Source organism: Lissotriton vulgaris, chromosome 3_1 (assembly GCF_964263255.1).
Source record: "Lissotriton vulgaris chromosome 3_1, aLisVul1.2, whole genome shotgun sequence".
Classification (NCBI taxonomy): Eukaryota; Metazoa; Chordata; class Amphibia; order Caudata; family Salamandridae; genus Lissotriton; species Lissotriton vulgaris.
Window position 1 is genome coordinate 837,197,976 of NC_141689.1, and position 72,089 is coordinate 837,270,064.

Sequence of the window (72,089 nt, forward strand, 5' to 3'; positions counted from 1 at the left end):
GTAATTTTGTGATAGATCATTTTGATGTCTCCACAATACATTTCGGGCACTTTCCTGTCACATGTTTGGGGCAATCCAGAGTCCAGAGCTTCCAATGGGAAGCCTTTCAGCCCCAGACTGCAAGCCAGATGCCTCTTGCTGCACTATTGGTACATCTGTGTCCTTTTCTAAAACCAGCACTCACTTTTCAGAGACAGCTAGACTCACCAGCGCCTACTCTGCACAATCACAGCTAGCACCAACTATATCCCACTAGAAAGGAAAAAACAAAAGAAAATTACACACAAGACAACACATTACACGTCATACACAAATACAAGGATAGTTTCACACACAATAAAACAGAAGATAAATATGCTGCTATTACACATTTACAAAACACTAAATCATACAGGGCAATAATACTAATTTGGAGTAAAAAGTACAAAAACTTGCTCTTTCCAAACAGATGCACTAGACAAACGGCAGATCAACCAGTGACGAAACCGCAAGCAAAAGACTGAATTGTAAAGAAAACCTTTGCACTAGAATAAAAAGGAGAAATGGATCACAAATAGAAATGATGATAACAATTAAAACAGTTATCATTATGAAACACTATAAAGTGTCAACAAGAATCAACATTCAAATGCCAGCCTCACATACCGCCAGCTAAGTGTCAGTCCACACACAGCAAGCCAAATGCCAGAACACGCAGACCAGGAACTTACCCTGGTGTTGAGTGTCTCCTGCCCCCCTTGGAGGCAGATGGGACTAAAAATATATGGCCCATCTGCCCCCAGGCTGGGCAGAAACTGCCAAAATATTCACCCCCAAAAGGGGAGCGAACCTTGCCCACATGTTGCGCCATATACAATAAAATCCCTGGTGGGCTAGTGTAACCCTGGGCAAAGCACTACGCTACGCTCACGTAGTTTGCAAAGATTGCGCTACTTCGCACTACACAAATTGCACGTAGCACAGTGCAAACACGAGTAGCATAGCGTAGTGCAGTGGTCATTTTTTGCTTGCTCGTGGTTCTCAACGTCAAGTTGGCGACCGCAAGCAAGCAAAATGACATCCTTGCAAGACTTTTTACTCGTTCCTGAGCGTGGAAAATAAACCTCCCGGTGAGATTGTCAATGCGGGGAGGTCAGGTTTCTCATTGCGAGTGGTAGCGTATGCTCACAACCGCTCGCAATGAGAAACTACCAGTCCGTGTTGAGAAAGCTGCCGCTCAAGTAAAAATCTACTCGAGTGGCAGAAAACTACAGCTCACAATGTCCAAGATGCCGTTTTCAATGATTGCACAGTGCCGGATGCTTATCCGCTCTGTACAATCATTGAAAACGGCATCTTGCACAGTGCGAACAGGCTACTAAGCAGTTCATGTAGTGATACGCATAGCTCGCGAAGTGCGAAGTGCACTTCGCGTAGCTACACGTAGCGCTACTTCGCAAACTATGCCCTGGGGTAGTCTAGTGGCTTCTGCCCCCCTTGGGGGCAGATGGGCCTAAAGTTTAAAGGTAATCTGCCCCCAAGGGGGGGACAGAAACAGCTAAAATATTAATCCCCAAATGTGGAGCAACCCTTGCCCAAAGGTTTGCTCCCCAAAACATTATGTGCCACATACAAATAATCCCTGGTGGTCTAGAGACTTCTGCCCACCTTCAGGGCAGAAGGGCCTAAACTATAAGGCCGATTTACCCCCAAGGGGGCAGAAACTTCCAAAATATTAATCCACAAAAGGTGAGCAACCCTTGCCAAAGGGGTTGCTCCCCATCATATAATGAAATCCCTGGTTTCTCGTGGCTTTCTGCACCCCGTGGCGGCAGATGGACCTAACAATACGGCTGACCTGCCCACTGGGGGGAGAATTAAAAGAAAATAGCCCCCATGGGGAGCAACTCTTTCCCAAGGGGACACTCCCCATTATTATACACATTAAAAAAATCCCTGGTTTCTGGAGCATTTCGGACCCCTGAGGGGCTGATTGGCCTAACAAACTTCCACATCAGCCCCCGGGGGGTGGCAAAAGATGGACAAACGTGCCGCAGCTGAGTGACCCTTTCCTAAGAGGTCACTCTCCCAACAATAAAGAATAAAATCCCTGGCGGTCCAGTGGAAGGAGTTCTGCTCTACGACTGCGGGCCTCACCTGCGATTGTCGAGCAAGAATCCATTCAAAACAGCAACAGGGGAAAGGAAAACTCTTTCCTTTCCCTGTGTTTCTGTTTTTCCTCTCACCAACTCCTCAGGAGAAGGATGTACCTAAATTGCATCATCTCTCTGGATGGACTGGAAGCAGATGGCTTTTAGTGCCCCCCCTGAATCATATGATGATGGCACATTGTAAGTGTGCCAACTTCATCAGATTGCCTGGGGGGTTGGGGAGGCAGCATAAGCACTTCCGCTGCTACCTCCAGTAGGGGCTTCTAGATGAGGGGCCCACGGGGGAGCACCATGGCTTCCCCATGGGTGGGTGCCAGGACGTAATGGTTATGTCTTTAGCAAACAAGCACCGTGGCTGAGGACATAACTGTTATGCCTCTGGCACCCAAGGGGTTCAGCTTTCTAACCTGGCACTATTTTGACCCACCCTACGAGTGAGATGTTCATGACTGGGTTGAAGAGTGACTCTACAGAACACACATTTATCATATAAGGGACAGATTCATGAAGGTACTAATGTGTAGTAAAGTTATGAGTGCGGAGTCTCCGTACTCATGGCGGAATCTCTGCACTCGGGGTGAGACTCCCGCACTTGTAACTTTACAACACGTAAGTACCTACATGAATTTGGCCCATGCTGTCTAACAAGGGGTGGGGCCACAGTGTCTAACAGGGGTTAAATTTAAGATTAGACACATTACACTTCAAAAAGAGATACTGAGTGTTAGGAATTATCCTACACTCCAAAAACACTATTGAAATAAGTTACCCCAAGAACACTGTGATGTAAATAATTTGCAGGAATAGTAAAACATCATTGCTTTTATGACAAACTATGAACCATCCCTTCTATGGGCAAATTATGCACAAGATACGAATGATCCGACATGTGAAAAATTCATCATTACACAAAAAGCACAGCAGATAATGATTCATCTGATTCCTGAGGCCATGAAAATAACTATGTTTTGCTGAATAAATAAAGCCAAATTACACCTCCCATATTCCTTTATGTAATGACATCCAGTGTTTTTTGACATTTCTGTCTTCCTATTATAACCTCATAAAGTTCTAAATAGAGACCTCAAATTATGCCTTTGCCTAGCACCTCATGCGTTCTAAATATGGCTCTGAATGTATCTGTGGAACTATTTTTGCTGTGCTTGGGCTTTGGTGGTCATACTTGTTACACTATAGAATCGCATTTTCACAACAAGCAAAGCTTCAGATATTTCACGTGCACCTGTTCTTATGAGGTTGTACCTGGAATGAGAGTACAAGACCAGTGTACAAGGTGTTTTCATAGGAATCTAAGATTGTGTCTGGGTATATAAATCTGTTCCAAGGCTGTAAATGGGTGTGCGAGGCTATACATTTTCTTACAGTGCTTGCAGTTGGCATCTGCAGTACATGGGGATATGATATCAATACATGGGAAAATAAAGCCCAATCAGACCTACGATGGCAGAACATCATAATGTACTGACATTACCTTGGCATGTAAGTCTGCAATTGGCCATGTGGGGACGTACCATTGCATTGAAGACTGTATGTATCTTGGCATACCTAGGGATGTGCTAAGGGGTATGGCACATGGCATAATTTAAAGTCAGCCTTTGAGAAATTCTATCTGCTCAAGGACTATAAACTGGTTGCTTTTTGTACACTCAGGGTTTTGATCACATCTGTGGTTGAGTTTTGTATTCTAGTTGTGAATCAATATTTACTCTGATAAAATGAAGTTTGTCTTTCTCAAACGTCAGCCCATTTTAACACTTGAGTAACTTGATATTGTGTCATACTATCAGGATGACAATGGAATTCATGAAATACTAATAATCAATACATTTTAAGTTGGTTGAAATGCCCTGCATCTGCATTTCTGTGCAGTAGGAAAGTGTTTCCCCACAGTTACGCATGTTTAATGTGACTTCTGAATGCCATATCGGCATCTGACAATCCAATCTGAATCGACACGACTCCTGAATTTGTCCTGTATGGAATGGATTATCACGCCCAAACAAATAATACTTGCAACAGTGCAAGTACTTCGAAGAGCATGAGCTGATTATATTCCATATATAGTTCATCACTCCATGGTTGATTAGATGCTTCTCACTCCTTTGGACAGAGTGGAATATCAAATAAAATGTTGTGAAGCCAGAGACACTATGGCTGCCCCTGGTTCGATGGACTACTGCAGCGGCTCTTAACCCTTTGACTGCTGTGGACCCCCGCTGAATCGTTATTGGAATCCATGGACTCATTTTTGGAAGAAATGGGCCCCTAGCATAAACTATTTCTATAATTTGAACCTCAAGACAATACATAAAAATATAAAAACATGTATACCTAAAAAATGCCAAAACATTGGGATATTTAGTTTAATTCACAATCATATTTGGAAAAGTTTTCAAAATTTTAATTTTGCTTCTTTATTTATATATACTTTTATTCATTTTAATGTATTAATTACTTTTTTTTTAAAAAGCATTGTGGACCCCTGAAGAGGCCTCACGGACCCTCATGGGTTCCTGGACAACAGGTTAAAAACCACTGGTCTACTGCTCAAAAGATGGAGGTAATTGACGAAGAATGTGAGTTTCATTTGACAATTTAGCTTTGCCCACAGCAAATTCTCCTGTCTCCATTCTTCGGGGGCATCCTATCTCTAGCTGCAATCATGAGCGTTTGATCAAACAGATACCAGGATCCCAAGAAAAAGAACTGGACCTGAGCTGAGAAGGTGAAACGTAAGTGCATACACAGAGGCACCTTGGCAGAATAAATAAAGCAACAGAGAAGAGACAAAATAGGAAAGCCTTAACCATGAGGGATCCAAAATGAGTCAGAAAACGTGGTAGAATGCATGAATCTGGTGGGAACTAAATGGAGCTGAGCGACTACTAAAAGAAACAGTGCCAGGCTTCTGCTCCACAACACCTGGAAGTGCACCTATAACTAGGATGTAAGACTGGGAAGGCAAAACTCTAATGTGTAGTCTAGCATTTACAAGGGTTTGTGAACTTTCAGTTTCTATAGATCTATTCTCAAGAGTTTCCAAGTTCTTCCAGCCCTGTGCGAGTTCCTATGCCTAGGCTATTTGTCAATTCTGACACATTGACGTACTGTGTCCAGTCTACTGGTTTGACACTTGACTCATTTTTCAACTTCTAAAATCATGACTTGGACTTACTTAGTCCCTAGGCCCTGATAAGACTCCAATAGGGAGACATTATCATTTCATGTTGCTATATGTCATTGTCTTTCACTGATTTGCTTATTTCTAGGTGTCCTTGTGGGGTTATTTTTAAAGTGTTTTGAATTCCATATGCACACAATGTTAAGCTCCTCTTTTATTTACATTTACTTTATTTTTGCTTGTTTGCTTGTTATGTATGTTTTTAACACTTTTCACTAGCATGTCCCTTGCTACTAAGGCCACAATAACAGAGATTGGATACGGTGTTCAGACAGCATGTGGCCTCTCTTCACAATAACATGGCAGCTGTATTCCTTGTAGTGTCAAGAATGTGTGCACTAGAACCCTTTCGGCTCTGGGCAAACGCAGCATAGGAATTACGTAACTTGCTGGGAGGTATTGAGATGTGGTTCTTAATGGTTATGATGTAATGTGTGGGCAATGTGTGATCATATGCTGAGGAATAAAGATGTTTGTTACCGAGCTGCGTGTGTGGCATAGTCATTTGCATGTTCCTGGGCTGGGGAATATGCTACATCTGGTGACAAGTAGGAGATACGTGCACCGAAGAAACAAAAATGCGCTCTCTGAGAGTTTGCAATGGTACAGCAAACTGCTCATGCATGCCATGTGCACCCCAAGTAGATACACAGCAGTCTGAAGTTGGTGCATGTGGAGTTGATGCTCAGACACAGCCATTGAAGAAGTTGAAGGCCCTACAGTAGAACACATTTAAAAAGCCAACCATAATCTGGCAGTGAGACCAAAAGAAGTTCTATTGCGCTGAACTATAATAAAGAGCCATCATCGTTACAAAGTGAAACACTAAAGGCAACCACAACCAGGCAAGATGTAAAAAGCTAAAGGCAGTGACAACCAAGTATGAGAAACCTAACTTTGCTCACAGTCAAGAAAGAAGATTGCACGTTATGGTCTCCAATTTTGGCATGACAACCCAATTGCATGCACATGGACAGTGCTTGCAGAAGAGACAGGTAGTTATCCAAGCTGCATATGCTCTTGACAGCAGTAGAAAGATAGCAAAGTATGGTGCAGCTGTGTTTCTGAAACCGCCATTCAACACTGCCAAGAAGCAGAATATTAGCGCCAGGTGGACTGCATAGATTGAGACATTCGATTATTTCATCGACGCATTGTAAGAAGCAGACAATAAGAAAATCATTAAGTATGTAAAGAACCTTGCTGTGATGCAGTAAAAGAAATGCTAAAGAAAATCTCACAGACTGATGCAATATTGTACCATCAGATCAAAGAAGCATTGGGAACCAAGTTCAATCTGATGCTGAATGTCAACCATGAAATGTGCATTTTCAATCAAGCAAGACAGCAAGCTGGTGAAACAGTGGATACGTTTATTGAGAGACGATGTGCTTATCAAACACTGCAAGTTTAGTGAATTTAATGATGAAGAAGCCATATAACTCAGAGTCATCAATGGCTGTCTTTCAGACTTTTTTGGAAGACGCATGTTGAGAGACACTCAGTTTAGAGAAAGTACTATTGGCTGAAAGGGCAGATGAAAGAGCAAATCATCAAGCTGCTGATATGTAAACTTGAATAGCACAAGGTGAATCGGTATTGACATGAAAAGCAGGCACAAGCGCAAGGAAGATGCACACAATTCGAAGTCTACAGGGAAGAAAAGGTGTTTCCGATGTGTGATGGGTTTTCTTTTCCCAATGAGGGTAAATGTTCATCAGTGGGAAACACTTGCAAAATCTGCAGGAAAGAAAACCTCTTTGTAACAGTCTGCAAAGTGAAAAAGAAACCAAATGCATCACAGAATGAAGAGAAAATGGCCACCAGAAGGTTCTAGAAGCTTTCTTACCATGCTCATAAGGCAAAAAAGCAACATCAGTTATGAGAAGTGGGGGGCATATTACCAAGCAATAGCGATAATTATCGCTATTGCTTGGTTAGCGTGAAAAAATGAACGCTGAGCTGCGGCAATTTTTATCGCAGATAAACCTTGGTATTACCAAGGTTTATCGCAAATGCGATAAAAATCGGCCGCAATGCATGAATATCGCTGAAAAGTCAGCGATATTCATGCATTAGCGAGCTAATGCTCTTACTATTATTATTATTAAATCGGTTTTGCACAGCGCACGGTTACCCTAGAGCATCCCAGCGCTTTGCCAACAGAGAATATCAGAAATAGCGAAGACAAGAAAGGTTAGCAGAAGAGGAAAGTTTTAAGTTGTTTTCGAAAGCACAGAAGACAAGGTTCCGCGCGTAGACATAGAGGGAGGGCATTCCAGAGGGTGGCAACGTTAACGGAGAATCTCCTTCCTCCTGATCGGGCCTTTTTTACCCTAGGGACAACAGTCAGGTGTTGCTGGTCTCAGCGTAAAGTTCTGCTGGCTTTATATGGGATCACCATCTTTTGGAGGACGGGGGGGGCCTTTGCCTTGCAAGATTTTGTGTGCAAGGCAAAGGGATTTAAATTTCACCCTTTCCCGTATTGGCAGCCAGTGTAACACCCTCAGTGCTGGTTTAGCTGAACGAGACATGGGGATGTTGTAAAGCATTCGTGCTGCCGCATTCTGAACTTGTTGGAGTCTGTTCAGAGTGCTCTCAGGGGCACCGAGGTAGATCGCATTGCTGAAGTCTAACCTAGACATAATCAGACCCTGGATTAGGAGCTTCCTAGATAGAAAAGGGATGAGTGGTAGTACCTTACGTACCGATCGGAGGAGACCAAAACAGACACCTGCTAGTTTGGAGGCCTGGGTTCTGAGGGAGAGATCTCGTTCCAACCAAATGCCCAGGCTCTTGATCTCAGCCTTTGGTTCAGGAAGAGGTCCTAGGCAACTGGGCCAGGCCAAGCAGGGGAGAGAGTGATTTTTTGGTCCCATCAACATAATCTCCGTTTTGGACCCATTCAGTTTAAGTGCTGAGTCCCCCATCCAGGAATGGACCTATGAGAGGCAGGCGTGAAGTATCTGGGAGTTTTCCATGGAATGGGAGAGGGCGAACACCAGTTGGGTGTCGTCGGCATAGCTCACAATCTTGATGTTGAATGGAGCCACCACTTCCTCCAAGGGAGCCATATACACGTTAAATAGTGTGGGACTCAGGGAGGAACCCTGAGACACGCCACAATGGAGGTGAGTGGATGCCGATCGTGCGCCCCCTTCCCAAACCTGGAAAGATCTTTCGCTGAGGAATGACCTAAGCCAATTCAGTGCTGTCCCCCTCACTCCGGTGTCCGACAGTCGCTGGAGTAACACTCGGTGGTTCACAGTGTCGAACGCTGCACTAAGGTCCAGGAGGATCACTGCCACTGATCCCCCCGTATCCAAAATGCAGCGTGCCTCCTCCATGACTGCCAGCAAGGCAGTGTCAGTGCCTTGGCCCGGGCGAAAACCTGTTTGAGAGCTTCTTAACACACCATTGGACTCAACAAAATTAGATAACTGAGAGTTAACCAATTTTTCCGCGATTTTACTCAGTCCTGGGAGGAGCGAGATAGGCCTGTAATTGGCCATATCTAGGGGGTCTAGAGAGGGTTTTTTTAGGAGGGCTTTCACTATTGCGCTCTTCCAATTAGGTGGAACAATACCCATGCCTAATGAGGCGTTGATGACTTCGGTGATGGGCTCCACAATGGAAGGGGCAACCTGTTTAAGGATCCTCATGGGGGCAACATCCCGGGGGAGCCACTCTTAATTGAGCATAGGACTTTAAGGACTTCATCCTTAATGACTGGCCCAAAGGATTCCAAGGTTATCTGAGGACGACCCTCCTCCTCCAATAGCTCAGGTCCTATCTTGGGCTGGGGTAGAGAAATGAGAATTTTTTCAATTTTTGTGTGGAAGTACTCTGCCAGATTATTGCATTTAACTTCCAAATTCTCCGTGGGGGCAGAGAACATGGCTAAGAACTGCTCAGGGCAGGTGTTAGCTTTTGGAGATATTCGCGCTTAGCGCGAATATCTCCAAAAGTTGGTAATAGGAGATAGCGATGTTAGCGACTGTTTTCAGTCGCTAACATCTTGGCACGCCCACTTTGCATGTCATTAGTGATAAATATCACTGACATGCAAAGTGGGGCCCAAGATGGTCGCTATCCCCTACTAGCTGTCGCTAACTGGTGTTAGCGACAGCTAGGTAATAGGGAGATAATTTTATCTCCGCTTTCTTGGCTTTCAAAGCAAAAAAGTGGAGATAAACCCCCTTGATAATATGCCCCTAGATACCTACAAAGGCTCTTCAAAGTCATTATCAAGTGCTATTGAAGAGCATGAATGAGCATGACGATATAGACTAAGGAACGACAGGCACATGTATGTTTGGCTACTTGCAAGGAAGAACAAAAGACAAAGGCAAACAAAGCAACTGAATTAATTTGGACACTGCACCAAGATTACAATAAAGGTCAATAGTTGTCCCATACCTTTATCATAGACAGTTGTGTGTTGAATAACATCATGCCATTCCATTAGAAAAGTTCAATAACCTGTCTCGAGTGCCATGCTGCAACCCGCCAAACATGAAGGTACACACGTGGACTGCTTCTAAACTGTTACAAAATCAATGATCATTCACATCTGTATGGGAACAGATAAAAAACTGTATGGAGCGGGAGAAAAGGAGAGGATGCTGCTACCGCTAAGGCTAATTCTGGACAACCTGCACAGAGTTCTAGCAGAGTGGATGAACAGCTGCCTGACAGAGGATACAATAACTGCTGGGCAAAGAGAATTGTCCGCACTTTAGGAAACTGTGTCCACCCTGACGACCATTCCCCGTGCATCATGAAGTCGAAGCCTGCTCAGTCTAGAGCACCGGGAAGGGGATTGACGATCATGGCTGACGGAGGCCCAGGGATAGAGGGCACCGGAGCTGCAGCGACGGGCATTGACGTGGAGCAGGAGGCAGCAACGGCGTGTTGTTTGGTACAGCGAGCCCCGGGTGTGATCCAGAATGGGTTCACCTCGGAGGGGAAGGGGAAAGGCGGAGCCACGCACCAGCAAAGTCTGACCAGCCACACAGTTGCGGACCTGCTGAGGGGATCCTGAAGAAGAAAAAGTGCAGTACTCAGTGAGCAAGATGGAGTCCTCGAAGCAAGCATGCTGGTGGGGAACATGGAAATCACTGAGGGAGCTGGGGGAGCAGCGGAGAGAGAAACAAATAAATGGACACTGGGATCACGGAGATCATGACTGCAGGTACCAGGCAGCAGCAGAAGCAGTCATGCAGTGGGAGCGGAGGGTAAAGTATGGAAGGGTCAAAAAGGGCAAAAGAAGCAGAGGGGGCGCAGTCAGCTTTAAGAATTATCAATGACCCCCCACAACTCCAAGCACAAGCAACAGCAATAGCCAGCAACCTACGACAAATGGAGGGCAAGCGGGGAGAACTAGCTCCAGAAGAGAACCGCCTAAATAAAAAAAATGACTCAGGAGGATGTACTATCCTTACAATACCCTGCTATCCCCTTTGATGGGTTAGGACTCAGCATAACACAAGGCATTAAGGAGAGCTGGGCAGGGAAAAAAGAAAATGATTCAGAAGCAACAGATTGTTTCTATTCCATGTCGGACGGCCCTGGCTCAGAGGATGAGTCTATATAATTGACAGGCTCTAGAGAGAGCTATACTAGCGAGATAGACTCTGGAGCAACTTTACACATGCACGGAGAAGGTCTAGCCAGTTTGGGAAATATACAGTTATGAAAAAAGAGGGCAAGAAGATCTTAACTGGGACTATTCTCCGACCTCACAACTAAGTGGGGTGCTGCAGGGAATTTTGATGCTGATCCTCAAGATAGCTCTGTCTCAACACTGGATGTTATAATACAAGCAATTATGTTTCATCTGTAAGAGACAAGACAAGACAACAAACAGTCACAGTCGGCTCTCCGAAAAATGCAAGGTACTGTTCGGAAAGTGGCGAAAGTTTGTAATAATATCAGTGAGCCGCTAACCAAGCTCGAGACACAAGCCAGAGCTCTAGAGGATGACATTTCAGATGTTCAGACACAATCAGTGGCGCAAGAGGCTAGACCGACAGACATTCAACGGAAGCTGGAGGAACAATAAAACCGCCAACGGCACAACAATTTGCGCTTTTTAGGCATTCTGGAGGGTCGAGAAGGCATGTGCGGCTATATGTGACCAAGCTGCTAGACAAGGCATTTCCTGACCTGGAAGGGTGGAATTGGCAACAAGAAGTCCAACTTGCTCACCGAATCCCCTTAAACATGAAAAACCCAGCTGGGCCAGATACGAAACCTAGAGCCATTTTGGTTTATTTTGGGAACTATCTACTACGCCAAAATATCTGGGAGAAAGCCAAACCAGAAACCAAGCGGAAAGTTGATGATGTAGCCTTCTTTGCGAAACCAGATTTTTGCCACTTAACAGTTAAAAGGCGATGGGGGCTGCAAGAGATGATTGCCCCTTTTTAAGCGAAGGGTGCCCAGGCATATCTGATGAACCCTGCTAAGTTCAAGATAGTAGGAGGAGGACACACCCACTACTATAACTTAGAGATTAAAGCACAGGCAGCTCTGGCAAACTAAGGGGAAATGGGAGCAAGGTTTTCTTTTTGATGTCTGACTAGAGACAGTACTATAGGAATAAATACTGTATATATGGTAAATGTGCTAGAAATATCTTAATAGAAGGTGGTAAACAGGGGCTGATTGGGTGCTTGATGATAAATAATAGTGAAAGTTAACAAACTACTGAGCTATTATAGGCTCAACATGCTTTGGGGTGAAAGTTAAGGTGATCTCTGTATCCTTTTTCTTCGCTCTTCGCTCTGCATAAATTCCATGTTATGATATTTTCACTCTATGTATTTTCTCAAAAGTCTTTTCTCTCTTATATTTTCTTTTCAGGATTGCAAATAAGGGGTGTCACTGATCATGGTGCTGCACTGCATCATCACACACAAGGACCTTTGTTCTGGAAGCTTCCACTGAGAAGGGTGAGCAAGGGGGCTGGGGGTACATCGGGAGGGGTGGAGGAAGGAGGGAAGGTAGTGTCAGAGGGATAGAGGGGTTGAGGAGGGGGACTGGGGTGAAAAAAGAAAAGGAAGGTAAGAACAGGGCTGAGAAATGTGATAAGCAAAGGCTAATAATGAAGAAAACTGCATGACAATATGGATAGACTCAAGTTAAGCACAGCTAACGTGGGTGGCCTAAATGATGAGAATAGGAGAGTAAGTGATAGAGCGCACAGGAATCTACTAGCTCAATTTCACCATACTCACCTGGGCCCATATAACATTCACACTTTGTACTAGCAGTCCTGCCTAACTAATTATTAATGAATCACCTATCAGTACTTTGAGTCCTTTCAGGACTTATACCTGTAAACCATGACTTACCAATCCTTGTCACCTTTGCTATAAGTCAAGGGAAGAGGGAGTTAGCATAAACAGGCAATATTTAAACACATCTATGTTTCCTGTAATAACCACAGACTCGTGGAAAGTTTTAAAACCTTTATCTATGAAAGATTTTCTGAGGCAAAATGAAAAGGCCACAATCTCGTGACCATAAATTTTACAAGCAAGAATATAACCAGTAGGACATAAAGTCTGTAAAAAATCAACACCTTTAATATAGGTACCTGGGAAGGGTGAAAAAGTGAAATAGCACAAGGACATACCACATGGCTTATATTTACCTAGAATGATGCAATGCCCAATCCTGGCCACGGGCTAGGGCAAAATATGGACCAGGCTCTCGACTAATCAGGTGTCCACAGGACAAGACAGGTGCAGATCAGGACAAGTGACCCCCTGTAAGTGCAACACCAGCGTCACACCCCTTTCTCTCTGGAAAGCTAATTAGTACCCCAACTGGGTAATCAATAATTTCCACCAACACCTTGATTCTTCTGACAGAGTGCTCCGCCAGCACCTCTGCTCTTGACCTCCTATAGCAGTCGTTGGGTCAGTGACAGGTCAGCTACTTGGACAAGTCGGACAATTTCTCTATCTAAACCTACTTTAGTTATACCATTTCGAGGGTAATGTACCACCCCTAAATGTTCCAAATCTATGTGTTCCCCTTCAGTGATTGGTCAGAAAGATGAGGAGAGGTCATCACACCATACTAAGATGAGGTAATTTCAATATTGCTTTCAGTTGATTCCGGTTACCGCCCATAATTTATTCCACCCAGCAATACTGTACAGCAAATTGGTACATTTTATATAGCTTCAGTTCCTACCGAGGTCAGAAGGGCATTTTCTCATAGAGTGTGCACGCACAGCTTTGTCCAAGATGAAGAATGTGCTAGTATTCAGGCTCAAGTACGAGCTAACAGCAAAGTCAAAAAGAAACATATTAGAATACAAAATTAAATGAATCAACTGTATACCACTCATCTCTACTCTAACTCCATTACTTTATTTTAACTTTTGCATTAATAGTTAAGCAGAATGAACAAGCTTAGTACAAGCAGCAGCATAAGTGTTAGCATGTGAGATTTAAAGCGCCCATTTCTGGCACTAATGCACAGATGCGAGAAATTCCCTCCAAAGCAGAAAGACGTCACACCATGTAGATGTGGCGGACGCATGCGCAGTAAAGTTCCCGTGTTTTCGGCTACCATTTTAAGACACTTGGGTTGATAATAGTAAAAGCACATTGTCAAGCTACCACTAGATACTAGAAATGTTGTGAAAATGCTAATTTTAGTAAACAAAACATGTTGGTTAATTGATTATATGCTATTTTGAGAGGGTTGAATACAAGCAAGCTTCTGCATATGTGAAACTTCCTTGCTCCATCATTAGGGTTTATGAAATACTTAAAACTATTAATGCAAATATAACCTGCTTGCAGGAAACACATATACCTTGGAGCAATAAAAGTACTCTTGAGGTCAGGAGGTACAACATGACTACATGCTCTACCCAGACCTCTATGATTAAAGGAGTTGCTACATATAATAAACAACGATTGGAATGGCTAAGCGAACAGCATCGGATAAATGGGGGCTATGGACAATCGTAAGGCTATCCATGGGGGTGACAGTGGTAACTATATATGAGTCTAATCAAGACTAACCTAATGTCTGGGAAAAACTTGAAGTAGAGCTTGACTCTTGGCCAGAGCCAGTGTGTGGTGATCTGAACATATATTTGGAGGTGACAAAAACCCAGACCCTGAAGTAAGGTGGGAAGAAACCCGCAGTATTTAGGGCTTTGAATGCCTAAAACGAGTCACGGATTGGTCGATGTATGGGCAGAAAAAGCCTTGAATGACCCCGGATATACATACTACTCTCACCCCCATGAGAAGTTTGTGTGTTTGGACTACTTTTTAGCCTCATGTTAAATGATGGAACAGGTGGAAATTAACAAATTACCACAGCTTTTTTTGGATCACAACTCTTTGTTGTTAGAGATAACCGGATTGGTAGGTGCTTATAAAGAGAAAACTTTGTCATTTGACAAAAAGTTAATCGCGGATGAAATGTTCTGTGCCCATATTAAACAATGGACTATGGAATTCTTTGATAATAATAGGTATAGCGCTACGCATAGGATAGTATGAGACACTTGTAAAGCTGCCCTGAGGGATGAAGTTATTAGTTTTGTGGGGTGATATCGGAAACAACAAAAGGCAGAGGTAGACCGATTATTAGGGAAGTTGGGAAAACTGGAGGCAGAGCATGTCAAATCGATTAGCAAGGGAGAGCAGGAAGTCTTAGTCAGGGAGCATATGACAAAACTAGCTCTAGTAACGGCGTACATTATTAGCTTTTTCCAGGAAAGAGTGGATTACAGGTAGCAAGCCTATCGGGGGTGGATATATGAATAAGGTAAGACAGCATGGAGGCTGTTAGCATTAAGAATGAGGCAGAAAAGCACCAGGAATAACCGTTTAATAATTGAGAACAGTAGTGACCAATTAGTGACTGGTCAAGATAATATTATGGAGGTGTTCGAGGAGTTCTACAAAAGGATTGGCAAGAGTAGACAAAGCTACAGTCCAGGAGCTGGACAGAGAAATTAGACAGAGAAATTAATTTGGAAGAGGTCTAGGAGGTGTTGGGGTCTCTCTCTGCTGGGAAAGCATCAAAATACCAGCAGAAGTGTATAAAATACTCTCACACGAGGTTGTCCTAAATATGCACAACCTGTTTCTGGGTGTACAGCTTAGTGGGATCCCGCCCTCATCATGGCAGGGAACGGACGTGGTGGTATTACCCAAAAAGGGTAAACCAGCAGAACTGCCAACCTCATATTGCCCGATTTCACCTACGAATTTGGACGATAAAGTATACTCAAAAATTATAGCCAAGTGACTACAAAAGATCATAGTGGCATTGGTATCACCTTGGCAACATGGCTTTGTCCCTGGCAGGGGGACCACGAACCACACTAGGTGGGTTATCGCATTACTCAATATAGCAGAAGAAGAATCTAGGGAGATGGCTGTGATCCTCCTGGACGTGGAGAAAGCCTTTGACCGGGTATAAAGGCAATATCTCTGGGGCACCCTGGTATAAAGAGCGTTTGGTCCACTGTTTCTGAGACCTATCCAAGCTATGTATTATAAACCTCATGCTCAGCTGCAAATAATGGGAAATACGTCAGGGAGGATTGAGATTGCTAGAGGGACGCGACAAGGATGCCCTTGTTCCCCTATCTCATTTGCCGTTTATTTGGACCCTATTATCAATCAAATTTTATACAATCAAGCAAATAAACCAGTAATTACTGAGGATATGAAACCAAGATCCTTGTGTTCGTGGAAGACATTTATTTATTTTATTCATTTTTTGGATTTTGTATAGCACCTGAATCACCCCCTGAGGGGTATCTCAGCGCTTTGGAGCTGTATAAGAAGCATCCCCAAGGACTCAATTAATTTGGAGGAAATTCCATTACTGGAAATTATAAAATGCCAGGATACTAGGATTAGGGACTATTATCGCAAACTAATTAAGACTCTCCCAGATGGGGTGTGGTTTGGCGCCCGACCTGAATGGACGTCCTCGGGTGAAGCTCCGCGGCTCGCCAGGAAGACTCGGCGCTCTGCAACAGACTTTAGATCTGATGGAGTTGTATTTGGGCACCTGAAGCTTCAAGGCACTACTGGATACCCTTGGAAATTACTTTAATGGACGTCATGTTGTTTAATTTACAGCAGTATTGAGTTTTCTCTTCATGAACCTATCAATTTTGGCGCGGTTTCTATTTCTTCGCATCTGACCTTCAGTACGTTTGCATCAAAGGGGAGTGTGCTGAATGTGATTTATGAGCAGAATAAAATCAACACATTTTCCACTGTCTAAACCTAAGAACATTTTTGCAAAGAACTCCAAGATTTTTTCTGAGTTCTCCAGATTAGAATATTCTCTGGCACCTTCTCAAAGCTTGGATCTAACAATGGAATCCTCTCCTATAATTTCAGGGAAATCCTACACTTATTCCTCTCAAGATATCTACTACACCAGTGTCAATGGAATTATTACTGGAGGAATCCAGGGCTCTTAGATCCTTCAGGGAAGAGACTAACACCAAACTGCAAGTTTTAACAGACAATTGGTCTCAACTCGAAACAAGGGTCTCATCAGTTGAACAAAATGTTTCCTAAGAGACTAAGGACGCGCTGTCTGCATTGACTTAGCAACACGTACGGTGAAACAATTGATTTGTAGATCCAGCCTTTTGCATAACTCGGAACCACGGTTGATTTCAAAAGTAATATCGAAGCCAAGCCCCGGATGAATGTTTATCACGCCGAAACCGGGCACTCAAAACTATCATTTACGATTGTGAAGACTTGTTCACTTCTGCCTTTCCAAACAAACAGGAGATTCAAGAAATCGTGTTTGGTCCTGAGGACTACCCCGCAATAAGGGGGTTCGAAACGCGTCGACCTTTATAGGTTCAGTGTCAGTTCAAAGTTCAAATTACTGAGCTAGAAATATAAAATGATTTGTTTGGGCAACAAATGCCAGCATTATTCATACCATAATTGACAAATGTATGTTGTGTTATATGATTTAATGTAATATTGACACGGACCCATACCTCAGTGGTATTCGTTGTTGTTTTTTTTTTTATGTGGATTGAGTGACAAAAGTTGTATGCGTGGAGTGTGAAAGCTTTAGTGTGAATGTATAATAAAACTGTTTCTTTATCTGTTTTGTAAATATTTGTATAGTCTGTGATTTGCTGTACATTTTGTATATACTTTTGATATGCACAAAAATCTCTGTTTGAAAAATATGAAAAACGTTTGAAAAAATTACTTGATTAAATTAGTGACAAATGACACATTAGACTGCTATGCTTTATTCATAACAGATGTTTGTTCAGGATTATATATTTACTTAGTTCAGTACTGGCACTTGTATTGTGGGTTAGTTTACATTGACTCAGCCTTGCTGATTAGGAGTCAAGACCCTGTTTTGTTCTCTGGAATGTGATTTATGAGCAAAATAAATTCAACACATTCTCCACTGTCTAAACCTAAGTACATTTTTGCAAAGAACTCCAAGATTTGTTCTGAGTTCTCCAGATTAGAATATTCTTTGGCACCTTCTCAAAGCTTGGATCTAACGATGGAATCCTCTCCTATAATTTCAGGGAAATCCTACACTTATTTGCCTCAAGAAATCTACTACACCAGTGTCAATGGAATTATTACTGGAGGAATCCAGGGCTCTTAGATCCTTCAGGGAAGAGACTAACACCAAACTGCAAGTTTTAACAGACAATTGGTCTCAACTCGAAACAAGGGTCTCATCAGTTGAACAAAATGTTTCCTCCTTAACAGAGACTTGTGCCAACGTTTCTCAACTGCACTCTCAAGTTTCTACGCTTCAGCAACAGGTTGAGGACTTGGAAAATCGAAACAGGTGAAATAAATTACGTATTTATGGTTTGGAGGAGGGCCTTAAATAGAATGACTCTCTTGCTTTTTTCAAATCTTTTCTCCCTTATTTACTTCACATGCCAGAAGGAATAATACTTAACGTTCAACGAGCGCATCAGCTAGGTCGTGCTCCATCTAGTGCTTCATCTTCGCTAAGAGCAAGAGGAGTTATTTTATATTTCCTAGAATACACAGAACTGCTGAAGGTTCTCTCAGCGGTCAGAGCTTCTCCGAGAGCCACATGGTCTGGTTCATCTCTGTTCTTCGCGCAAGACTATGCAAAAGCGACTGCTAATGGACGCAAGGCTTTTCTAAATATGCGAGCTGATCTTCACTCAATTGGGGCCAGATACGGCCTTTTTTTACCCTTGCCTCTTTAAAGACACCTACAATAACAGAACGACCATGTATGTTGATGCTCTGCATTTTAAAAGCTTAATAAATTCCTGCAAACCGTCTACTGTGGATTTATCTCGTCCTTCTGCTTCTTCCAATGCTTAACATTGTTGATTACACTGTTCGGATTTCACTCTCCTCATTATAACATTTAATATTTTATGGGCTGTATTTCGTCGTCCTTGTTCCATTTACTGTTACTCACTTTTCGCAGTTTGTTTAATGTTATTCTTAGTGATTAATGTCCATGTCCATTTTATAATATGAACTTGACATCTGTTATGTTTCGTCTCCACAGATCCGCTACCCTAATCTCATGATGTCTTCCTGGTTTTCCGTTTAAGCTGACCCTGGATGTATCATCCATTTCTATGGTTCCAACCCTGCGTCTTCCAGGTCTCTCCTCATGTAGGTATGTTGTCTTCCTACATCTCTGTCCTAATTTTATTCCTTATCCTCTACCTTGTTTCCTTTCTTTATACTTTCCTTACTCCTTTTCTGAGTGTTGTTAATTTTCTCACTCTTAGTGTACTTTACTCTGTTTCCTTTATTGCTTCATTACATTATTTTCCTCATGCTTCTCCCTACGGTCTGACTTTTCTGGTTTTATTAATGTTTGATTTTGTAATTTCTTGCTCCTCCTGGCTCAATATGCCGTTAAAGTTAATTTCATGGAGTGTTAGAGGGTTCAATTCTCCTATTAAACGACAAAGAGTATTATCTCATCTGGCTAAGTTAGATGCAGATATAGTTTTCCTTCAAGAGACTCATCTTACAGAAGAGGAGTCACTGAAGGTAAAAAAAGGTTGGGTGGGAGAATTATTTTATTCCAGTGGTGATGGTAAGCGTAATGGAGTTATGATGTTGTGTCGCAAATCCCTTCATATAAAATTCATCTCACAGTAATCTGACATAGAAGGCCGTTGGCTTAATGTTAAACTGTTGCTGAAGGATGTTCCAATCTCTTTTTTCATTGTCTATACCCCTACCGGCGGTGGCACCTCCTTTTGGCTCTCAGTAGCCAAACAAATTACTTTTCACATGGAGGACATCTTTATTTTGGCAGGTGAATGTAATCTGATTTTTGATCCATTCATAGATCGGAACTCTAAAGTGTTGTTCATTCCTAACAAAAAAGATAAATGATTTACTCACACGATAGTACAACACAAACTTTTGGATGCATGGAGATTATGTAATCAACTACGAGGGAATATACTTTTTATTCCCTGGTGCATCACTCCCAGTCACGGCTTGATACATTTTTTTATGTCACATAACCTTTCGTAAACACTTACAGGTGGGTAAATTGGCCCTATATTACTCTCAGATCACGCTCTTATTTAAATTGATTTGGACATTTTACCCAAAACCACTGCCCCCAGAAGATGGCGGTTTAACAACTCCCCCCTTCTAGATCCAGAATTTTCTTCCTCATTTAAAACCTTTTTCAACTAATATTTTGTCCTGAATCTGAATGATTCCTAACCTCCTTCTGTTATTTGGGATGCCTTTAAACATCTGCAAGGGACGTTATTATAACTTATGTAACAAAGAAACGTAATATTGCACGCAATCATACACGTTCATTGTTTCAAGACATTAAGAGACTGGAGCATTCTTTTTACACATCCAATTCCAAAGATGTTCTTAATGCCCTTATAAAAGCTAAGTTGCAGTTTAATAAGGAATCAACAGATAATGCCTCGCTATACTTATTGAAATCTAATGCAAAGTTCTATGGTGGTAGAAACGGGGCAGGAAAGCTTTTGGCTAATTATTTAAAAACCAAACAGTACAAAGTGAATATTGAATCTATTTTTGATGATAACTCTATTTTAAAGTTTAAAGATATGGAGATCTTAAATGAGTTTGCTTTATTCTACAAAAATTTGTACTCTTCTGAAACAGAACCCACAGATCATACGCTCTCACATTTCTTTTCATCCATACATAAACCCCAACAGTTTCTTGATGATTTGTCTCTATTGGAAACTAAGATAACGCAACAAGAGCTCTTGGATGCACATAACCACTTGAAAAAAGACAAGGCTACGGGGCCTGATGGTTTCACTGTTGAGTTCTTTCTCCATTTCTCCAGTTTATTATTGCCTAAGTTACATCTTTTAATCGAGTCTTTTCAGTCGTTGCCTAAGTCGGTGTCAAGACCCGCTCACCTACAAATCCAGAGTACTTCTGCTTGGAAGCTGATGACAGTTTGAACCCACCCCTGAACCCCTCGCTCCTACTACACTGGATATGAACAGTGTGCAGAAACAAGAAATGCAAGGGAAGAGGGAAGTGGAGAAAATAATAAAAGAGAGAAGCAAACACAGCTCCTCTTGTAGTGGATTTCAGAGATAGCTGCAGATGAACTGTAATAAGACTGCACACTGTCTGTGAACTCTATAAGACATGAATAAACAAAAGCCAACAATGAAACCCCTTTCTTATTATGTCTTCTCTAATTACACACTGGTTATTTGCATATGCATATCTAAATACCTTTCCACTCTGGTTCTTTAGCTCATCCAGAGTTATGGGTTGTATCAGGAAATAGACTTTGTCCTTTTAAGAAAAACAAAAGAATGATAACATCTTAATAACATACAGATTGTGCTCCTTACCTTTGCTAGTTGTTTGTTGAACGAATTATCTATTAAAGACCCCCTAAACAAAGTACTCACTGAGTAATCACCCAATACAAGTGTCCTTATTAATCCTGCTCGCAGATTATTTAAACATTGTTCATATCAAATTGTGAAGCAGATCATACTTGCTTGCCAAATATAGATAGGAAATAACAAATGAAACGGCGTCTCTTTAGCAACTCTTGTGACTCTTGTTCAATTGAATGCCTTCTGCAAAGAATTCCGCTTTCATCCGGGGTTTTAAATGTCTATTTGCCCATGGCGCCGTTTATCGGATTCCAATTATAGCGTTTGATAGTGTCCTTCATGTACATGAATAGTGCACTTACTTGTATTTCCTTAAAGACCTTTGTGCGATAATCTTACTGCCTTTCTTTTCTTTGTTGCAGGAGGGCCGATTCTTGAAGGGGACCGGAAGACTGGAAGCACCAGAGAAGGGAAGCGCCGAGGAAGAGATGCGGGTGTGGACCAAGGTGTCGAAGCAGGAAGATCCGGATGGAGCGCCAAGATGAAGGGAGGGGAAACACGAAGCTGGACAATGCGGGATCCACAGGTAAGCCGGGAGATTTCCGATGAGCGCAAGCAGGTAGCGCTGTTCCGAAGAGCCTTTTATAGGCGAGAGCGGGCGGGGCTCACATGCGCTGCACGTTGGAGCAAAGACAGTTTACGAACGTGCAGCGCTAATTTGAATATAACTCTAGGATGGGCGTTCTGTACCTGCAAATGAAACCTAAAAGCAGAATAAACAAGCCTTGACAAAACCAACGCTAACCTGCATGGAAAGAATAGAATTTAGAGTTCTTTCAGCCACAGTAACTTTTAATAACGTTACAACTTTAAATGACATTATGCTGATGCCTATATTACAAAGAATAATGGGCTGACATTTTGCAATGAAACCAACTCTATTCAAATATCATATCAGATCCAAAAATAAAGACTAAAACATGGGACAGGCTCTTTGCATGGAGCAAACCCTAACAGTCGCCCCCCTCAAAGGTCCCTTTATCGGACAAGGTTTACCAGGATGTTTTAAATAAAATGTTCTGAGTAAACGTGGGGCATGCACAAAGGAAGCAGGTTCCCATGAGTTTTCAGCGTTATAATAGCCTATCAAGGCAATCAAATAAAACAGACGTTTCTGAATTCTCTTAGCATTCAGAACTTTTCGTACCTCATATTCAAGATGACCTGCTATAGAAATAGGTGGAGGTGGAGCTTCTGATCGGGTATTAGGATTGTATGGTTTGAGCAAAGACACATGGAAAGTAGGATGTACTGGATAATCATCAGGAAGATGCAATTGTACAGTTACTGGATTCAAAATGCTATTAGACTAAAGGGCCCAATATATCAAGACTGTAACTTACGAGATCCCTCTATATTTAGATTTCTTGTGGAAAGCCAAACCTTATCTCTGACGTTATAAGTTGGAGCCTAAGTTCTATGTTTATCTGCTTGTTTTTTCATCTGATCCTTATAAGTATTCATATGTTTTTTGGCCTTTTCTTGTATATCCAACAAATTTGTTAACCGTTCAGTTACTGTCAGAAGAAGGGAATCATTGACAACAATAGGCAAGGCCCTAGGATGATAACCCTGCATGAAATAAAAGGGAGTACAGTGGGTTGCTGAATGTACAGTATTATTATACACAAACTCTGCGAGTGGTAAAGCCTAAACCCATTCACTGGTGTATTCTGTCAATAAGCAATGTAAGGTTTGTAGTAATGTTTGATTCATATGTTCAGTTTGTCCATCTGTCTCTGGATGGAATGCAGTGGACAAAGCTACCTCTATTTTTAATTTGTCACAGAGTGTTTTCCAAAATTTTGAATTAAACGGACTCCCCCTGTCAGAAATTATTTTGCTTGGCAATCCATGAAGACGCACAACTTCTTTTAAGAAAACATCTGCAAATTCTTTTGCTGTTGGTAATCTTACTAAAGGTATAAAGTGCGTCATTTTGGATAAATAGTCCACTATCACTAGTACAGTAGTGTATTTTTTGCTAGCATGTAAATGCACTATAAAGTCTACACTCAACGTGTGCCACGGTGTTTGTGGAATTGGCAATGGGATCGATAAACCAGTTGGTGCTCTATGTAATTATTTTCTGGCGTGCACATGTGGGGCAGGCATTAACATACTGTTTCACATCATGACTCATGGTAGCACACCAAAACTGTTCCCTGACATTCTCTAAAGTTTTGACCCAGCCAGGGTGTCCTGCCAAAACAGACATATGGTGCCAGGCTATGATTTGTGTTTGCAAATCGAGCGATGGTACATAAAGGAGGGAATCATAATATAACAGGCCTTGCTGAATAGTATTTAATGGATGTTTTAGCCACTCTTGCGGACTAACCTGTAAGTGTGCTTCATATAAGCTTTTCATAAAGTCCTGTTGTTGTATGGGAGCCAAAATGTCTTGTGGTGCTATGATAGGCTCCCCTTTCTTTTCCTGAGTTGGGTCCACAGGGTGGCCATATCTAGATAATACATCAGATTGAATTTGCTGTGCACCTGGTCTATAAGTGATGACAAAATCGAAGGTACTAAAGAAATTTAACCATCGCATCTGTCGCAGTGTCAATGCTTTAATGGAGCTGAAAAATTGGAGATTTTTGTGGTCACTAAAGATAGTGACAGGAAACGTTGCCCCCATTTAATGATGATGCCACTCCGAGAAGGCTGTTTTGATGGCTAATAATTCTCATTCTGCTACAGTGTAGTTCTGTTCTGCCGGTAGTAACTTCTTCGAGTAGAAGGCAATTGGATGTAGTTAACCATCCACAGGGTCTCTCTGTGAAAGGACCCCTCCTAGTGCTATCTGTGATGCATCTGCTTCTACGTAAAACGGGAGGTCTGGATCGGGATGTTTAAGGATCGGAGCTGAGGTAAACTGTTGCTTCAGGACCTGAAAGGCTTGTGAAGCCTGAACATCCCACAGAAAGCGTTGTCCTTTCTGTAACAATTTAGTGATAGGTGCCGTGATGTCTGCAAAATGAGAAATCAATCTCCTATAAAAGTTGGCAAACCCTAAAAACTTTTGCACTTCTTTGAGAGATGTTGGTTCTGGCCAATCAGTGATTGCACGTATTTTCTTTGTATCCATTATGATTCCTTGTGGTGATAAACAATACCCTAAAAAGTCTACAGTGGTTGCATTAAAAATGCATTTATCTAACTTAGCAAACAAATGATGTTCCTTCAACTTAGCTAACACTGCCCTGACATGTTGTGTATGTTCCTCTGGACTTTCAGAGTAAATGAGGATTGCGTCAATGTACACTATAACACAGATGTCCAAAAATTTGTGCAGCACCTCATTAATAAAAAAACTGAAAAGCCGCAGGGGCATTAAAGGGCATCACAGTGTACTCAAACAAGCCAAACATGGTCTTAAAAGCTGTCTTCCACTCATCTTGTTCTTTAACACGAACCAAATGATATGCTCCCCGCAGATCCAACTTAGTGTAGATAGTGGAATGCCTCAATTGATCCAGGAGAACTGGTATCAAAGGGAGTGGGTACTTGTTTTTTATGGTTGCCTTATCAAGTCCTCTATAGTCGATGCAAGCGTGCAGGGAACCATCCGGTTTTGGTATAAAAAAAAGATGGGAAAGACACAGGGGACGTGGAATGGCGAATGAAACCGGACGACAACAGGTCATCCAAGTAGGTTCTTAAGTAGTCTCTTTTTCAGTTAGAGCATATACTCGACTATTTGGCAAAGGAGCTCCAGGAATTAAATCAATTCGACAATCAAAAGACCGGTGAGGAGGGATAACACTCGCTTTTACTGGGTCAAAAACGTCTTGAAATTCTTGGTATTCAGAAGGAATATCGTTTTCCTCCAAGAGGTTGTGGTAGCACAGTGTAAAACAGAGAGATGATCATGACCTGCTTCTTTGTAACAATTAGACCTACAAAAGGATGAATCCAAAGTAACGGTTCGAGCAATCCAATCAATTTTTGGATTATGGGTAATGAGCCATGATATGCCTAAAATTAAACCAAAATTGGGAGGGTCTATTAGATCAAAACTGAGTTCTTCTGTGTGTCCATTTTGACATACCATGGTAATGGGGTAGTCTTCTTAGTGATGAGGCCAGACGTTAAATCTGACCCATCAACAGCACGAACTATATCTGTTTTTTTTTTTAAACTGTAGATAGTTCTAGTTTTGTAGCCAAGGCATTGTCTACAAAGTTTCCAGTGGCTCCTGAATCCAAGAGCACCGGGAGAGTATATCGCACTTGGGTACGTATAATCAAAATTATGTGAATCAAAAAATGTCTTGGAATCTGTGGGACAGTAAAAGCAGCAGAAAGAGAGGTCTGATTATGACTTTTTCTCGAACAAGTGACATCTACCCTTGTCGAGCATTTTCGTTTTCCGACTCCGAATCTGCTGCAGATAAGAGATTAACCCTTTTTGTGATTTTTGGTTTTACCGGACATTCTCTGGCAAAATTGCCAGACTTGCCGCAATACAGACAGAGTTGAAGTTTTCTCCTTCTTTCTTTCTCCTCAGAAGACAAAGGGCATCTGAGCGTACCAATATGCATAGGTTCAGGTTCTGGAAGTTTGTTCTCCACCTCCTTCTTCTTTTCATGCTTTATAAAAGTTAACCTATGCTTCATCTTAACCCTATCGCCTTTCCTTTCTCCTAAACGATGGTCCAATTTAACTACCAAATCCACAAAATCCGAATAATCATCCGGAAGGTCGACAATATGGGCTAAGGCATCCTTAAGATCGTCTCTCAAACCCTTATAAAAGAGAGAGACAAGTTTCTCTTCTGGCCACTGCGTCTCAGTAAGCAATTGATTGAAACTAGTCAGATAAGTCAATAGGTCCTTAGACCCCGGTTTCAAATTTAACAACTTGTTATCGCTAGCCTGAATATAGGTATATTTTGCAAATAACCTAGTCATAGTTCTCTTAAACTGATTCCAGTTATGGAGTATGGGGTTATCTCTATCTACGTAGGGAATGGACCAGTTTGCCGCTGTTCCTCCCAGGTAAGAAAAGACAAAAGCTACCTTAGTAGCATCAGAAGGAAATTGTTGAGGTTTGCAAACAAAGTGTAATTGACATTGGTTGAGGAAAACCTGAAATGTACTACTATTTCCAAGAAAACGTTCAGGAGCTGCCAAAGGTGTTACATTAGGCACATTGACTGTAACCTCCACAGGAGCAGAGGTGGAAGTTGAAATCTTAGGTCTAGTACCTGTCTGAGAAGAATCCTTAAAAGTGGAAAATAAACGAGATTACCACAGACTTTCCCTGGCTTTATATCGTACCAGTTCGTGCTTTAAGGTTGCATTTTCTACCTTTAGCCTTTCTAACTCTGTTTGCAATTGTTGTAACAAAAGTGTTACAGATTCATTGCAATTTAAATCCTCATTCAAAGCTTGTGCCATGTCAGCTGTATCTATGACATCTGAATCTTCCCCTGTATTCATCTTTTCAACAGAAGAAAGTGTGGCGGCTTGCGCTTCTGTCAAGACCCGCTTACCTGCAAATCCAGAGTACTTCTGCCGGGAAGCTGATGACAGTTCGAACCCACCCCTGCCCCCCTCGCTCCTACTACACTGAATATGAACAGTGTGCAGAAACAAGAAATGCAAGGGAAGGGGGAAGTGGAGAAAATAATAAAAGAGAGAAACAAACACAGCTCCTCTTGTAGTGGATTTCAGAGAAAGATGCAGATGAACTGTAATAGGACTGCACACTGTCTGTGAACCCTATAAGACATAAATAAACAAAAGCCAACAATTAAACCCCTTTCCTATTATGTCTTCTCTAATTACACACTGGTTTTTTGCATATGCATATCTAAATACCTCTCCACTCTGGTTCTTTAGCTCACCAGAGCTATGGGTTTAATCCGGAAATAGACTTCCGGGTACATGCATCATTGAAATGTTTAGCGATTCCTTATTAGAGATTTTTAAGGAATTGCAAAATGGAATGAATGAAAAAAATAGCGATTATCTAAGGAATCGGTAAAATTTGCAGAAAAAATTGCGATATTCCTTATTTGCGAACTCGCAAAATCGCAATTAGCGATTTCGCAAATTGCGAGGTCGCGCATTGATGCATGTTGATGACATCACAACCAGGAAATGTGCTGTCCAAGCCTCATTTTCATTGCTGAGGCTCAGGGGGAAGAGGGAGCTGGCTCTGGGAGCATAGGAGAGCGAGAGGGAGAGAGACTGTGTACACCAGGAAAGAACTGCAAAATGGAAGCTGACAAACAAGCACAGGACAGCCAAAGTTCAAGGAAGAGAAAAATTAAATTCTCAGAAAAAGAACTAGAGACTCTAATTGAGGGTGTAGTGCACAGCAATGACAAGCTGTTTGGGAAAGCCTCACTGAAGGTTCCAGAGCAGGAAAAACGTAAAATATGGATCCGGATCCAGAACCAAGTAAATGCCATTGGGGTCACTCACCGTTCAACAGAGGAACTTAAGAAGAGATGGTACGATTTATGCAGGTGTGCCAAGGCAAGCATTGCAGACCGTATGAAGGAGGCACAGAAGACAGGAGGGGGCACACCACCACACACAGGAAACACACCCATGGAGAAATTGGTGGAGTCTACCATCCAGCGTGTAGCAGTCGTTGGATTCACGCAGCTGGACACCTCCGGAGCAGCACAGACCTCTGCAGGTAAGAGAAATGCATGTCTCAATTGCCCCAAGTACATGAGTCAGGATGTCAGCGGAGCACAGCATTAGCACACACTGTAAAGCCTGTATACTATTACATTACTCAGGAAAGTGCATCATGGGGGTTGTAGTCAGGCCAAGTACTGACAATGACACACACACAGATATGCCAAAAACTGTTAGAAATAGTGTAGCAGATGTCAAAAATATTAAGATTTTAATTAATTGAGAACTGTGACATGACCTCGCAAGCATACATTGATGTAGTTTTGCACTGTTTAACCTCACAGATGCAGAACTCAATGAGGCCGGGGACATTGATGGTCTGGAAATGCACCACAGCAGCGCATCAGAACATGAGGACACACCAGCTCTGCCAACTACCCAGTCACGTGTGCCTCATTCCCGTAGGTCACCTGTCCCAACACTGCGTCCCATGGCTTCCGACGATGAGGGCAATGCTGCACCTGCAGTCCGTGTACGGCAAACAGACATCGCAACACCCACACCAACACAGATCCGGAGAGGCTTTTGTAGATCGCAAAGGAGAAGACACAGAGCACGCAGACCACAGCAGGTGGACGCGAGAAATCCAGTCTGGGGTGGCTTGGAGGGACAGATGCTCCGTTCACATCGCCTGCAGAGCAAGAACACTCGGTTAGAGAAGGAGGAAATTGCAACAATGTCAGGCAACATTGCTGTACTGGCCAGTAGTGTCCAGGAACTCACAAATGTCATGCAGGAGGGGCATGCATTGCGCAACAGACAGCACCGCCAACTGATGCAGCAACTCAAAAATCAAGGAAAGACCAACAATAGTCTGGCCACAGCCACGACACTGCTGGCGCGTAGATCAGTGACTTTGCAGACGGAAATGTGTCACTGTAGTGGAGATGTTGCCAAAGCACTGCATCAAGTGACTAATGCAGTAGACATGATGAATGCATCCGGTAGGCAAGTGCACATGACTGCACAGGATGACAGTAGTGAGTGTGCCTCAAGCATGAGCAGTACAACAGTGCCTGTTGCAAGTGCTGTGAGACGCACTACTCGCAGCGCTACCCCATCCACTGCCAACGAAAGGCAAGAAAATGCAGCGCAAGACAGACGTCTGGGTGTTCGAGGGAAAAAACGCTAGTCTCCCATCCTGACATTTTGATAGAAATGGTGAATTAACCATTGACACGCTGTGACCATATCACTGAGACTCTCAAGTACATTTGATTTAAATATTGTTATTTTTTTGAATTACAATGAGTATTGTGACATTAATCACTTTTGGCTGTTTTCTTCTGTTCCCCGGTCACAATACATTTACATAAAGTATACTTTGCATTTCATTTAATGTGTTTGTGTCTTCATTACTCACCTCAGAAGTAATTCTGTGTAATCTCCAATCTGCGCCTGCGGCCTTCTGCTGCGCCTGTGCCTTGTTGGGCAGGGTGGTGTGGCACTTGTTGGTTTCCATCCTCCGAGTCACTGTCAGACAGCTCCACTTCCAAACCTCCCTTTGTCGCAATGTTGTGCAGCATGGCACATGCTGCCACTATCTTGCAGCATTTGACGGAACTGTATTTCATTGCACCTCCGGTCTTATGGAGGTGTCTGAATCGGCTCTTGAGTAGGCCAAATGTGCGCTCAATCACGTTCCTTGTAGAGATATGTGCTGCATTGTATCTCCTTTGTGTGGCTGTGGCTGGATTTAGATAAGGTGTCAGCAGGTAATTTCGCAAGGCGTATGCGCTGTCACCTACATGTGAGGGTAGAAAGGCTGACAGTGGTTGTTAGAGTATTACATTTGTACAAGAAATGGAAAGATGTTTAGCACAAAATTACCTAGCAAATGTCCCTCTGCAAACTCTCCCCTTGCTAGACGGGTCTGAATACCACTTTGCCTGAAGATATTTTGAATCATGCGCACTGCCAGGGATTTGTGACACGATGTCCGTTATAATGTTCTTTGCATTGCACACCACCTGAATAGTTAGGGAATGATAACTTTTCCTATTGCGATACATATATTCATGAGCTGCAGGGGGACATATCGCCACATGGGTGCAATCAATACAACCCAGTACTTGGGGGAAGCCAGATATTTGATAAAACTCCTGCTTGGTCCTAGCTATTTCATGGGCTGTGGTAGGAAAACTTACGTGGTTGTGTATCCGTACCATCATAGCATCAAGAAAATCTGCCAATATTCATGACATTGCACTTTGAGACACACCTCCTGCTACTGCTATGACTCCCTGAAAAGTGCCTGACGCCAGTAGATGTAGGCAACATAATACCTGCACATGCGTTGGGATAGCATTGGTCCTATGAGTCTGTCGTTGCAGGATAGGGTCCAATTCATGGATTAGATCATGTATCATTTGGCCATTCAGCCTATACTTGTCATATATTTTATCATCCTCCTGACCAAGCAGAGTGACGCGGATTCTGAATATGCGCTCATTAATTTGCCTCCCTCTCTGTTGAGCAGCTTGCAGCCTCATCCTCCTCGCCATCAGGTACAGAGCAGCCATTTTGGATGCAGGGGACTCATTGTGGGTGTGTTTATATAAGTTTCTGTTGGTCTTCAGCTGTTTCTGATTAGCACTCATTTTTACCACCTAGTTGGGTCCCTTCTTAAATTGCGATAGCAATTTAGCGATTTTCCTGTAAATCGCTAATTGCGATTTTTCATGCATTTGGATTGCGATTCCTTATTTGCGATTCTTTACTTGCGAATCGCAAACGGGAAATCGCAATGGTTTTCGCAGAATTATTTTGCAATTCCTTCATTTTTGTGAAAATGTCCAAATTTTCGCAGAATTAAGGTTCATGCATTTCAACTCCTCAAATTGCGATCGCAAATGCCTTATTTTTGCGAATCGCAATTTTACAGGCTTCCAAAACGCTTGATGCATGTCCCTGTTCGTGGGATTTTAATAACATACAGATTGTGCTCCTTACCTTTGCTAGTTGTTTGTTTAACCAATTATCTATTAAAGACCCCCTAAACAAAGTACTCACTGAGTAATCACCCAATACAAGTGTCCTTATTAATCCTGCTCGCAGATTATTTAAACATTGTTCATATCAAATTGTGAAGTGGATCATCTTTGCTTGCCAAATAAAGATAAGAAATAACAAATGAAATGGCGTCTCTTTAGCAAGTGTTGTGACTCTTGTTCAATTGAATGCCTTATGCAAAGAATTCTGCTTTCAACCGGGGTTTTAAATGTCTATTTGCCCATGGCGCCGTTTATCGGATTCCAAATATAGCGTTTGATAGTATCTTTCATGTACATGAATACTGCACTTACGTGTATTTCCTTAAAGACCTTTGTGCGATAATCTTACTGTCTTTCTTTTCTTTGTTGCAGGAGGGTCGATTCTTGAAGGGGACCGGAAGACCGGAAGCGCCAGAGAAGGGAAGCACCGAGGAAGAGATGCGGGTGCGGACCAAGGCATCGAAGCAGGAATATCCAGTGCCGGATGGAGCCAAGATAAAGGGAGAGGAAACACGAAGCTGGACGATGCGGGATCCACAGGTAAGCCGGGAGATTTCCGACGAGCTCAAGCAGGTAGCATTGTTCCGAAGAGCCTTTTATAGGCAAGAGCGGGCGGGGCACACATGCGCTGCACGTTGGAGCAAAGACAGTTTAGAAACGTGCAGCGCTAATTTGAATATAACTGTAGGATGGGCTTTCTGTACCTGCAAATGAAACCTGAAAGCAGAATAAACAAGCCTTGACAAAACCAACGCTAACCTGCATGGGAAGAATAGAATTTAGAGTTCTTTCAGCCACAGTAACTTTTAATAACGTTACAACTTAAAATGGCATTATGCTCATGCCTATATTACACAGAATAATGACTGACATTTTGCAATGAAACCAAGGCTATTCAAATATCATATCAGATCCAAAAATAAAGACTAAAACACGGGACAGGCTCTTTGCATGGAGCAAACCCTAACAGTCGGGGAGTACATTTTCAGATGCTCATATATGTTTGATACCTAAGGAGGGAAAGGATCCAAAGTATTGTAAAAGCTTCAGACCCATTTCGCTTGTTATTAAGATTTTCTCCAAAGCATTAGCCCTTCCCTTAGACCTTTACCTCCCAAAAATTTTAGGCAAGGAACAATCTGGTTTTGTGAAGGAACGAGTCATTCAAGACAACACTAGACTTTTTTTCGTCATTTTATCTAAGGCTCCACATTTGAACCACCCCCTTGCAGCTATAGCACTAGATGCAGAAAAAGCATTCAATAGAATAGCGCTATTTATTTTACACTCTTAAGTGGTTTGGTTTTGGCCCAAATTTTATTTCTCTAATTTCATTATTATATTCTAATCCCCGTGCTGCTGTGTGTGTTAATGGGTTAATCTCACCATACTTTGACCGTGGCAGAGGGGTGCGGCAGGGTTGTCCCTTATCCCCCTTCCTCTTTAATTTAGCCCTTGAACCCTTTCTCTCAAGAATTCGTCAAAACACACAAATACAAGTATTCCAGACTTCTACAACTAATGGCAAACTTGCAGCTTATGCTGTCAATATTTTACTTTTCATTTCAAATCCTAGTGAATGGGTCCCTGCCTTTTTCGAAGAAGTCCGTTCTTTTTCATTTCTACCAGGTTACAAACTAAACAACAATAAATGGGAAATTTTACCTTTGACCAAATATACTTTTAAAGCTGATTTCACTTTAACCTATTTTACTTGGAAATCATCCTCTATTAAATATTTGGGTCTACATTGCACACCGACAATAAAAGGTACAGTTACACTCTGCATGAATAATTGCATTCAAAAACTTACAGAACTCACCATTAAATGGCTTCCTCTCTATCTTTCCTGGTGGAGTCGCCTGGATACGATTAAGATGATGCTTTCCCCCATAGTTTTATATACCATCTCTAACATTCCAGTTTCTATTTCCACTAAATTCTTTAAATCAATTAATTCTGTGCTCCCTTCCTTTTTATGGAATAATTAGAAATCACGCATGTCTATCTCTAAGTTATCATGTCCTAAAGCTGAAGGGAGAGTCAATTATCAAAATTGTATTGCTTATCACAAAGCTTTTTTATTACGACCAGCTTCATACTGGTTACATGGCACTGAGGAGTTCTGTCCCCTTTGGACATCAGTTGAACTTTCGTTCCCTTCTCCCTTTTCATTTCAAGAATACCTCTCTTTTTCTCGCAAACCACTAACACTAACCACCCCTTTATTTAAATTTACCTCAAAGTTATTGAGTCCTATTTTTACTATATAATACTCTGGATTCCTTTTTCGCAGCGCCCATATGGCATAACAAAACTCTACTGATATGCAACAAACCCTTTTACTGGAAAACATGGAGACAACGTGGCCTAATATGGATCCATCAGTTATTTTCAAATAAAGATTTTCTTTTGTTCTCTTCGCTTATGCAGCTATACGCTTTACCTTCCTCTTTCATATCCAAATTTCAGGTTCTTCGTCAAACTGTACTCGATGTATACATACCATTACCGAACAAAACTTATACTACTCCTACCACTCCCATATATACGGATTTATCCAATCTCCTACAAACTCAACCTAAGGCGTCAACTTTATATACTCTTTTACAATCCACTGTCACACCAAGACAGAAATCTAGTGTTGAAGTGATGTGGGAAAAAGATTTTAACACGGTTTGGTCTCTCACTTTATGGAATAATATATGGATTAAAGTATGAAAATCTTCAAGATCGTCCAGTTTAACGCAAACATTATTTTATGTATATAATAGAATCTTGTTATCTCCACAGAGTTTCCTAATACACCGGATACCTGCTGTTCATGTACTCATCCAGTTGCAGATTTCTTTCATATGCTGTTTTCATGTCTAAAATTTCTGGAAACAGGTCTGGTCTCAAATTAATTTAATTTTTGGCACGCATGCTCCGTTTTCTGTAACAAACATTTTGTTAGGTAGACTTTCACCGGTTTGGGATGACATTGTAACTAATTTTAAAATAATTTAAAATAATTGATTTATTAATGGCAGTTTCTTTTCAACAAATAACAAGATGGCATGGTGGTATGATGTTTGTCACAACCATAGGCTAGACACATTCTTTACTTCACCCACATCCATAGCTATAAAAAGGCTTCAGCTTTGGTTAACGGTAACAAATTTCTTTGACATTGTGCCAAAAAGCACTCCTCGTAAACCTTCACAACAAGAAGTACCCAAACCTCCATAGCTCCTCTAATTTTCATTTTATTTATTTTATATCATACTTATCCCATTTTCCATGTTTACTCGATGTATTGACCGTTAGCCTTTGTTTTACTGTTTTAAATCCCTCAATTGTTCATGACGGCAAACAATAATTGTATTATAATGCTTGATGATTATTGTATGTATTATACACTGAAACTTTCTTACTTTTAAAAAAAACTCTCTTTTTGAAACAAAAAAAAAACTCTCCCAGATGATATGGATAAAACTGAATCAAAATGGATAGTAAAGCTAGGTGACGGGGCGGTCGATTTGGACATGACACTTGAATTAGGGATAAAATCTTTCTGTCAGCCAATCTAAAAGTCCAGCACTACAAACCCCTATGTAATTTGTATTACACACCAGTTAAGCAATATGGATGGGGGTAGAGGGAAAATGATAAATGCCTGAGGTGCCAAAGTGGCCCGGCAGACATTATTCATATGTTCTATTAGTGCACTAAACTATCTAACCTTAAAAGTGGTATAAAGGACTTTTGGCTACAGACACTGAATAAAGAAATTATGATCACCCCAGTCGCGATGCTTCTAGGATATGACAGTCACGCAAATCTAGATACAGCACAAAGAGATTTTGTATTCATAACGTTAGCTATAGCACACCTGTTGATAGATACTGCATGGAATGAAAGAGAGCCTCTTACATATCTTCTATGGCTGCACCGGGTATTGGGTATTAAACAGAAGGTAAATTTCCTTATACAAATGTAAAGAAATAAAAGCAAGGAAGAAGGGAATGAAGATATGGGAACCCCTATTGTTATGGATGAATATAAAGGAAAATAAAAAATAATGTTTAAATAGGTAAATATGGAATATTCAAGGCAATGTATTGTACTGCAACTCTGGCTGCAAGCATAAACATGATCTCACAGTATTAACTTCTGCAAGTATGTATATACCTGACCTTCCAAAATAAAAATAAATAAAAAAAAACAAAAAAAAGGAAATTCGCAAAGGTATTGGCCATTTAGAAAAGACCATGTGCCGTTGGATTACCCACTGGTAGTCTAATTCTGTAAATGCAGAGACAGATAGAGAATAAGAACAATAAGCGAAAAAAGAGAGGTCAACATGTGTCCAACCCTTGTGGCACAAACAACCTTAATCAAGCGTATATCATTATCAACTTAGATACATATAAACTGTACTTTGTCAATCCGAATTGTTCTATTTATTATGTTAGATTGTGCACTATCAAGTGCTCACTAAAATCGCAATCCCACTTGCTATATATTACCAAAGAAGAAGCTATGGCCGCAGATGTTACTTAAAGTCTGTAACAATCTAGTGATATAATGAGAAATAATATAAGACATCCATTTAGGAGAGAATGCAGACAGCCGACTAATTTACTCACAGAAAAACAGAATGTGAGAGACACCATGCGTGCCCTTTCCTTCTTTTCTCACTTTCCTGTTTTTCTTACCCTTTCATCTTTTTATTGCTCAGAGAAATGTCAAATTCTACTGGAAGAGTAATGCCTTTTGGCTCTGGTAGCCTTTGCAGGGTTCATTTAATTCTTTCCTGGTCTATCAATGATGAAACAGCCGGAAAATACAGGATACAAAACAACATCCTGTCTGTTATGAGTCGAGAAATTGAATGAAGTGGAGTGAAAAGGAAATGTATTTAGGTTTTCTAAAACAAAACAATGCACAAAGTTATTGAAAATGAACAGAAACCTCCAAATGCCACTCAACCAATACAAACAGATGGGAATTACATTACTCCCAAAAAACGTCGCTTTCAAATGAAATTCTGGCAGCAAAAATGTAAATTGGAAATAAATCAACTGCTTTAGATAGATTAATTTTTTAAAGCACTGGTAATAATAATTAGCACAACACAATCACATAAATCTTCTTATTCATTTATGTTTATCTGTTTGTTTAGTAACACGCAGAATTATCCTGACATTCTCTCAGGTCTGTCAAATGGAATGCAACATCACTCACTTACAGAATTATAAAATTGAAGAACAGTCAGTGCAAAAAAGCATCACACTAATCCACATTTAAATTGGCATACCTATGTATTTAGAACCCGAAAAATATATAACTATCGTTAACACACTGCATTAAAAAAAAATGCTACAAAGTATAAAAGTCAAATGACTTCAGAAATTACTTGCCGGTCAGTCAGTCCTGCTACGTCGTTTTATCCCAACGGATTTTCAAGTTAGTTAACTTGCCTTATCACCGAAGGGTAGCAGAGTTGGCATATAAACAATGTTGTTTTGTTTGGTCTCTTAAAAGAGTAGAGTTTTTAAACCCTTCTAAACCTATCAGCACAAGACGTAATTTCAGTGGCAATGGCAGTACACTTATTTCACCACTGGTGATTAAATAGCTCACAACATCTTTCCACTAAGTGGCGACTTTTTTTTGATTTTACATGGGGATTGTGTCTTCTTGTACGGACACTCGAATGTACAGTTAGGAATATAAGGCCCCTGGTCTTCAATGAGCTCTGGCCCTCCCCATAAACAGAATTTTGAATCACCACTAAGGTCGGAAACATTGCCTGATCTACAATAGGGAGCCATTGCAAGCTACAAATGGTTGGATTGATGTGTGCCCTATAACCAAGAGCATTCATCTCATGCAGCAGAATTATACATTTTTGAGGGATGCACCAGTACCTTCAAACATTTCCCAACAAAGAGCAAACAACGGTAATCTATCCCTGACCCAGTGATGGCCCGGCTATGGTACCTCTGACGGTTCCTGACAGAAGGAAGCAACATTCAGCTGAAACTTGGTTATAATAGCCACAGGCCTTAGAAAGGGAGTGGTTTTCCATAATAAAATGATTAAAGAAGATGTCTGTCAGTATTTCACTCTTTTTGATAGCCCCACTTCCTTATTACACACCTTTCAAATTTTGTGTGGATGAGAGTTTTAGCATTGACGCAGTGGGAACAAATGGAAGTAGTTCTGTCTTACTGACATTCCGCATCAGTCAGCTCTGCTTCACCCGGCAGTGAAATTTTCATTGATAACATTAGCCACTCAGCTGAACCTAAACATTACCTCACTCAAGGACATAGAGTTATTCGCTCTAATACTTGAACATGTACAACCGTGGATGACCCACAACCCCTGCAATCTAAATCTCTTAAGATGGATTTTTTTATTGTCTCACCGTCCATCACTTCAATGCTGGCACAATCCTGGCTAAGTGTAGCCAGCATCCACAGTTTCCAACACGCTATCATTGACGGCACAAAATCTGGAGGCTTCCACCTTGGAAAACACCTGAATTTCGAAGTCCACATGAACTAGCCAAAGGAGGGCATACCAGAGGTACCCCCCATGTGCACTCCCCACCCCCCCAACACCCTGGGGACCCACAACAGTCCCCCAACATCAGAAACCACATGCCTTTCCATGGCAGCAATGCCGCCATGGAAAGGCTGCTCTCCGCCTGCATTGTAATATGATGGAGGTGTCTTGCAGACACAGCCACCATCTCATGCCCCTTTTCCACCCGGTCGACGAGTCGACCGGCGGATAAGCGATTGATGTTCTTTCCTCCACCGCGGACCCCCCATTCACACTAATATGGCGGGAGTCATTCAGGTATGAATGGCGGGCAGATCGCCCCCCGCCGGGCCAGCAGAGGTTATCGACCACCCGCCATCCTAACGTCTTTTTTTCTTATCCACAATGATTTCTAGTTTGATTCTTCTCAAATCAGTAAATCATCTATAAGAGATCTTAAGGTAAAGCAAGGTCCATGGCCTAGGATGCAGTTTAAATAGGGAACTAATGCCAAAGCCCAGAATGGGTGCTGAGATCTTGCAGGCATGGCTTCTTGTGAGAACTTACTCAGAACCTGCCCCTGTTTTCATGGAAATAACAGAAATGATGGGGGCAGACCAGAGGAAGAGAGTGGGGTGTTTATGTGAAAGCGAGAACCTTGCATTGTGATAATATCTGTAATGACAATAAGAGCTGGCTCTTGCTCATGAGGTGGCTCCATAGCAGGGGACTCAGAATGTACTGCGTCAAAGAGAACTGACAAGGCACTGGGATGTGAGGGAATATGATAATGTCCTACTAAGGTGTTGCTGACAGTAGCGTGCACTATGGTGGGATATCATTAGGTTTATGAAAGGCATATGGTGGAGATACTTATTGATCTCAAGCTTGACTTAGTGAGAGGACACAACAGATAATTATGTGAGCAATCTATCAACCCAAAGCATTATACCTTCCCTAACACACACAACAGAACTTACCTGTTGCCAGGACATCTCCTCAGTGGCATGGTTCTCCAGTACCCTGCCACATTGTGACTGTACCTTTTCCATGAAGTCCATGCAATTATAAAACCAGAACCATCTCAATGATAGAGTGACTATCATTAAGGAATTAAGGGGAATGTAGGTTCCTGACCATCTCTTCCAATCCCACCATGACCCATTGGCTTGGAGCTCCCCTTGTATATTATACATCTTTAGCCCAGTTTAAGGAGCACCTATCCAACGGGACCACCCAAGATGCAGATAGGATGCTCCTGAGGGACACTGTTAGCTTACCCTACACTTGGGAAATACTAAATGATTTGGCACCCTCTATAATCTTGAAAAGGAATCACCCTCAACCTGTTTGACCAGGCCCTGCATGTAGCATTTGTTCAATTTAAAGGTGCTTTAGCTGCAAGCAGATATGAAGCCTACTGGCCTACCCTGTGAAATACAGCCCAATGACCTGTCCAAACAGGACCCTTGAAACACTAGGGGGCATATGTACAAGCCCCTATCGCCACCACAAAGTCATTTTGTACGATGTTGTGGTGGCGATAGGGGCATTGCCTTATTTCAAGGCAGCATTAAGACACTTAACATGGCTTTAGGCTGCCTTGTACATAAGGTCTCCTTTCACGTTGGAAGTGGGTGTTGCGGTGGGTGTTCCACTGCAAAACCCATTGATTTTGACACTCCCCCTATTTACAAGGGCAGAGCAAATAGGAGGTGGGGCCAAAATTAAGACCAGGGAAAACCTGGTCTTAAGTTGACGAAATGAGGAGAAATTCATTATTTCTCCTGGTTTTTGCTTTTTCCATGTGTGCTGTTTTGCACAGCACACTTGGATAAAGCAACATGCCTTGGATTGCTTATGTACAGTAAGGTCCTCCTTCCTCTACATAAACACTCTTTTAAAAAGATGCCATTTTGTGACTTCAATGTGTGCTGCATTAAGCAGCACACATAGAAATCACAAAATAACCTTTAAAGATTGTTTAGGTATGCCTTCCTGTGCATAAACAATCTTTCCCCTGCATGCAGACACCCTTGCACTATGGTGCAATGGTGCTTGCATTGACTCATCACTGCTAAGTGTAGCACTAGCGCAGGGGGAAACACAAGGCTGCACCATATTGTTGTAAATATGGCGCAGCCCTGCGCTTCTGAAGAGGCAGAGTGAGCCGTTACGCCATGATGGCCAACGCCTCACTCTGCCACTTCCTTGAACAAATGCCCCTATGTGCATTGGTTTTTCAGAAACAATCCCAAACAGTGCAGATGATAGGTCACAATCATGTTTGCTGAACTTGTTGTTAGGGGTATTCTTAGCTGGTTGTGAATATCGTCCTAGTTTTAAACGCTAAGTACAAAATGGAGAATTCACAACAATCATGTGACAGGGTAGCCTCTATGCACTATCGTGTTAATACATTTTAAACAAAAAAGTCCAACTGGTGCTCTAAGGATGTAAAGCAGCCATGACACGCTTCCAGAATAGGAGACAAAGCTGCCCCGAATTACATTTAAAGTTAATTCCAAGTACCCGATGTTCCAATCACAGATCTCCACAACGATTATTAATTGGAACTATGGTTACAAAATGAAGAATGTCTGCTTCTCACAGAGAAATCACAAGTTGAACACTACCCCCACTTCTTTTTCTCTCAGTTTCTTTTACCTCATTGCTCTGTCAGATGTTTTCAAGACAGACTATGCCCAATGATCGTTATGTCATTTACCAATCTCTACATTTAGAAGATGTTGAGCTAATGATTTACTTGCGAATATGTAGTCATTTTGCGATTGAGTATGGTGTGCTGGAGAATAAAATGAGAATTCTCATCAAGTGGGATTAATAAATCGCCATGTATCAATAAGAGCTTTTTGAGAAATAGTGAAATAAAAATATTTGTGCATTTTATTTGACATGCACTTAATTTTAGACTTTCTTTTTAAAATATGGAAATGCAAGCCGTCTACCTTAAGTGTCATTAGTCTGTGAGAGAAGTGTAGCATTCATAATAATGCCATTCTTTTTCTGCTGTGCATAGGAAACAAATGACTATCCAAAGCAACATTTTTTAAGTTTGAATTTGTAAAGTTCATTCAAATGCGTTTCATGTAATAGAGCAATATCTGTGTGTAGGGGGTCAAGATGGGAGAGAACTCTTTGTCTTTTAAGTTGGTTAACTAAACCTTTAACATTTCACAAGATTATTCTGAATTAAAAGAAATCCAAAAAAAGCAATAATATAAATGCATGCAACAATGTACAGTGAATAACATCTTTTGAAAATTATAGTTTGAAGAGAAAAAGGAGCTACTTGAAAAACATGAAAATAAGCTGACGAAGACAGAAAAGAGATCATATAAAGATGAGAAAAAAGAGAGCATGAGAAAAGAGGAAAAAACATGAAACATTGAAAAATAGATAGTACACGTCAAATATGACTGTAAGACATATCTAGATGTGGAGTGTTAGAAATTAAGTTTCTGATTGACAGAGGTATATAACCTATAAAGGCTACACCCCAATCCTAGTCATGTTGTCACAACACACCCTAAATTATCCTGTGCTTGACCTCTGGGAGCACAGCACAGTCAGGCTTAACTTAAGAGTCAATGTGTGAAGTATGTGTGCAACACTTCAAACAGTAACACAATGAAAACATTACAAAAAGACACCAGGTTAGAAAAACAAAGGTAATTATTATAAATAAAACAAGACCAAAATGACAAATCTCCAATCAGTAGAACTTGAGATCGGAATGTTTAAAGAATAAAATGTAAAATGGCTCTTAGAAGCAATAAGTATCTGTTTGTATTATCTGGTCCCTGGGAATGGGGAAAGTCAAAAGTGCAAGCTGACTACGATAGGGCCCGGGCCAGATACAGGGGTTCACTTATATAAAATACCTGTATCCTTGTTGCATTGATAAAGATGTAGGTTGCAGCCAAGCAAAGTGTTGGTGCTCCCCACGCAATAGGGTTGATGCATTGATTTTTTTTACTTAGCAGTGACGATGCATCGATTCCCAAGGCGATGCACTGGTCCCGAGACGCAACAGTTCCGAAGTTGATGCGCAGGGTTTCTCCAAGCAGTAGAAGAGATGTGTAGATTTTCTCCACGCAGTGGTGGAGATGCGTTGGTTCCACAGCGGCGGTTCCGAAAGCAATTAGCTAATTTCAAGGGTGATGCGGAGGCCCTGTTCCTGCAACAGCAGAGATGTGTTGATTCTGCTCACTCAGCAGAGAATGTGTTGGTTTTGCTGGAGCAAACACCTTAGACCAACTTCCAAGGGTCCAGGGCAAGGCTGGCACCACTTGGCAGGACAAACTCACAGTTTGCAGAGTACAGGTGTAGGAGCAGAATGGATGGAAGTCTGTAATATTCCTGAGACTTCAATTCGGGAGGCAAGCCAGCAAGCCCTTGGAATCACTCTGGGTTCAAGAGATTTTGGTCCATTCTCCTAGGTAAGGGAACAACAGGCAGAAGGGCAGCACAGCAAGGCAGGAGTTCAGCAGAGTGGCAGTCGTTTCATCAGCACAGCAGTTTTTCTTTCTGACACAGGTTACAGGTCCAGAAGTGTGCTCAAATCATGGTGTCAGAGGTCCAATACGTATACCCAGTTGTGTCTTTGAAGCAAGGGAGACTTCATAGAAGGGCCTTTGAAGAGCACTGAGGTCCTCCCTTCCTGTCCTGGCTCCAGACTCACTACAGGGGTGTGCAGCCCTTTGTTTGTGAACAGGACAGAACCTATTCAGGTGTAAGTGTGAGGCTGTGTCCAACCCCTTCCTCTCATTGGCCCATTAAGTCACACCTAAGTTCCCTTTTGTGTGGTTGTCTAGTGGGAATACACAAAGCACAGCTTTCACACAACCCAGACTGAACAGAGAAAGGCACCAGGCACCAAATGGCTAAAGTAAGAAAATGCCAGCTATCTAAAAGTGGCATTTTCGGAATTGCAATTAAAAATCCAACTTCATTGTACGTTGTGGTTTTAAATTGTAATTCCAGAGACACCGGACTTGGGGGTCTTATCTCTTCCCAATTAAAAATTATTCTTCTAAAATGCACAAAGGTAATCTCAATGTGATCTTACAGACGAGATAGGCCTTGCAGTAGTGAAAAACAACATTGGAGGTTTTCACTATCAAGACAAGTAGAACTTGAAAGTACATGCCCAGCCTTTGAAATACATTGCATCCTGCCCCCTGTGGGTTATACAGGGCCTACCTTTGGTTAACATATGTATAAACTGGGACGGTTTAGACAAAGGTGGCTGCCTTGGAATGGAGGTGGAAGGGAGGGGGTAGGGGGTAAAAAAATAAAAAAAATAAACTTACCTGTGAAAGATGCCTCTCCTCCGTCCTCTTTTCTCGGCACTGGCAGCATGGAATGGAAGTACCCCTGGGCTCTCAGAATCCCCTAGCCAATCATGACACTGTATTATGTTTGGTGTGACTGCCATGGTTTGGTGCTCAGACAGGGGCTTGTGAATGTGCTCCACCCAGGCTGTGCATTACAGCCCGGTGGAGAGCATGCAAAGTGCTCATGACTGTTTGGCTGGCCCAAGAGAGCAGTCCAAACTGTTATATGGACTTAGAGAGTGCACACCATTTCTCCCTCTGCTTTGGCCAGCCCAGCCCCGCTCTCCCTAACCTGGCTCAGAGTACGCACTGAAAAATAAAATGATAATACCATCATGTTATTATCATTTTCTTTTCTTTCCATTTTTGCACTTCTCAAAAAGCAGTGGGGCAACAATCCTCCACCTTAGCGGAGGAGCTGCCCATGGGCTTGGGTCTGGCAAAAGGGTTATTTTGCCAGGTCAAAACTGCACTTACAGGCTCTGCAGTGGCCGGCCTGAGACATGGTAAAAGAGCTACTTACTTGGGTGGCACCATCTGTGCTGCAAGCCTATTAGCAGTGTTTCATTTACAGGCCCTTGGTGCAAGGGGTACTACTTTACTAGGGACTTATAAGTAAACTAAATATGCCAGTTGGGAATGAACTAATACTGCCATGTTTGGGGAAGACAGCACACACACTTTAGCACTGGTTAGCAATGGTAAAGTGCACACAGTCCTGAAGCCAGCAAAAACAAAGTTAGAAAAGTTGAGGTAAGTAAAACGTTGGGGGAAGACCACCCTAAGGTTATGAGGTCCAACATGGAGATATTCACCTTCAGCCATTAAGGTAGGTATTTGAATGCCTGTGACTAATTGCATGGTTTGCTGATGTCCGAGAGGGTCAACAGATTTTGTGTGCATGGGTTTGTACTGGCGTAACCTTCCATATACCGATCCACAAAAAGTAGAGTAGTGAAAAGCAGCAAACACCCATTTTCAGCGGTAAATCTGTCTCACTCCATGTCTGAAATATGAAGAGAAGAAAACACAATAAATGCGCCTTATTATATATAAGGTTTGCATGGAGGTGACTTCCCAGCTGAACTGAAAAGAAAAGGTTGTCCTGAATGATCCTTCTATGGTGGGAAGAATTACTAAAAAGGCCAAAAACTTAAAAAAGATCAGCGAAAAATTGAAGATAGAGTGTGTATTACATCGGAATAGGTGCTATTGGTGCAGCTTGAACTTGCGGCTGTGAGCGCAATAAAAATCCTTTCTTATTTCATATTTTGATAATGCATTTCACTACATAATGATGCTTAGAAACATGGTCCCTTCACATTTCTGGGGACTGCCCATCACCAATGTGTGGGTGGCATCAAATTATTTCCAACCTTCCTTGCAGAACTGTCTCTATAAAGTGCGTACTGTAGTGATGTGAGGTCACATTCGGTGTTATGGTAAGGTAAGTGTCTGTTGGAAGGGACCAGCCAAACAGCCTGGTTTGACACATTGTGCTCATAGTATTACAAGGATCAATAGGCACAACTGGTGACATTGATGAGTACACTCTTCCGACGTGCTGCCTAACTCACTGCCTGTGTAAGGCCAAATAAGAACCATGATCGTTAAGGAAAACACCCATCTTCTTGAATAAAACACAAGTGTAAACAGTGATCAGGCCACATTCAGAAGTTAGGGGCTGATTAGGATGGTGGGGAGAGTGCCACCGACAGGTTGTTGGTGGCGGTTTCCTCGCCATCCTAAGCAGCTTTTCCGCCCGCCATATTGTGATGGCGGGAGGTGTGCAGGTGGTGGGAAACCTGACCACGACTTATCCGACAGGCACTATGGTGCTACAGAGGGCCTCCCAATCCCTACAATGGTGGTGGTGCCTACCAGACTCTGCTATAGGGATTAGGATGGTCACTCCCAGCCAGCTTTTCCATGGCGGTTAACCTTCTATGGAAAGGCTGACAGGGGGGGCCATTGAGGGCCCACAGCGGACCCACCTTCACTCCAGGCCCTTTTCTTTTGATGGGGGGAGAACCTATGGTGCCCCCCAACAAATCCCTGTACCAAGTGACAAGCACTGCATGATACCGGTCACGTAGTACAGGGATGTGTTACACATCCCTTTTTTCCATTGCAGAAGGTGCTGCAGGCAGCAAAACCCACCATAATGGAAAACCTGTACAATGTTGCCACCATGGTGGTGGTCGCATTGTAATTTGGTCTGTGGGATAACCCAACACTATGTCGGGCCGTCCCCATCTCCGTTAGAGTCTCTGCTGGACGTGAGTCCGCCCACCGTTTATTTAGGCCCTGAGGTAGGTCTGAATTGGGAAGAAATATGCAAACTACTACTGCTGCATATTACTTTGATCCCGCAAAATAAATGGCACGGATAACTAAGAATGTAGTATTTACCAATTTACTATGTTTGATAAGAGGTGGGATTATAACACTGCATGGTAAGCCAAAAGTTGTGTGCGACAGGGAAAGCCCGTGAAGGGACGGAGCACAACAAAGATCATTTCTCCATGACATTCACCAACCTGAAGGGAATATTTTTGTCTGTACACAAGTGGGTGCTATACTATAGTGAAATATAACCTTAAGTGAGGAGAAACCATACCAAAGGTGTCTAACATTTAATTTTGGAACTGATAAGAAACAAAGAAGGCCTCCAAGTCACAAAATGTACTTCACCTCCTAACTGGATTAAAGGTATCTGAATTTGAAAACTATTAGGATTCCTGATATTGTACATACAGAAGGCAATATCGGGTTGTGATGCAGTGAATTCAAAATAACATTGTAGACATCATATGAATAGTGTACTACCAGACACACAAGTACCTTTATTTGTAGCTAGTAGAAGTATTTTGTCAGATACCTGTCCTATTTACTCTGCAGGCAGAAGGCGCAGAGGCATGAGAGCTCGTGGTTGCTACAATTTTCAATCTTTCTTTGCCATCGGATGTAGAAGCAACTTTTGCAATTGTTTTTTTTTTTAAACCTTTATTTTCATTATTGCAGCAATACATTTGTGGGCCTACAACCACCGGGGCCGGCCGTCACTAAAACGAAACAGAAACTTGGTATTGCATTAAAACACAGCTCTTCAGCCCACAGCCCGGGGGCCCGGCCGCGATTCAGTATACAGTTCGTGTGAATTGTGGGATATTGCACAGGATGAGGTTAAGGTTTTACATTTTAAATATACATGAACAAACAATAAATAAACCAAAACTGACGAGGCAAAATAAACTATGCGATAGGAGTCTGTTCCAGGGGGGAGCCGTGTCAAGAAACAATATACGCAACAATAATAGATGAAAAAGTGGGAAGGGGGGGGCGGGGAGCAAGTAATCTCAGTGTCAACGAGGATCTACACAGTACAAGGAATGCTCGGCTATGGGGACTGTGACAGTTCCGGAGTGTCTACAAAAGGAGGAGTACACATCTCCCCTCGGTATGAGTTCCATTGATCCCATATTCTCCCCCACTTCTTGGGTCTGCCACGTGCAACGTACACAGTTTTTTCCCTCAACATGCACCAGTCCATGTTTTCTTTCCACGCTGAAATCGTAGGTGCTCTTTGGGACCCCCACAGTTGTGCTATGTCTCTCTTAGCTACCATGCTCCCAAGGGTAGCCCATTGAGTCTGTGCCACATTATAATAATTCGGTTCTCATACGTTCAGCAGCCAGCGTCGGGCTTCAGGCAACAACGAGACTTCCGTAACCTCTTCCATGACAGCATGCACACAGTTCCAGAACACAACCAACTCCGGGCATTCCCATATGATATGGAGGAAAGTACCCACCAAACCACACCCACGCTTACACAACCCATCCACAGAATAACCCATACGCAGCAGACGTGGACCCGTTATGTAGATACGATGTAGGATCTTTAATTGCACCAGCCGGAGACGGGCCGGGATCGCAACCTCCTTAGGAGAAGATATCGCAGCATGTCAATCCTCATCATCCAATTCCAGTCCATCACTGGTCCAAGCTTCCCAAAGCTGAAGAAGTAGATCCGTTCGATCGTTAATTCATTTTTTGTATATCAAAGAAATAGTACTATCCGGAATATGTCCGTCAAGCACTCTATCTTCGAGGGGAGTAGATTCCGGGATCAAGGTCCCGGCCGGGAAAACCGAACCAAGCGTGTGACGGATCTGCATATAGCGGAAATGCTCCCTATCACTAAGCGCATACTCCGACTGCAGCTCCTCGAAAGTCTTAATCCTGTCCTTAACCCAAAGATCCCCGACCCTACTGATACCGATGAGATCCCACTTCTCAAAGCCCTTCGTTGTCCACAAGCTACCCAATCTTTCAGCAACATAAAGCGGGGTCACTCGGGTCAATATATCCGACCACCCCATTGCTGCGTTCGCGCTATGCCACACCCGCACCGCAACCCCAGTGGGTCCCAGTAGCTTCCTGCCAGTCGATTTAGAGTATAACGCCCTGTTGTAGTTTCCTCCCGGCAACTGCCACTTATCCATTTCAAAGGCAGGATTTGGCATAGGGCCGTACATGGCATGATTGATTGCACTCAATTGAGATGCCCAGTAATAGCATTTGATGTCCAGTAACGCGATGCCCCCATCGTACCAGGGCAGTGTCAATTTCGCTAGGGCAATACGAGGACGCCCGCCCCATACCAACTGCCGCTGTAGGCTCTCTATCTCACGGAAATAACTTGCAGGTACGAGATCAAGTGTGTTTTGAAGGGCATATAGAAATCGAGGAAGGGACATCATCTTAAAAAGAGCTGCCCTCCCGACAGGGGACAACGGCGGGCTCAACAGGTCACTACGTCGGATTTAAGCCGAAGAAGCGGAGGATGCAGGTTACGTTCATATCGAACAGCAGGGTCTAGTGATATGAATATCCCTAAATATTTAAAACCAATCCGTGATATCTGTATCGGGCAGATAAGCGGCAAGGGGGGTATATCTCCAGTGAGAACATAAACACTGGATTTAGCCCAATTGATCACTAGACCGGAGTTCTTTCCGAATGAACTAAGCACATCAAACAGTACTACTAGTGACTTCCGGGGGGAAGTAAGGTATAACAGAATATCATCTGCGTATAGCGATATGCGGTCTTCAAAGTCGGGGGTCCACCTAATACCCTTAAGTGATGGTTCCCACCGCAGCCAAGCAGCCATGGGTTCCAAAGCGAGCGCGAAGAGCAAAGGAGACAATGGGCAACCCTGTCGCGTGCCCCTCCCGAGAACAAAGGACTCCTAGACCCTGCCGTTAACCACAACCTGGGCCAGCGGTTCCTCATAAAGGAGTTTAACCCAACCGATAAACCCTGGGCCGAAACCGAACTTCGCGAGAGCAGCCCACAAATATGGCCATTCCACAGTGTCAAAGGCCATCGTGGCATCCAAGGAGACCAAGATAGCCGGCTCACGCAGAGACTCCACTCTCGCCAGGACGCCATGAAGACGACGCGGGTTCAGCGCGGTATTGCGGTGAAGAATAAACCCAGACTGATCCGTGTGTATCAAGTCGCCGATCACCTTTATTAACCGATTTGCCAGCAGTTTTGCCCAAATTTTAGGTTCAGCATTTAAAAGTGATATCGGTCTGTAAGACGCACATAGGTCCCGGGGTTTCCCTTCTTTATGGATCACAACAATGGATGCAAGTCTCTGATCTCGGGGAAGGGACCCAACATTTAGCGACTCCAGAAACATCTCACGGAGATACGGCGCCATTTTATATGGACGCAACTTGTACAGCTCAATGGGGATACCATTTGGGCGCGTAGCGTTTCCAGAGCGGATGGAGCGGATAGCGAGCGCTATTTCATCATCGGAAAGTTCCGCTTCCATAAGCTCTCTGTCGGAATCAGACAAACAAGGCAGCGCGATATCTCTAAGCAACACATGCGAGTCCTCCTCCGGTCTGTCTGAGACTGGTGCATACACCATTTGAAAATGGTGCGCGAAACTATCCACTATCTCCAAAGGGTCCGCAACTCACACTCCATCAGCTCTCTCAATCACAGGCACAACACAATTCAATCTTTCCTTTTTATCCAACCAGGCAATCAGCTTCCCCGCTTTATCTCCAACATCATACAGCCGCCCCTGCTGCTCACGACTCATAGCCTTAGCCGCATCAGTCACTAAGGCTCTATAATCAAACTGTTTGAGGTTTAGAGCGTGTAGCTTATCCTGTGTGGCACCAGACTCCAACTCTCCCTCCAATTCAGTGATTTCAGCCTCTAGCCATACTACCTCCTCATTCTTTCTTTTCTTTGCACAAGCAATCAACGACAAAGCTTGACCACGGATTACCGTCTTGAAGGCTTCCCATAGTGAAATGGAGGAGGATACCGACCCCACATTTTCTGTGAAATAATGGTCAATAGACTTAACCACACCCGCCCGGGTTTTAGGATTACGAAGATGCCAGGGATTAATCGGAGCCACTCGACCCTCCGCTCCCAGCTGTATATCAATAGAGAGCCACAGTGGGGAGTGGTCCGAAATACCCCTGGCGAGGTGCCTAACCTCCCTCATCGAGATGGCCTGCACTGCTGGCATAAGGACATAATCAAGCCTAGCAAGGCTCCCGTGTGCACCAGAGTGAATGGTGTATTGTGCCTACCCAGGGTGCATCAGTCTCCAACAATCCACCAGACCCAGTGTCTCCAGGAAATTACCCAGCCAAGACTGCGATCTCGCTAGATCTCTATGAGGGCAGCGATCCTCCCTATCACAGACAGCAGAGTTGAAGTCTCCACCCACAACTAAAATACCCTTGGGGAGTCCCAATACTACTCTCCCCAAATCAGCAAATGTCATCGTTTGCAGGCCTGGCGGAACATACACAGAGAGTATGGAAATCGTCTTCCCCTCCCATCTGCCGGTGATAGCAGCATATCGTCCCCTGTCGTCTAGGATAATATTATCTAACTCCAAGGGGAGGGAACTCCTGATTAGAATACCCGCCCCCTAGATCCAGTAGTGAATCCCGAATGTGCGACTAAACGATAACCTCGCCGGTTCATTGCATGGCATGTGTTCCCTATCAAGTGTGTTTCCTGGAGCAACACTACATCAGGGGAAAGACGTTTCAAAAACTGCAGTACTACCTCTCTTTTTAGCCTGTCCCCCAAACCGTTAACATTCCAACTTAGTACCCTCAACCCCCTATCCCCCATCCCAGAAATGAAGGCAAAATCCCTCCCACAGCGAACCTGACACCAAGACCAAAATATGCAGTGATACATTGCCTCTAAACAAAAAGAAATAAAACAAAGTCACCCCCTCCACCCCCAAGGAAATCCCTTGAACACGCCCCCCCACCCTGCACCCCTGCGTTAGACTAAATAGCCACCCCAACTTGCAGTGTGCCTGTGGCCATGACATAAAAAATAATCTACAAGAAGAAGAAGAAGCCCGGAAGGAGGGAGAGTCCCGTCTCTCCTACCGCCTCTGGGTATATACAATTGTATGTACAAACACAGAAAGTCATCAAACCACTGCTGCGTAGTCCGTATACTGCTCGTGCCGGTCACCACTCCTTACTCCTGTTCCAACAGGCCACCTTCTGCGCCCCCCGAGTGCTCCGGGCAGTCTCGATGTGTCGGCAGAGTGTCAAGCCAGTCACTAACGACCTCAGGCCGATCAAAGAAGAACGTCCGTTCGTTGTATTCGACACGTAGTCGAGCAGGAAAGAGCATTGCATATTTCAATCCCATGTCCCTCAATCTCCGTTTCATCCCCAAAAATCCCATCCTCTGCTTCTGCACAGATTGAGTGAAGTCTGGGTAGAAGCCAACCGTCGCATTCTCAAATTTCGTGGGGCCATTGGCCCGCGACGCCTGCAGGATAGCGTCTCTATCCCTAAAATTGAAGATTCTAGCTATTATGGGCCGTGGTGGAGCGCCTGGTTTATGCTTCCCGCCCGGAACTCTGTGGGCACGTTCAGCAGCAAAAAAGTTACTGAGGCCCTTGGGGGCCAAAAAATTCAATATTAGGTCCTCCATGAGGAGATCCGTAGTCAACTCGATGGACTTCTCCGGAACCCCGATGATAAAACGTTATTGCGCCTTGCTCGACTTTCGAAGTCTTCCAGCCGGCGGGCAAATAGATCGTTGGAGGATCGTAGATTGCGAACCTCTGTTTGGAGATCGGACATGTTGGTCGTGAGGCTGGCGGTCTTGATATCTAGAGACTTGACCCGTTCGTTGGTCTTCGCCAGGTCAGTCCTGATCAGGTTAACATCGATAGCCACTGTATCAAGCATTAGAGCCAATGTCTCATATTGCTGGCCCATGGACGTCTTCATGATCGCAATGGCGCCCATGACGTCTCTCAAAGTCAACTCATCCGTTGCTGAGGAGCATTTTCCGGTCTCTTCCAAGGTTTTACTGACACCACTGGGGGATCCTTTAGGCCGAGTGTACCGATCCATGACATTAGATTGACTGGCGCCCCCTCGGTGCGTTTCTCGCTTTCCGGCTTGTTCGCCATGTTGAGCAATGTACCCCGGTGGGGCCTCTGAGACCTGGTATGAATGGCTCCTCACAAGTCAGTCTTGGAAGAGTCTAGATATGAGACGCAGCGGGCGACCGTTCAATCCGAAGTGCAGACCATCGGCCACCGAAGTAGGATGGTGGCTGGTTTCGGTAGATAAAATCCAAAAACAAAACTGAAAGTACCTCAAGGGCACTAGTCAACTTCCACTGGCCGTTGTTATTCAACTACCACCTGGTTATCTTGGGGACTCGAGTCCCAGGCTGCTCCTCGGTGTGGGCCGTCAACTTTCGGAGTGGAATAAGTCCGGTTCCCGGCACCCAAATCGATTCCTGAAAAGAGCTTTTATGTCAGCAGGGTCATGTCCTTAATAACCCGTCGTCTTCATCAGGATTAGTGACAGGATATATGCGATAGGCGGCGAGGATCTCGGGAGCCCTGTGCTCACGCGACCATCTTGGATGCGCGCTAAGCTCCTTCTCCAACTTTTGCAATTGTTGATGGTTAGATTAGTTCTACATATGAGGATGTTTCAGAGTCCTCAAAATTGAAAAAAGGCTGGGAAGGAAGGGTTGAAAGTTGCTAGCTTACCTTTACGTTTGTACTGTGCTGCAAGCACAAAGGTGGCACTGACTGCTACATTAGAACAGAGGCTGCTTGATAAAAGTGCTTAAAAGTTCTTGATGCATAAAAAGAATATCGGGTTGCAGTAGGTGGCAGGTTCTGTATTGCTAGTGAGAGCGTTACATCAGAACTTCCCTGTTCAGGCCATTGAAGCTGGATAAACGTTTTTATAGATGTGTGAGTACTTTAGAGTCGAGGCACCGCATACACAGAAGGCGGTCTTTGCTGTGAGGATGTGGGCATATACGTTAATAGAGGGGATGTGTTAACAGAGCTGTAGCAAGGAGCACACAGATCATTTAGGCTAATATTGTTGTATCAACTAGTTTTGCATCTTGGGATCATTAAGAGTGCCAAAATTGATAATATCATATCCCTTTCCTCAAGATTGACTCTGTGTGACATAGAGGCTCCCCAACATTCATAATGAATATTACCACAGGCCAGCTTCTTTCCCAAAAACGATTCCATCACAGGATATTTTTGTGTCAAATTTATAAATAAAAATAGAAAAATTACTCGCAGTGCTCATGACATATGACGTGCGTCATTTATAGTGAAAATATCATTGCATGAAAGTTAGCTTTTGTGTCCCATGTCTTCAGGTATCCATCACCTGGAACATCTGCAATATCTCAATATTTAATTGAAATGAAATTACTATTAACAGGGTATTGTTTGGGTCATGTCCTTGTACATCAGGTCTGACTCAGTAGTGTAGCGTGTATCATGGGCCTTAGTGCAAGGAAGGAATTGGTCCTTGGCCGCAGTTAGGACTAAAAAACTGGAGCATTAATCAAAGATTAGTGGACCCCTCAGGCCTCTGGACTCCGGTACCACTACACCTGTTGCACCAATGGACCTAACTGGTTTAACTCTGGGCAGGGCACTTGAAGCCCCCCTCTCCAACTCCCCTAAGGTACAACACTGATTATGCGGCACACAAATGTCTACATTCATGCTTGAACTCCAACTTGAAGTCCAGCATTAAAGCAGCTGTTCTTTTCAAACTCAGCCAATTCGATATTGGTGACATAAGATGCGGTGTCCCGACCATGATCAGCCAAAGTTCTTCGAGCAGGAGAAAGAGTTACTATGTGTAGCATGATAAAGGCAGGTTAAAGATGACCTCAAAAGCTTCTAACCTTTCAAGCAGAATAGTACCCTTTCATCATCTCTGAGGATCTGGGTTATTATTTAGGTGCCTGATCAGTTTTCAGTTGAGGTGGTTGAAACAGTGTAGTGCTCAGGTTGCCACAAGTAAGGGCAGAGAGGACCATGCGTTGTGTACTTTTTCACTGAAGACCACTGCCCGCCTTGCTGAACTACTACCTGGGCACTGTGTACTGGTTGACTGTTCGCCCACCCACTCAGATTCTTAATTTTGTGGAAGTTTTTGTATTCATGGTTTCATATTTGATGAGAGGGTAAGAAGGATTATTGTTGTTGATAGTGAAAAAAGTGCTCAAGGATCTATGGATCAGCCTGAGATGAATCCCTGAGAATAGGAGTGAAAATTAAGGTGAGAGAGACAGCATTGCCCCTCAATTTCAAACAAACTGCTAAGTGCGGGCACCCCTGACCAGATGCTAGAAATGGGTGCTGTCTGGATTTGCAGCCCTTATTTCTTGAGGTACAGTCACATGAAGACTAGAAATCAAGACCTGTATTTCCATCACTGCAGAGATAGTATTGTGGACGAAATTTATCTAGAGGATTATGGGCCATATGTAGATAACTTGGAAATACTGATTCCTAAATACCGAATTTTACCGAATCGGTAATCAGAAATCGGTATTTCCAATGTACGTAAAAAATCTGTAAATATTCCATATTCGGTAAAAGTCGAAACATTTTTACTGATTCCACAATACCGATCGGTATTTACTGAATTGGAAAATACTGAATCAGTAAATATTACGGAATCGGTAAATACCGTATCAGTAAATACCGATTCGTACATTTAAATAAACAGCAATTGAGGAATCAGCCAATCCTGTGCAGCCACTACCCGTCCCAACCAGGAAGTGGCACACCCAGGGAGGTGCACTCAATCAGAACCTTCTGGAGAGGCTGGGAGTGCAGAGGAGAGCAACAGAGAGTCCACTGGGTGAACTTTTCCAGCAAAATGTGCACTATGGCCAGCCAGGACACAGAATGAGAAGGAGGAGAAAGGAAGAGGAAACAAAAATTCAGCCAAAAGGAACTGCAGGTCCTTGTGGAGGAGGTAGTAAAACAGCATACCAAGCTGTTTGGGAAGCAGTCCCTGCAAGTGGTTGAATCGGAAAAAAGAAAAATCTGGCTGGGAATCCAGGCACAGGTGAATGCCATAGGAGTGACCCCCCGGGACATTGAAGTGCTCAAGAAACGGTGGTATGACATCAGGAGCATCACCAAAAAGGAGATGGCGGATCTAAAAAACAAGCCAGTCAGACAGGAGGAGGGAGGAACAGGGCACCTGCCCTGACTGAAATTGAGCAGCTTGTGAAGTCCACGTTAGAGGCAGAAAGTGTCTGTCGAATCGGGGATGCAGACAGCTCTGTCGAATCGGGGATGCAGACAGCTCTCCCAGAGCTGCTACCAAACAAGGTAAGAAGCATGCACAGCATTGTGCACCCCCCCCTTTCCCTATCCCAAATCACCAATTAGGCGGTGTGAATCCCACTCCAGTACAGGTGTTTGTTAAGACCAGCAATGCATTATGGGAGATGTAGTCAGTGAAACCCCTATTGTGACAGTAATCGCACTAAACAACAAGGCATGTGACACACATCAGCGATAAGCAGGCAGAGGACAATGAGATAGTGTGGCAGAAATTAATTTTTAATATTGCAATGCAGGGCTGCAGGACCACTGAGCTAATGTACAATACTGTCCGCAGGTGAGACATCGCGCAGGACTGCTCAGGACAAGGGAGAAAGGGTACCCTGGAAGGACAGAACAGAGAAGGCCAGTACAAGTGCTGGGCACACCACACCGCCACAGCCAACCTCGCCACCACAGCCAGCCTTGCCAGCGTCACCACTGCTATCCTCACCAGCAGCAATACCACCTGCAGTGATTAGACCCAGGAAGCATGCTGTTGCCAAACTCCAGGAGATGGAGTCCTCCTCAGAAGACACGAGGGGGGGGGCGGACATCAACTGTGCCACTGGATGGCAGTAATGCTGGTTTGCTATCCACCTCAGAGGGAGCACACACAGGTGCCAGATGCCGCCGCAGGGCTCAGGAAAGCTGTCCACCTCTACAGGATGAGGGTAATGGTGTCTTTGCAGGGCTGGAGGCAAACATGGTGAAGGTGCAGCGCCTACAAGGCAAGGAAATTCAGTTGGTACAGTGACAAATGAAGCACCTCAATACCAACATGGTGAAAATTGAGAAGGGCATTAGCTCAATGGCTGAGGGCATGAAGGAGATGGCTGTGGACATGCGGGACATGTCCCTGTCAGTGATGCTGCTGTGCAGCAAAATGGATAAGGACAGGGTAACAAGGAGCAGGGAGAGGCAGAAAATGGAACACCACATGAGGGCAGTGAACTGCCTAGCAACTGCCACTTCTCTCCTCTGTAGGCACTCCATGGCCATGCAGGAGGGGCTGGCGCACTGCAGCACTGATGTATCTAGGGAGCTGGTAAAGGTAACCACTGCACTTGAGGTGCTGCTGACGACTCAGTCTGCCACTATGGGTGCTGTGGAAGTTGGGGACAGCGAGGAAACGACCAGTCAGAGCAGCATTACCACCCCTGCAACAGACTCCCGGAGGAGTAGCAGACGGCATGGGGCTGGTATTGGTTCCACAGCCAGTGATGACAGTCATCTGAAGGCATCCAGCACTGTTGTGCGTGGCCGCAGATGCTAATGTAGTCCACACTTTCAGGACTGAATTGGTTGAAGTAACCCATGACTTCCTTCTATGGATGTCACAAATTGGACTGCCAAGTTTGGCCATTTGTGTTGTTGCATCGTGCCCTGATATTAAAACTAATTCATTACATTCAACAACTGGCTGTGTCTCCTTACTTACTTAAAAATAGTTGCTTGTGATCTCTGCCCGTCTTTGTCTCCCATCTGTTGCTGGTGCCACTCCTGCTGAGTTGGGCTCTAGGGGGCATATGTATCATTGAAAATCGCATTCGCAAAGGCCGAAATTCGCCGAATTTCGGCCTTTGCGAATGCGAATTCTCAATATGGTATGTATGAAGGAAATGTGGTTCAAAATAAGGAATCGCACAATTTGCGATTCCTTACTTTGCGATTGCATGTAAGGAATCGCACAATGTGCGATTCCTTAAATGCAATGTATCATGCAATAAAATATTGCTAATTGTCCCTAAGGAATCGCAACTTACCACCAACTTCAAGTTGGTGGTAAGTTGCGAATTCCTTTCAATAAGCAATTTGTTTAAAAACAAAAGGCGCCATGTGACGCTCATACATGCCCTTAGGGCATGTATGTGCGCCATATGCGCACACATGTAATTTTCAGGGGTGCAGCAGGGTGTCCTTTGGACACCCCTGCACCCTTGTGAATATTCTTAATTTGCAATTAGCAAATTGCTAATCGCAAATTTCCCCTTCATTCCTATGGGCCTCCTGGCCCATAGAAATGAATGGGAAATTATTCCTTAATTGCGATTAGCAATTTGCTAATCGCAATTAAGGAATCTTAAGAAATCGCTAAAAAGAAGCTGATTTCTACATACATACCAATTTGCGATTCTCAAATAGCGATTAGCAAAAAATCGCTATTTGAGAATCGCAAAATGCTATTTTGATACATATCGCCCTAGATGTGCAAATTTATCATCATTGTCCTCACAATCAGTTAATTCAACTTCTGTACCTTTCTTTGTGGCAAGGTTGTGCAGCATAGCACAAGTTGCAATGATTTTGCAGCAGATGATGAGTATGTACTAATGTACGCCTCCGCTTTTGTGGAGGCAGCGGATCCTGCTTTTCGATATTCTAAAGGTGCGCTTCACAATGTGTTGATTTGTGTGCCACATTGTATTGTCTCTCACTCGGGGTTGATGGGTTTAGGTAGGGAGTGAGGATAAATGACCACACGGCATATGCGCTTTCGTCTAAGTGAGAAAGAGAGTGCCATTAGTTACATACACCCAAACACATTAGTCTGCAGTAATTATCAGGGTGTGTCACAGCGATTTACCTACCAGGTATCCTTCTCCAAATTCTCCCGCAGCCAGGCATGTGTAGATCCCGCTGTTTTGGAAGATGTATGAGTCGTGGGTTCTCCCAGGAAATTTGGCCACGATGTCCGTGATTATGTTGGCAGCATCACAGATTACCTGCTCATATATATCGGGTAGGTGGACTTTCTGTTCCTGTAGATATACTCAGTGGCTGCAGGTGGGCAGATTGGAATGTGTGTGCTATCAATACACCCTATGACATGCGGGAACTGTGCCATCTGGTAAAAGTCTGTCTTGGTTTGCAGCAGTTCCGATGTGTGTTTGGGAAGCTAATGTAGTGATGCATTCTCTGCATCATGGCATCCAGGAACTTTCTGAAGAAACAGAGATACCCCGCCTACCGCAGCTATCACCCCCTGTTAACTGTCAGATGCAAGTAGGTGTAGGCTACAGAGCACCTGCACATGTGGTGGTAAGGCGTGCGCCCTTGGTGTTGGGTGCTCCAGGAGTGGGTGCAGGTCCCTTATCAAGTCCAGGATGGTGTGGGGGTGTAGCCTGTACCTTTCATGGATCTCAGCCTCAGTCTGTTGGAAGAGTGTGATGCGCTGTCTGTAAACGTGCTCCTCCCATCTCCAGATCCTCACTCCTGCTGCCTGTAGCCTTAGCCGCCTTGCAATCACATAAAAAGCCGCCATAGTGATCACACTGTTGAATTTTGGGATTGCTTATATACACTGAAGCTGATTACCACCTGCTTTCAGTCAGTGTTAATTACAGACTCCTAAATACCGAATTTCATGAAATTCGGTATTACCGATTTTTCCTACATCTCTTTTCTTGTTTTTACTGTTTCCTATTTATCGATTCGGTAAAGAAGGAATCGATAATTCCGATTCGGTAATTTGGAAATCGGTAATGATGAATCGGTATTTACTGATTCATAATTACCGAATCCTTCCCTATATCTCAATTGCCTAAATACTGGTCGGTAACTGTTAAATATACCGAATTTCACCGTTACTGACCGGTATTGGCTCACCTACATATGGCCCTAAGTCTGGTATTTAGAATCTGCTCCATAAATTGGAGCATTGTCTGTTTCCTCTAATCTCAAAATAAAGCCCATGGTTTCTAACATGGACAAATTCTGCCCCCAACAGTTAGAGCTTGACTTCTCCAATTCATGACACATAATATCATATAGAAACTTCCTGCAAGAAAAAATAGTTTTCCACGATAGCCCAAACGTTCTATTGTGGAAAACTGTTCCTCAAACAAGTTTCTACCTTTGAACTAAACCTATTGAATTGAAAGCCCATGGTTTCTTGGTTTCTTGGTTTCAACACGGCAAATCGCATATGGAAGGCTTTGAAAAACGAGATACCACCCTTTGGAAGTGTCTGCAGCACTGTTACTGGGGGTGTACAAAACTGCAACAACCCACCCAAAACCTCTGAGTCAGACCACGAAGCTGGAGTGTAGTTTTAGTGACAGAGTTCCAGAGTCCAAGGCAGCATTTACAATCAGCTATGGTCACTCTTTCTAATGTGTGGACATACATCCAACCATTTGACAGCTGCCAACAAATGTCACTGTTCCAGGGTCTATTAATTGTGGTTTAGCGTATTTCACACTTAGCTGAGATTTAATATTGATGGTTTACAATGTGCCCCAGTTCGTGAGGATACCCAGCCCTGGCTGAAAATATGCAAGCCAGTCAGTCATCTGCATTTGAGGAAAATAACAGATGAATTTCCTTGGAGAGGCCATGAGATATTTTAGGACTGCATGACTCTCTCTTGCTGCAGGTCGGCTAAAAATAATGACAAGGCTCCAAACAATTGCTGCTGAGTGTGACTCTCCCATGTGGGTTTGTGATGAACACTATTGGTGTGTACTCTGCCCTGGGGAAATTCCACTGAAAGTGTTGGTTTCTGAGAGTTCCCTGAGGGAAAAGTATTGTAAATCACTGGCATGGGGCCAAACTTTGTCGCAGTGTTTGCAAGCAGTGAAAGGGAACATGTCTATGTTGCATGGCCAACAAAATAAAAGAGCACCAGGCGGTGGAAGGAGATACAGAATGTAAAACAAAAAGGATAAGATGTGCCCTTTACAGTGCTAGACCTACTCTGTATTCTGAAGACATATTGAAAATGTGAAAAGCCCCCTCTTAAAAGAGTTGTGATCATATCTAACCTTACTGCGCTCCTTGTGCAATATGGAAACCTGCACGTGTGAGATACACGTTCTTGGGAAGTCTTAAAAATGCAAACCGAAAATTCTCTACGGCAGGACTTGTGCAATTTGCAAATACTGTAGATGCGAACCCTCTTTTCCACAGACCCCTTTACAATTAAAGTGAAATGACAGAGTCATCGTGCATGAAGAACACCCCTGAAGGCAGAGCAATCAAAAGCGGAGTCTGACCCTGATTCATAGTGGGTGGGAAGAAGTTGCTTCTAAGCCCATCCATAGTTAATTGACGTTGGAATTTGTGAAAATTAGAGATTTAAATATACCCTCTGGCAGGTCATTTGGAAAGTGGAAATGAAATTCCTGATAATACCGAGTGGGCTGACGCTGAATAGGGCACCTGTTTATGCCAGTTTTGGTGTGCGCATAACCGTACTTTGCTGAGAACTGAAAACAATTTCATACAATGACCCCTCGCATTTAAATGTGCTTAACTCAGCAATGAGACAGTGCATACTTCGCAGAGGGTTGCATTTTAATTTATTATTGCACTGCGTTGCATCTCAACTTAGCAACCACCTTTGCTGCGAGACTTTCATGACTGGACAAAAGTAGACTGTCCGAAGATAGAGCCGCACATCTAGAACAATTCGAGTTCCCAAGTGCAGTGACCATTAGGTTATTATTCCATCATTACTCTCGATCCATCTCTCTCACAAAACCATTCCAGTTTTCTCTTTCTTAGACGAACGCTTGCCTTCTGCAGTGTGTTGGAAAAAAACGACATGCTTTCCAGCTCATATTTTGACTAATATGGCATGAAATTCTTTTGGCCCATCACTCAGGTTTAGTTAAAAGGTATGCTTTGTTCACAACATGGTGAATGGCCCGCAAATCAAGTCGTGGCCATACTTAACTTCCTCTTAAATACTTGATAGTGCATGTTGGATCTGTCATCCTTAGGGTGCTCTTCCCCCAACTTTTTGTCTGCTTACCTCCAAATTGTGCTGTATATTTTTGTTGGCCTTAGGAGCTCTGACTACTTACCACTGCTAACCAGAACTAAAGGGCCTGTCATTCTACCCTAAACATGTTGACATTTGTTTATACTTGATTGGCATATTTGGTTTACCTGTAAGTCCCCTGTAAAGTAGTATACCATCTACCTAGGGCCTGTAATCTAAATGCTACAAGTGGGCCTGTAGAAGAAACAATCCATGGAGGGAATGCTTAACAATGCAAACATTCAACTAGTGGGCCTGCAGCACTGGTTGTGCCACCCACAGAAGTAGCCTTTCAAACCTGTCTCTGGCCTGCCCTTGCAGGGCCTGTGTGTGCAGTTCACTGCCACTTTGGCTTGGCATTTAAAACCACTTGCCAAACCTTAAACTCCAATTTTATTACATAGGGTTCTCCTCTGCTCCCAGCCAACTACAGGCCCATCAGCCTCATAGATGTCCCCCAGAAGATCTTTGCCAGGTTAATCCTGGACCGATTGCAGGACTGGATGGAGGAGCACACAATTCTCAGTCCAGACCAAGCAGGGTTTAGAAAGAACACCTCCACTATGGACCAAATATTTTGTTTATCATTATTGTTTTGGAAAACAGTGAATATAGAGGGTGGCAGCCTCTATATGGTGTTCGTCGACCTTCGCTCAGCCTTTGATTTAGTCCCACAGATGAAACTATGGATTGTCCTCCTTGAATTGGGCATATCAGTCCCACCAGTGATGAGGCTCCATGGGGCGAATTTCGCCAAAGTCAGATGTGGGAAAAATGGTGCATTGTCGTCGAGATTTCCCGTTGGCAGGCGGGTAAGGCAGGGCTGTGTGCTTGCACCGACCCTGTTTTGCCTCTATGTCAACGGGGTAATCTCGCACTTGAATGGACTACAGAACAATGATGCCCCAAAGTTGGCTGGCAGTAGGCTTCCCACCATTATGTTTGCGGATGACACCCTCTTGCTCTCAAAGTCTCCAATGGGGACCCAGCGCATATTGGATGGTTTTGAGGGGTTTTGTAGAGGTAGGGGTTTGGAGATCAACTCTCTCAAAACGAAGTTTATGATTTTCAACCCCCCTGTAATTACCCATCGAAATCCTAGACTAGGCACACCAAGCCTGGAAAGGGTTTCGACTTTTGATTACCTGGGGGTCACCCTTAACGAGAACTTGACGTGGGGCCCCCAGCAAATCAAGTCTCAACTAAAATTGTCCCAACTTGCTGGTGGCATTTTGAAACTATCTAATACTTCCTCTAATAAAGCGGTTGCCCCACCTTTGGAGGTATATAAGACGCAAGCTAGTGATGTGATTGTGTATGGCGGGGAACTGTGGGGATACTCATGCAAGACTGAAATGATAAGGACAGAAAACAAATTTATAAGACAGCTGTTGGCCCTACCATCTAGATTTCCTCTTCTGCCTTTAAGGCTTGATCTGGGGCTTAGGCTCATTAATGAGGTGCTAGCGCTTAAACCCCTAAGATTCTGGTGCAGACTCTGGGTGACACCGGAGCTTGCAAAATACAGGCAGGAACTTGCGAGATTATTGACCCTTCCTGGGGCTGGGAAAATTCCCTGGCTCAGATTCATAAAGAGTGAATGTTTAAGGCTAGGATTACATGCCCTATGGTCTGACCCAGAGAAAGGTTCTACTATGATCACTCGAAAAAAACTTACGAAGATCTATTGTGAAAACAAACATACTGCTGCTTTGTCTAATTCCGAAGTTGGCTTCATTTTTAACTGTTAAAGATTTTTATAATTTCGAAGAATTCTAGCAAGAAAACTGTATATACAGTGGAGATACGGTGCTTTACCCCTGCGAGCTTTGACTAATAGGTGGTCTTCAGTAGTTGGTGAAAAATGTCATGGTTGTAACTGTGACAGGGAAAATGATCTGCACGTTCTATTCTTCTGTCCTGCCTATTGTAAGCCTAGGAAGTACTGGCTTGTTCCCTGTGTAAGAATTTGGGTTTTAATCACTGTATGCACGCTTTTAGAATTTTTAAAACCGACACAACCAGATTAATTGTTTTTGCTGTGTCGCAATTTCTGGTAGCAATGTGGCGCAGGCGAAAGTTCTTAATTAACGCAACTTTGACATGAATGTGATATGTAGCTACCAGACTTCGGATTGGTTGGATTGTTTTATATCTGTAATAACTTTTGCTTGCCACACTGAATTGTTTTATATTTGTAATAACTTTTGCTTGCTACACTGTATCTTGCTGTAGTGATTTGGAATTTGAAATCGTCTCCCATGAATTACTGTATTTATATCTTGTGTATCTTTTATGACATATTGCCGAAATAAAGATTTTATGATGATGATGATTACATATTAGTCGTCCCTAAGGTAGGCCCTACGTGACCCTAAGGCCAGAGTGCTGTGTAACAAAAAGGCAGAACATGTACGTGCAAGTTTTACAGGTCCTGGCAGTGACAAGCAGATACATTCCTTTTTCACTGCTGTGGGGTCTATTCCTTTCATAGGCTAGCATTGGGGATTCCGTAAGACATCTTTTAAACTGTAATTCCTGATTGGAAAGGAGTAGCTACTTCTTGTTTAATATCTTTGGAATTGTAGGGATAAGCCCTCGTTAAAGGTAAAACTGAAAGTGAACCTTGGTCTGCTCTTAACTTTGCTCTGAGTGCCTGCTGCCTATCTTTAGTGCACATCTGGGCTGGGTGGCATCTATACTTTGTTCATTCCCTCTAGACAGACACAACACAGGAAGAGCCCGATATGACAGGGGATTCATCTGTATGCATCTGCATACCAATAGCATTCCAGGGCAGAAAGGGGAGAGGTGGCTCACACTTACATCTGAATAGGTTTATGTCCTGCCCTCACACAAAGGGCTCATTTACCCCCTACTGGTAGTCTGGAGCCAGGGCTGGGCTGAAAGGAATCCTTGTGCACTTCAAAGAGTTTCTTTAAAGTCACCCCCTACATCAAAGTCACTTTTGGGGATAAGTACCAAATCAGTGTACTACGGAACCTGGAAAGAACTCTGCTGAGTAAAGGCTGCTGTGCTGAAGGACTGCTATAACTGACTATTTTGAGGAATTGCTTCTTTGCTTTGCTGAGCTGCCCAGCTGCCAGCTGACCTCTGCCCGGCTGAGGTCTAAGGAATTAACTCAGAGTAACTCCAAGGGCTTGCTGGCTGGACCCCTGTTCTTGTAGTCTCAGGGCCAGCAAGACTTCACTTTATTCCTACTGCCGGGGGAATTGACAGCTGAAACCAACATGGATCCGAGCGTGTCTGATCGCTAGCCTATTCTGCCAGAAAAGCAGCGCTTTGATTGAAACGATCAAGCACCGCATGAACAGCCCGGACCTGATCGCCAGTTCATCTGCTGCCAAAACTCCAGTGCACTGTGATCAGCAAGGGCCTGATTGGCAGTTCATTTCCGTAAAAGATACTGTGCCCCATGTTGCCTGAGATTGGCGCGTCACCCCTGAATCTGCTGCACCGTCTTCAAGCACGGCTCTCTCTCTGCGACACTTTGCGTTGGTAACCAAGGGCAGGCCAAATACACAGGGATCACCAGCCATCGCCGCCCACCCTTGCAGGAAGACATAGCACACCCCATTTCGAGGCCTGCCGACACTACTACTGCCTGGGTCGTGCATCGGCACCAGCGCTCTGAGTTTTGCCAATATCCTTGATTCATCCCTGCAAGGTACTGTTGCCTAGTGGGACCTGGGGAGGCACACATAGCTGACCTGAGCTCCCTCGTAGCTGGCGGTAATCAACACAGAATCTTGCCTAAGTTGTCCCCGAGACCAACTTCCTAAGCAATAAGGACTTGAGGGCATTACTTGTTTAAAATACTGTATGGTAACCTCTGAAAGTACACCCGATTGGTGTAGTATCATTTCTTTAGGACCTAGCAAGACTGCTCATGAAAAACTGCAACAAGGAAATTGAGAGGACTATTTTTCCTAGATCATAAAAAGCTCATAAATTGAAAAACACTGCTTTTGCATTCATATTATGAAAATTCATATCTCAACTCTACTTATTGGATGTTTGTCATTTTGTCTTCTTTAAATTAGATACGTGCTCTTTATTGTTCTAAACCAGCGTGTAGCCTTTTTGTGGTGCTTTCAATGTGTTACTCTGTGTGTGTGTGTATGTGTGTGTTTGTGTGTGCATGTTGCACAAATACTTTACACATTGTCTCGTAACACCTTGGCTGCTAATGGTTTTACCCTCCTGTGCTGATTCTAGCAGAACCCCATTGTTCATGACGAGCTCAGCTCGTCATAAGCAGAGCTCCACTGTGCCTCATGACGAGCTGAGCTCGTCATGAGCAGCGAAGGGGTTAAGTTAAGCCTGAATACTCTGTGCCAAGATACCAGAGGGTGAGCACAGGTTATTTTAGGGTGTGTATCTGACTTACCATGACTAGGTTGGTGGTACCTACTTAGGTAGGGTACACACCTCAGCCGAGTAGATATCCTATTTATAGCATGGGTGATCAGCTGTGATGATATATGTAAATCAGTGTTCACTACAACTTTATACCTAGACAAGTTTGAACCTATCCCCCTGATTGGCAAAATGTTTATCTGTCCTGTATTAATTAGAACATTTTAATTTCAATTCTCCTTGCTTGGCCTTTCTGATTTTTTTAAATATGTTAAACATGTCTCAGTCTAGAGAAGAAGCACCTGCACCTGAAGTTGTGGACTTTGATCTGACCTGGAGCCTTATACCATGTCTCAGATGAAGGTCTTTTGCAAGCAATTTCATCTCTCAATGATGGGATTCACCAGAAAGGTGCACCTGTAGAAAGTCTCAAGGGCCTAGGCAGATTCCTAGTGTGCAGGAGGTGATGACCTGGATGAGGAGCAGGAGATTCCTGAAGAATATGAGGAGCTGACATGGATTTGGGACTGCCTGTGTATGGAGCTAACAGCCCACCAGCATTAATAGTTGTTTCCAGAGTAGGGATCAGTGTATCATCAAGGAGCTGGAGGACAGGCAACAGGAGAGAACATTTTAATTGGAGCTTGGCAAGTTAGAGAAGGAGCTGTAGTTAGAGGAGAAATGGCTGGTCATGGAGGAGAGGAGATTGGCCCATGAGCTCAACCTGAGAAAGCTGGACATAAGAGCCCTACAAGTGGTGTCCAGCAACAGTAGTACGGCTGGCAGCATACATGCAGTGCTCTCACAGGAGCACATGTTGCATGTTCCCAAATATATGGTGCCCACTTACAATGTCGGTGATGACGTAGATAAATGGCTGGCAGCCTATGAAGTGGCTTTAAAAGTGCACAGGGTCCAAAGGGAGTTCTGGGGAAGGGGCGTACTCTGTGGCAGTACATGCCCACAGTGAGAAGGGACACTCTCTTTACATTCGAAGTGGGGTGCCAGAATAACTTCACTGCCATGAAGACCATTTAATTAGGACATTTGGTTTTACGCCTGAGAAATACAGGTAACGGTTCAGGGCTAGTCACAAACTCTCTACACAGACATGGGTGGTTTTCCTGAACTACGCTGGTTATGGCACATATGTGCTGATAATTTTGAAGCGTTGTACAACTTATTCTGAAGGAGCACATTCTTGATATTTGTTTAGCAAAGCTGCACCAACACCTCATGGGTGGCAAGCTGACTGACTCTAGGAAGCTTGCTGAGGTGGCGGACATCTGGGTCAGCACCAGATTATCCAAGAAGGTATCTATAGGGAACTCCCAAAAGGGTGGTCAGGGTTCCCAACAGAAGAAAGAGAGGGGAGATAAAAAGAAGGAGCTTCTCTAAGCACCCCCAAATGACTCTCAGGGTAAAAGGTCTGGTTCTCTTTCCCAATCTTGCCACCAGAAACAAAACTACCCTGACACAAGTCTGTTGCCCAAAATGCTGAAGTGCTATGAGTGCGGTTAGTATGGACACCACAAAGGGGATCCAAAGAGTCCATAAAGAGCACACACTCACCAATTAATGGTGGGGATTTTAGCGGGGTTACCCTAGTGTCCCTGGCTGACAGTGAGATGGTTCCTAAGATCGTGTGCCATAAAATACTACAAAGTATAGGCAGTGGGTCACTATCAATGGGCAAAGTATTGAGGCTATGAGGCACACAGACTATTTTAAGTAGTCAGATGGTGTCCCCAGAGCAGGTGATTCCCAATATACAATTCAATCAGGGTGGAGGGAAGGAGAAGCTATGGTCCATTTGGCTTCCAATCGTCAATGCAAAAAATCAATAGAGGGGGGGAATGGACCAACTGTCCTGTGTATCCAGAGTCTATTTTGTTGTGGATACTTGAAAAAAAAACTCATACACGTACACTGGCGTTGGGCGGTATATCTTGATTCTCCACCTTTCTGTAACGTGACAGCATCATCATAGGGTTTAGTTTGTAAATATGCTGACCATCTGGTATTGCAGTAGGGTCCAGAGACAAAAGAGTGAATACTGGTGCTTTTGTGAAGTGAGTTAAAATTCCCTACAACACCATATAGCAAAACATTTATTAATGGATGTGGTGGTGTGGAAAATTAAAAACAAACAAATTGGCGCGTGCATAGATCCAGTTATTAATCTACCTCACTGTTGGTGGTCAACATGTTTCAGCCTCAATGTCCAGTCAGATCTGAAAGCTTTCTTAAGGACCAATTAGTGTGTAGAGGCACATTATGGCAACTACTATAAGTGGTTAACTTACCACTCTTATCGTGTAGAGTCAGATCAATAGTACCTGTAAATCAATGCTCCCTATTCTGGGCTTCCTCAGGGTGCCAGTGAGTGCTGGAGACCTGCTTCAGTCCGAGCTCAGTCGCAACTTGTGCTGGCTATGTATGTGGTGCCCTGGATGACCTGGTGGAAGTCAGCATATTTTTTAAGATATATTTAAGATATACCGCCCGACGCCTGTGTACGTGTATGAGTTTTTTTTAAGAAGGATCCACAATGAAATAGACCCTGGTTACACAGGACAAGAGGTCGATTCCCAATATACACCACACAAGTTGTGGTGGGTGACAACAGGAAGGGTCACTATTCCCTGGTTCCATTTGAGTGGGGGGTTACAGGTCTTCTGAAAGTTGCTGTGAGCCCTGCCATGCATGTGGATCATTTTTGACCTTGAGCACATTATCTGGAAGGAAGTGGAGCTCAAGGCTCATGTGGAGCTAATGTGGTTAACTGAGTGAATCCGTGTCACAACATGATCCATGGCTGTCCTGGAAGGGAGTCAAAAGGGCTGGAGTCTGGAATAAGGCCCAAAGTAGCTGTTGAAAGGGGAAAGGCAAATGATGTCCGAAACAAGCCCTTAAATGTACCCCCATTGAGATGGATGGGGCACATGTGGTGGCTGCCCCGGAATCCACTGAAGAAGACATTGCACCCCTTGGTGATCTGCCTACACCAGCTTATTGGCATGCAGATGGAGGACCCATGAGCAATCAAACAGTTTACTCTTAGCCACGTTTTTTGTGATAAAATAGCTGACTTCTTCCAGTCCAAAGTAAACACTGTCTATGAAAAACATTCAGGCTAAACGTCTCTGTCCGCTTCCTGCTCCCCCTCACTGATTGCCAACCACTTGCACAATATTAGGTACTAACTGGATAGCTTTCCATTCCTAAAAACTGACACAGTTATCACAACACTTGAAAACACCAAATCAGGCTCCCCTACTGATCCATGTCCCCAGTTTGTATTACATATTGCCCCACTCATAAACAAGGTGCTTATCTCAGGGAATTTCCCAACCGCATGGAAAAAAGCCTGGGTACATTCAATTAAAAAAAAAATAGTCCCCAGACCCTACTGAGGTTAAGAACTATTGGCCTATATCTTGTCTGCCACTCCCAACCAAAATTCTGTAAAGGGCCATGAACGAAGATAAGATTACTTTTTTGGAGTCCAACCTTCTTTTTGATTCAGCTCAACATAATTTATAACCCCAACACCCACAGAATTGGCATTGGTCATGGCTACTGAGGGGATTTGCATGCAGGTAGATGAGGGAGGAAGAGCTGCTCTCTCATCCTACTTGATCTCTCATCCACATTTGACACGATCAACTATACGGTGCTAGTCTGGCGGCTAAAGACAGTAGGAATAAAAGGTTCTGCCCTAACTCTACTCTTCTCTTTTCTTTCACAAAGAGAACAGAAGGTGACCTTTGGAGGGCACATCTCAGATACATTTACTCTCCCATGTAGGGTACCTCAAGGATCATCACTATCCCCTATATTATTCAATATCTAAGTCATCACTCTGGCCAGACTTATTTGAACTTATGCTTTCTCTGCTATATCCTACGCGGACGATACGCAGATTGTCATATCTATTACATCTGATGTAAATACCGTTGCCAGACCATTAAACAACTGTCTGGCGCATATCAGTAGTTCAATGCATAAGAACTATTTAAAGCTAAACACAGAGGAAACAGAGTTGATATTGTTTGGGAATAATCCTACTTCCTGGAATGACTCCTGGTGGCCCTACGATTCCAATCCGTGTCCAGCCCCATTCAACAAAGTGAAAAATATTGGTGTTCTGTTCGATAACCAGCTCTGCTTTTCAGAACAGATCAATCAAATTGCAACCTCATGTTTTTATCTTTTAAACATCCTAAAAAAAGATTTTTATCCACTGGAGATGCAAAAAACGGTAATATTTGCCTTTATTTTGTCCTAAATATAGACAAACAACTACAATCAGAAACTTCAGTCTCAGCAGAATGCTGCAGCCCAATTGCTGCTGAAAATTCAAAAATTCAGTTCTATATCAAAGAGCATTAAGGACCTTCATTGACTGCCATCCCCAGAGAGGCTACATTTAAGAACCTGTGTAAGGTCCATAAGGCATTACATGGATTTGGGCCTCATGGCCTTCAGAAATCTTTTGTCTGGTATGTCCCTCAATATGATTTGAGATCTGCTAACGCTTGGCAGGTCGTCGCTCCCAGGGTGAGGAATGCCAAGTGGGTGGCAGAAGCCTCTCCCACTTGGCGGACACATTTTGGAACACCCTGCCTTCCTCCCTCAGATCTCAACCTAATAGAGCCTTTTTTAGGAAATCCCTGAAAACTTGGCTCTTTACCCCTAAGTCTATGTAACTTTTTTCCCCAACTAGTGGCAGCATCACTTTTAGCACTAAGAAGCCCCAGCATATTTTGCTCTTTAGAAATAGCTTACTTACTAACTTACTTACTTACAGGGTCTTCCTACTGGAGCTGGCTCACAAAATACCCCTGGCAGGACACTTGTGCCATGACCTGACCTTTGCAAGGCATGTCCCACATTTTTATTGACCCAAGATCAGGACTTCCTCAGATACATTGTGTAGGACCTGTGTCACCTGCCAGGCTAGTGAGAAGACGGGGAAAAGGCTGAAAGTTCCCATGGAACCAGTTACCGTGGTTAGCACCCCCTTTGAAAAGGTGGGCATCAACATTGTTGGGATTATGGATGTCCAGAGTGCTTCAGGCAACAGGTTCATCCTGATTCTGGTGGATCATGCTACCCGCTACCCAGAAGCTATCCCTCTAAGGACCACTACTACACCTGCGGTGACAGAGGCCCTGATGGGGATTTATACCTGAGCGGATTTCCCCAAGGAAGTTATGTCTGGCAGGGGCATCAACTTCATGTCTGCATATATGCAGTCAATGTGGAAGAAGTATGGGGTTACTTACAAGTTCCCATACCTTCACACCTCTAAACAAATGGGATTGTTGAGAGATTCAAAAAGACCCTAATTGGCATGATCAGAAGTCTGCCTGAGGTCATGAGTAAAAAGTAGGATATTCCCTTGACCTGCCTGTTGGTTCCCTACAGGGAGGTACTGCAGAAGGAAGTGGGCTTTAGCCCCTTTGAACTTCTGTGTGGTCACCCTGTCAGAAGACCTCTCAGTTTGGTGAAGGACGGGTGGAAGCAAGCTCCCAGAAAAGGTCCACATGTTGCAGTGAGCTTCATGCTGGACTTTCGTATTCAAATGGCTGAGTTGTGGAGGCAAGCTTCGAACAACTTTGAAACCAGCCTGGCTGGCTACCACTGTGAAATTACAGCCTAGACAGAAAGTGTGATTCATGGAACCCGTGATGCCCAGTGCCCTTCAGAACCATTGGACTGGGCCTTATGAGGTAATTGAGAAGAAATGTAAGGTCACTTAGGTGGTAGACCTTAAGACCCTCCGGGCAACCCCACTGGGTGCTTCACATCAATCGCCTCACACCACACTTTGAGAGGTCTGTGCTCACCATGCTGATGATGACTGATGGAGCAGAGGAAGAGGAGAGTGAACCTCTACCTGAGCTCTTGGCCTCCAAGTAGAAGGAAGGGACAGGGTAATTGTTTTCCCCACTCTGCCTCCTGAACAGCAGAGGGACTGTTGCAAAATGGTGTAACAGTACTCCTCTCTCTTCTCCCTCACTCCTGGCATTTCCCACCTCTGTACCCATGATGTGGACACAGGGGACAATCTACCTGCCAAGAAAAAACCTTAGAGGATAAAGTGAGGTCCAGCATCAAAAGGAAAGTCTCTAAGATGCTGCATTTGGAAGTGATTGAACCCTCCAGTAGCCACTGATCCAGTCCTGTGGTTCTGGTACCAAAATCTGCCCCACTGGTACCACACCTAAACTGAGGTTCTGTGTGGATTACAGAAGTCTAAATTCCGTGACCAAGACTGATGCTCATCCTATCTCTAGGGGGCATGAGTTGATTGAGAGGTTAGAGCCTGCCCAGTCCTTAAGTGCCTCTGATCTTACATCAGGGTACTGACAGATCTCTCTAACAGAGTGAGCCAAGGAGAAGTCTGCCGTCTCCACTCCAGAGGGCCTCTATCAGTTTAAGGTGATGCCTTTCAATTAAAGAACGCCCCTGTCACCTTGTAGAGGCTGATGAACCAGGTCCTTGGTGGTTTGGAGGCCTTCTTAGCTGCCTACCTGAATGACAAATATATCTTTAGTAGCAGTTGGGAGATCCACCTCTTTCACCTCCAGGAGGTTCTTCTAGCCCTGCAAGAGGCAGGCCTGACTATTAGGGCCAGTAAGTGCCAGATAGGGCAGGGGTCTGTGGTGTACTTGGAATACCTGGTAGGCAGGGGAAGGTGCAACCCCTTCAGGCCACAATAAGAACCATTATTGCCTGGCAGCCCCCACACCCCATACTGAGGTGAGAGCATTCTTGGACTTCACAGGGTACTTTAGAAGGTAAAAGGTATGACACTTTTGTTGCCCCTTGGACTGAGCTGACTTCGAAGAATCAGCCAAGAAATGTGATTTGGACAGAGGCACATCCAAAAGCATTTGACTCTCTGAAGCAAGCCATGTGTACTTCTCCTGTGCTCAAGGGCCCTGACTTCCCCTAATAACTTATCATTCAGACAGGAGCCTCAGAGCATGGTACAGGGAAGGTAATTTCACAGCTCAACAAAGTTGGTCTGTATCAACCTGTAGTCTTCAACTCCAGAAGGCTACTTCCCAGGGAACAGGGGCGGATTGCAATGGAGAGAGATGATTTTGCTGTGGTTTGGATGCTAAAAAGCTTATGCCATACCTGTTTGGCTCTAACGTCATGATTCAGACAGATCACAGACCCCTGTTGTGGCTCATGCAAGAGGGGTGAAAATCTAAAATTGTTGAGGTGGACCATTTCCGTATAGGGTATGGACTTCAAGGTAGAACACAGACCAGGGGTAGACCACGCCAACGCAGATGGTATGTTTAGGTTTTTCTGCCCTAGTGATGAGAACTTCACAGAGATTGGGTAGCTCTCC